This window comes from Euleptes europaea, chromosome 20 (assembly GCF_029931775.1).
Source record: "Euleptes europaea isolate rEulEur1 chromosome 20, rEulEur1.hap1, whole genome shotgun sequence".
Classification (NCBI taxonomy): domain Eukaryota; kingdom Metazoa; phylum Chordata; class Lepidosauria; order Squamata; family Sphaerodactylidae; genus Euleptes; species Euleptes europaea.
In genome coordinates this window covers 4,548,869-4,616,155 of record NC_079331.1, presented here as the reverse complement: position 1 = coordinate 4,616,155, position 67,287 = coordinate 4,548,869, and the positions used below count along the sequence as shown (strand labels likewise).

At 44.9% G+C, this 67,287-nt stretch overlaps 1 protein-coding gene and 1 non-coding gene across 3 annotated transcripts; one reads left to right on the top strand and one right to left on the bottom strand.

Moving 5' to 3' along the window:
* Positions 1–10,962: 10,962 nt before the first annotated feature.
* Positions 10,963–33,585, bottom strand: PEAK1 (pseudopodium enriched atypical kinase 1). Of its 2 annotated transcripts, XM_056865787.1 has the most exons (5): positions 30,431–33,585; positions 24,141–24,257; positions 22,490–22,689; positions 20,545–21,293; positions 10,963–12,114 (listed from the first exon to the last, which is right to left on the bottom strand). In XM_056865787.1, exons 1-5 carry the CDS (start codon positions 33,529–33,531, stop codon positions 10,969–10,971), a joined length of 5,313 nt encoding a protein of 1,770 aa, XP_056721765.1. In that variant the 5' UTR covers positions 33,532–33,585; the 3' UTR covers positions 10,963–10,968. The 2 variants fall into 2 exon arrangements, with proteins under 2 accessions (XP_056721765.1, XP_056721766.1); XM_056865788.1 differs by lacking the exon at positions 24,141–24,257.
* A 19,961-nt stretch (positions 33,586–53,546) lies between these two features.
* On the top strand, positions 53,547–53,618 carry TRNAC-GCA (transfer RNA cysteine (anticodon GCA)). The gene has a single exon. It is a non-coding gene; the product is annotated as a tRNA-Cys (tRNA).
* The last annotated feature ends 13,669 nt before the right edge of the window (positions 53,619–67,287 follow it).

Below are 67,287 nucleotides of genomic sequence, written 5' to 3'. Positions count from 1 at the left end.
TCAAGTCACAGCTGACTTGAGGCAGCCTGGTAGGGTTTTCAAGGCAAGAGGCATTCAATTGCCTTGCCTCCTCATCACACCCCTTGTATTCCTTGGAGGTCTCCCATCCAAATATACATGAACACATGAAGCTGCCTTGTACTGAATCAGACCCTCGGTCCATCAAGGTCAGTATTGTCTGCTCAGACCAGCAGCGGCTCTCCAGGGCCTCAGGCTGAGGTCTTTCACATCACCTACTCGCCTAGTCCCTTTAATGGAGATGCCGGGGATTGAGCCTGGGACCTTCTGCATGCCAGGCAGATGTTCCACCCACTGAGCCACAGTCCTTCCCCAGGGTCAGGGCTGTGTGTGTGTGACTGGCCCAAGGTCGCCCAGCAAGCTTCCGCTGCGCGAGTGGGGATTCGAATCTGGGTTTCCCAGGTCCCAGTCCAACACCTTAACCACTACACCCACGCTGGCTCTCCGACAGTCTCGCTGCCCTACTAAAAGAACAAAGAATGACAGCAGTTGCTTTTCTCATTATGTCCCCCAGGTGGCAACTGAATGATGCGCTTGGAGCGGAGTTGAATGTTTAAAATGTGTACGCGAACAGCCCCAGCAGTCACCCGTTCTTAAACCCTTTCAACTCAACGAGTTCAGCATTTGTGCCGGATTGGGACCAAGGCAAGCCTACCTTTCTTCGACACGCCAGATCCTAGGGACATCCCGTTGATTCCTGGGGGGGTGGGGAGAATCACAAATTAAGAACATCACAAGATGATGTTATTTTGATAGAAGCATTGTTGGGTGGACATGTCCAAACCGCCTCCACCTCCCGTGGAAAGGTAGGAACAGGTTGAATTGGCTGAAGTCAGTAGTTGACCCGACAAAACAGCACTGATTAATTACAGCCTGTCGTCCGGCTCTGTGGGTGTTTCCAAACCACGTAAACGTGTTGGCAAAGTTGAAAAGGAGAACTGTGAATTAAATGCAGAGACGACCTGTTTAAATCAAGAGGAACGGATAAACCCGTCTTTGGGAATGGGGAGGATCAGCGTCATTTAATTTGATGTGCTCGACCGGTTCTTCATCGTACGCCTTCTCATCATTCTCCAGCAGCGTTTTCTATTTTGCGGGTGCCGGAGACATCAGCTGGAAGCAAAAAGCCTGCAATTTTGGCGTGCTCGAATCCAGAGAAGAGGCCCGTTTGCATTGGGCATGGCTAATGCCTTCCTTCATTCGGGTGCTTGGACCAAAATGACTTGCCGGTTCCTACCGGCTGTGTATCGCTGTGAACGCTCGGTGGAGTTGGCTTCCCGACTGAATGAGATCAGGCGGCGGACAGCGGCTTGGCCGAACTGAATGCTTATTCTTACCGCAGGCTATCAGGTAGTTCGGTAATGTTCTGCAAGCCACAGCGTGAGTGTTGCTCGGAGTATTTTTGCATCAGTTCCTTGGTCTTGACATGCAAAGAGATGGCACCCAGGGAACAGAATATGGGCTCTGCAGGTAGGGGCTGACTCATCTCGCAATGGCTTCCACTGAGTTCTATAGAACAGATGACACTGGGTTGCCTTGTACTGTATGTACAAAGACGCCTTATAGCAGGGGTGTCTATAAGTTGGCTATTTAGGGAGGGGCCGTGGCTCAGTGGTAGAGCCTCTGCTTGGCATGCAGAAGGTGCCAGGTTCAATCCCCAGCATCTCCAGTTAAAGGGATTAGGCAAGGAGGTGATGGGAAAGGCCCCTGCCCGAGACCCTGGAGAGGCGCTGCCGGTACTAGTCCATCGCATTAACCGCTACACCACGCTGGCTCTCCATGTTCCATTTACTTGTCATGGCTAATCACCGTCGATAAAGCTATCCTCCGTGAATTTGCTTAGTCCCCCTTTTGACGGTCTCCGTTTCCCCCAGAACATTTGTCACTTTTTAATATGGTGCACCAAAGCAGAAAATATTGAAGAACTAATAAGAGGTCTGAATCCGATATTCCCTGCAGTGTTCTTCTGACTAATAACGCTTCCGTGAATGTCTGGATGTCTGTTTGGTAATGTTTGGGGGTATACTGGAGGATGTCATGCAGGCAATCCTAAAGTCATTTCCCCCACATTCAGGATCGAAGGTGGCATTTACAATGAAGCACTCAAAAATTCAGGAGCCCCCCCTTTGGGTGTCTCTGCCATATTTTGCCCTGCTGGGTCACGATCCGATTTGCTTTCAAGAGCCAAAGCTCCCTTTGTCATATCTGCCAAAGGAGCCAGCGTGGTGTCGTGGTTAAGAGCGATGGTTTGGAGCGGTGGACTCTGATCTGGAGAACCGGGTTTGATTCCCCACTCCTCCACATGAGCGGTGGACGCTAATCTGGTGAGCCGGGTTGGTTTCCCCACTCCTACACATGAAGCCAGCTGGGTGACCCTGGGCTAGTTGCAGCTTTCTTCGAGCTCTCTCAGCCCCACCTGCCTCAGAAGGTGTCTGTTGTGAGGAGGGGAAGGCGATTGTAAGCCGCTTTGATTTCTTCCTTAAAAGGTAGAGCAAGTCAGCAGATAAAAACCAACTCTTTTTCTTCTGCCTTTAAAATCTTGTTGCTTTCTAAGGTGACGCTGGACTGGCATCTAGCTGCTGCCCTGCTGATGTGAATTTTAACAACCCCCCCTCCCCAGCTAGGCATTAGAACCAGAAGCTGCCAAGGAACCAGGAAACACCAGCGGAGGGTGGGGAAACTGTGCAGAGGAAGATCAAATGGGAACGGTTAAGGCAACCCTACTAAATCTCCTGATCCTCCCTTGCAACTGACTTCCTCCCCTCCACACAGGCCTGCTTGGGAAAGGCGTTTGCCCCCATGTAGGTTATTTAGTGTTTGAAAGCCTTTTGCAAAAATTCGCTACCGTCAGATTCCACACTTTAACACGAGAGGGCGCTCACACACTATCTGAAGAAGTGAGCCGTGACTCAGGAAAGCTCACGCTCTGCCAAAATTTGGTCATCCTTTAAGGTGCTGCTGGACTAGCACTCTTTTCTGCTGCTACGGGCAGACTAACACGGCTCCCCGTTGTGACACTGGCAATTTTGAAGCTCGCTCAAAGCTCATTTTTTAAAATGTGACCCGAAGCAAAAGGAGAAATCCCCCCCCACTCGCCTGCTCCTTTGTTCCTTCCATTAGCCAGCTGCCGTTTGCATGGCTAACGGGCGGCTGTCGTTTTGCATGGTTCCTGTTTAATTCTGTCTAAAATAAGATCATCTGGAATCTCTGTGGAAGACCTGGTTTTAACTAGTGAGGCCCACATTTTTAAAATTGTTAAACAGCGTTTCTTGGATATGGAGCGTCAGGCGTTACTCCCCACTCAACCCTTGGTCTGCTCTCCAGCAATGTTGGGCCTCAAGAATTTAACCAACAATATTCCCCATTATTTTCATACGCTGGACATCCCACCCCTCCGCAGAGCCTTTTCTCTTGCTAGGGTTAATGCCTTTCCTTCAAGGATGTTATATGGAAGGTATCAACAAATACCAATCCAGGATAGGACTTGTCCCTGTGATACCTATTCCCTGGACTCAATTGATCATATTCTGTTGGTCTGCCCCTTATATGAAACACCCCGTGGGAAATGGTTAAAAAATTGGCTCCTTTCCAAATATCACCTATCTACCCAAGCAAAACGTCAATTTTTATTAAACGATTCCAATCCGGAGGTTACCTTAGATGTTGCCAATTTTCTAGTGGAGGTGATGAAAGTTCAAAAAGCCCAAAGTTTGTAATTTCTACTTTTGGAATTTACTGGCCTATGTTTTTATCTTAATGACTGCATATTTTATGTACCTTTGTAACAATTGTAATATTACTTATGCCATTAATGGTTTTTCAAGCATGGTTCCTTCAGGGGATTCTTCGGTGTGGGGGCGGAGCAAACACAAAAGGTAGCTGGCTCAAGGTCGACTCAGCCTTCCATCCTTCCAAGGTCGGTAAAATGAGGACCCAGCTTGCTGGGGGTCAAAGGAAGACTGGGGAAGGCACTGGCAAACACCCCGTAAACAAAGTCTGCCTAGTAAACGTCGAGATGAGACGTCACCCCATGGGTCAGGAATGACCCGGTGCTTGCACAGGGGACCTTTACTCACCTGCTCCTTTGTTCCTTCCATTAGCCAACTGCCGTTTGCATAGCTAGCGGGCGGCTGTCGTTTTGCATGGTTCCTTCAGGGGATTCTTCGGTGTGGGGGCGGAGCAAACACAAAAGGTCGAATTAAAGGGGCTCTTAAGGAATGCGAAGCAGGTATGCGCTGGCTTCGCAGACACTTCCTGAACGACAGTTCAGCGTGAAAAACTCAAAAAAATATGAGGGGCAATTTAGCCTGGAAGACGCTGCTAATTGCCAAGCATAAATGGCCACTATCTTACAATAAACAAGTTGAACAAGGAATATCCCTTCCCCTTGGACGGTCCGCTACCTGAATGAAGTCCTCTTCCCTCGAAGCCGCACAACTGCCACCAATCCTTGGTGGCACAGTGGTTAAGAGCAGTGGTTTGGAGAGGTGGACTCTGATCTGATTCCCCACTCCTCCACATGAGCAGCGGGGGCAAATCTGGTGAACTGGAATTGTTCCCACTCTCCTACACATGAAGCCAGCTGGGTGACCTTGGGCAAGTTACAGCTCTCTTAAAGCTCTCTCAGCCCCGCCTACCTCACAGGGTGTCTGTTGTGGGGAAGGGAAGGTGATTGTAAGTCGGTTTGGGTTTCCCTTAAATGGTAGAGAAAGTTGCCATATAAAAACCAACTCTTCTTCAGAGGTCAATGGCCCCTCCTTCCATAAAGACATCTAAAAGAAAATTAAGGCATAAGGCACGCCCGGATGATCAGTGTAACAAAACTAGTTTTATTTACACAGTAACGTGGATGCCACAGAGTACACAGCAAAGTACCACAGCAAAACTGGAGTGTATCCGCCGCGCTATCACATAGGAAGGCTGGGAGTTTGTATCTATTTTTAAAAAATGTGTAAATATAGATGTGAAGCACCGGATATAGCAACGCAGTGAACTCCGAATACGACGCTCGCCCAGGAAAATGGAGTCTTAAGAAAAAAGATTAAATTCCCATCTGTAAAGGAACAGCACGTAACACTTCATCTGTGTAAGAACTTCCAACTTAAAAAAAAAAAATTGCCCTTTTGATGAAAACAAGGTAGATCCTTCCCTTGCGCCTAAAACGTTCGGCATAATTAAATCTGGAACCAAAATCCCTCCAGGGTGAAAACTACACAACTTCCTAAGCCTGATTAGGTCCAGGTTAAATAATTGTACATTCGAAATGGAAAGCGACCTCTACTCGATGAATTTTTAAAATTCAAGCATTATATATATATATATATAATACGTTATATATAATATACATACGGATCATAGGAGGGGGAGAGATTATGCTCACAGGTCAGCAAAAATTCATTTATAAAAATACGGGCACACGTGGATTTTTTTCTCCCTATTAAAATACTGCAATCTGTCTTGCACTACTTTTCTGGGTTCAAGGGATAACCGAAGGAGCTGGAAGCAAACATCAACCAGAGCGAAGGGAAATGCTCAGGTAGTTGGCAATTTCACGAACCGCCATCTGTTCTCCCTCACGTCGAGACTCAATTGCCTGTGCCGTAGCCAAGGGCCTTTCCAACCAGAAGTTGGATGAAGCAGCAAAGCTCTTCCGGAGGTTTCTTTGGAGTTTTTAATACTTTCCAATTAATCTCCCGAGCGTGGAGTTCTGCCGTGCTTAAAAAGCTGCAATCCAAAGCACAGCTAGGTGCGGCTGAACTCCCGCTGGAATCAACTTGGCGTAGGGCCGGGCTACAGATTGTGCCTCTAAGGTTCATGTTTTGTGTAGAAAAAATAAAAATAAAATAAAACTGTGACCCCCCCCCCCCAACTACAAATTTAATTACATTTCCCCAAAAACAGCTGGGTAAGAGGCGCTGCTCTCCAGCACAGAGGGGTCTTTAGCTGTTACAACATTGTCAAAGTGAATATTCTTCAGCACGTCTCTTGAGAATCCCCCACCCCCCGTCAATCTCCTAAAGAACTAGCACAATGTCTGCAGGGCTGATGGGCACAGCATATTCTGGGTAATAGGTGGCCCCACGGGGTGTGTGAAGAGTGCATCTGCCCCCCCGCGCAGGATTCCTTTTAGTAAGAGTTTTGCCCTGACTGGTAACATCCCTAAACAAAGTGCTTTATCCCCCCCCCCCCCGAGTACAATCACAACCATCTATTTACATGGGAGAAGGTAAGACGCCACTGGGGTTGCCAGCTAAACTTGTTTCTGGTGACCAATGTTTGAGAATCCGGCCTGCTCTCGCTAGCCCCGTCCTCGTTTTAAAAGCATGAACCCTGCTTACAAGTCAGGTATACATTCTGCTAAATTATTTCAACCCCCTCTCAAGCTGGGAACCGGTTTGGGAGTTACCTCCGACTCTTTGGGTTACAATCATCTTGGAAAACGCCAGCCCCAAACCACCGTACGATTAATGTAGTTATGAGGCAGGGGCACAGTCCCCACTTGCTACCTTTGCGAGAAGCAGAACGTTCCACCCTTATCGATGAGAGGGCCGAGCCGAGCGTTAACAGACTCAAGACGGCTCGCCTTAACACCACTGGGTAGGTGGACCAGAGGCCGTTGGAAAAAGAAAGTTTCCGAGCATTCATTGTTCCGAAGGGAACGACGCATTCAGTGCTTCCCTGCGTGCGTTTTCCAAAAGAGTACTCCGGAGCTGGGTTAAGAGGCCAAGCTTCAATCTCCGAGCTGTGCTAGCTAGCATAAGAGGCCCGACTGTCACTTAAGCAAAATTCAAAAAAGCAAATTCCAGCATCTGGGGCTAGTAGATGGGAAGGGGTGGGTAACACACGGGACAAGGCGGCTGTGACCTGTAGGAGGTTCATAAGATGGGATTCTAATGCTTTTGCCTCGAGCTCACGTAGGAGTGTATCGTGATCCGACCCCTCAGGCATCTTTTGCCTTTATCATTTTGGCCGGAAAGCTCAACGGCTTCGCTTATCTTTAACAGAAGATCTCCACTTCCCCCTGAGAGTCTTGCTTTCCCGCTGGCTCCGGGGTTTTGCACCAGGGCATCGGCGGGCCACGGTCTTCCCGGGCGTGCCGGCCTGAGGGCCTCGCTCGCGGTTTGCCTCCTCCACCGGCTAGAGTCTGAAAAAGATTGTCAGAGCAACAGGTGTTCCTAATCCTATGCTGTCTAGACAGCTACGTCAACGTGGCCGGGTTCTTCCACCACGCAAGTTGCCGTTTTGGAAAGGAGGGGGGAGAATATCTACCACTGCAAGTCTTTTATTTTGACTTTACAATGATATCCAAAGAACTTATGGATCTGAGCCATCACACAGTGTTCTTTTGTTTAAACTGCCAACTCAGCTTTGTGGGGAATGTATTGTTCCATTTCATTTCTTAATATTTTTTTTGGGGGGGAAGTGGGCACTATTAATATGCAGGTAGCTCATGGAGAGCAGCTGGCATTGGGGGCTCCTCCCTCCCCCAAAAGCTTTAGTTCTGTGACAAGGCACTGGGTGTGCAATTAAATCAAGACTGAAAAAGTTTAATCAAAGCTCCAAGCGAGACAACATTCAAATTCCTTCAAACTGTGGAGTCTCCCAGAGCTCTTTGTTTACCTACTGGTTTATATCGTGCTCGAACGAGTGGCCCCGGCCCTGGAAAATATATCTCTTTTACAATCGGTAAATATATACAGAACATATATATTTACAAAAAAACAGTATGGCTATCCGAGAATCACAATCCTTTCCACTGTGGGTGAGCTCAACTTAAAAGGCTGAATTGTCCAAAACGCGACCCTATCAATCGGGGGGGGGGGTCATCTCTGCGGTTAAGGCTCCACTCTTGATGCTTGGGATAGAAACTGGGCTGTAACGTTATTTTGTCATGGGTTGTTGCCTGGAGAAATGTTTTGGGGCAGCCCATTGGTAAGCCCGCAGCCCCCCCCCCCCAAGGGAATGTGGCTTTTCTGGGACGTTTGTCACGAGGGCTCTGCCAAGAATAGAGGCGTTGGCCAGGTTGCTCTACCCCACCCCCTGGCTACACAGCAATCATGCGACTAGTCCTTCATTAACAACATTCATCCAGCTCTACACGATAAGAAGATGGCAGTGACCGCTGGCCCAGGTCAAGCTCGCCTGGAGTGCCGAATGCTAATACTGGTTCAAATTTCACCACTGAAAGACAGGAATGGAGACCAGAGTGCTAAAAGATCACCCCCTACAATGGTCTGTGGGGGGGCCTGCTGCATAAAATGCGCAAAACATTCAAGGGTCTGCTTTTGCATGTGCCTGTCAGCGCGGAAGAGGTACGAAGTGCACATTGTTATACACACACAAAAAATGATACCGGGTGGAATGTGCCTATCGCGGGGGCTCAGTAGTCCACGTTTAGCTAAACGGCGAAGGCTGGCTAAATGGGAACACGCGCATACACACGTATTAGTTAAAAGCATATATAAAACTAAGGAGCAGTGCACTCTACTCAGTGGGCAGGGCAGGAGGGCGATGTGTGTTCATGCACTGGAGGGGGGGCATTTTTCCTCTCCTCACTCTTTCCTGAATAAAGAATGGCTGTATGTCACGTTTGTGCAAACCTCTGTAAAGGATCCTGCCTGGAGAACTTTTCAGGAACCACATGGACCACAAAACCATGCCTCACATCTTGACCTCTGGCATGTTTTTTTTTTTTTTTTTTTTTGCGTTTAGACAGCTGTCCTGATATGCCAACAATTCTGCCCTTCTGGTGTAAGCCCTCCAGGATATGTTCACACACAGACTGCCCGTAACCGTGTCTGATCCTTCTCCAGCATTCCAATACCTGATAACTGAAGCAGGAAGAACCAAAGAGAGTCCCCCCCGTGAATTCTCTACACCACTTGCTGGAGAAATAAGAGGGTTTCCATAAATCACAGGCCTGGGAATCGGCAAGAAATCTGTACCCTTCCATAAGAGGACAGAGTTGACCGCTGACCTCATTCTCTCAAAATGATCCCCCCCCCATGGGGCTGGTCCAAACACGCACACACTGTTCAAAGTGGCTATTTGTTTCCAAGGCTGAAGTAAACAGGTTAGTCACAGTTTTAACGATAAAGGAAAACATCAAAAACAGCACATGTAACTATGTGCTGGCGAAAGGGGAAGGGGAGCGCGTCTAGCAAAAGGATGTCAGTTAACGCAACGTAAACACTAAACACAGCTTTGTCATATAATATATCCCAAAAATTGCACATATATCCATAGGAGAAGGAGGAGGAGGACAGCCTCAACACAAGAGGTGTCCACTTTCCAACAAACCACCGACCCCAGCTGCGGGAATTCAATACTGCCCTTCAGAGGTACTACCAAGAATGCTGAGCAAAGAGATCGGGTGTAGGAGAGAAAGCTGCTGCGCTTCCACGGGAAAAGGCCACTGTATCAGGGAAGGAAGCCAGTGGCGGGGTCTACAGGCCAAATGTTCCTGCAGGCGGTTGGAACTGTTTACTTAACCTCTCCTTAGTATGCAGCAACTCCTTCGGAGTCACCAGCACGATTGTTGACAGCCGTGGCATTTCAAGTGATTGGCAGTAACGGCGAGAAATATTCCAATGATGATGACGCTTCCCCGAGAGCAACCGAGTAGCCGAATACTACCGAAGGCCTGACAAATGTTGGCTGCTGAGGTAATGTGCTCTCCCTGTCCCCCGCCCAAGAGAACCACACCTGTAGGTAAACTTTCTCTCACCATGTAGCTTATTTGTAACAGAATAATTTGCTCTAAGCAATGTCGTCTCCTGCCAGCATAGCGAGCTTCCGTTTTATGGTGCAGAAATGTCTGGCCGGTCAGAATTAAATTTAAGGCAGGCGCAGAAAGCCAATACTCTCTGGCCCCTGATTCAGGACACCCACCCGCCTGATAGGAGAAGGAGAAATGACTGCTTCTAACGTGTGTTTGCTTCCATGGCCCTCAGGCTGTTTATACTGCTCTTGGTTAACGCAGTTATAATTAACAGCCCATCGAAAACCCTGGGTGAGAATTGTGCAGTGTGTGTGCCGGCCGAAAGAGAACGATCCACCCCTCTGCTTTTACTGGAAGTATTCTGTCTGGATGACGGCTCGAATCAAGTGAGGGCTGAGAAGGGCAAAAAGAGGGGGCAAAGAACAATGTTAAGTAGCTCTGGAACCCTTGGCTGGTAAATCTGAGCACCCCTCCTTCCTGGCTGCACCTTCATTCAAAGTCAGTCTTCTAAGAATGCTTTTCTTTTCTTAAAAAGCAGACGCTTGGGGGGGGGGAGTTGTTGTCATCATCACATTTTTAAAAAATGTAACTTGCACGTCATGTGCTGTTTGCCCCTCAGTAAGAGTTATGGGGAGTGGCGATTTGATCAGGTTACGGCTGGTTATAACTCGCTGGCAGTCAAGAGTGCTGTCTCATCAGAAGGGGAGGGGAAGAATCAAAGCCGCCTTTCCAGGAAACATGACTGGTACTGACTGAGTCGTCCTCAGATACGGGGCTGGGGCTGACTATCTCTCGCAGGGCATGGGGGCAGAAGCCCCCCACCTTGCGAAAAGTGGTTTACATATTTTGTCTCGTTTCTCTTTGCCATTCACTCGGCGCCGCCATGCGTAGAGCTCGTTCCTTAAAGCAACGGCTGGGCACACCTCACAGACCATTCTTCAGAACAGGGATCTCAGAAATAGTGGTCTCCTTACTAACGTTTCCACTTTCCCTCGCTCCATCACACTGCCTGCTACGTGAGACGACGGGGCCTCAGACCGATACAACTGCTTCCCTTTAAGCCTCAGATAGGAAACACAGCTTCCTACTGAGATCCATTTGCTCAGTCTTGGTGACCTTGATAGCTAGGTTAGAATTTTACAGCTCGTACGCAGCGCGAGCATCAGGCTGGAGAAAGGACTGGGATGTGTGTGTGTCGGGTGAGGGGCTGTCAGCGTCCAAAGCGGCAGCTAGCGCCGCTGCATGATTTTCACCACACGGTCGAGCGAGTCTGTCGTGGCGAAAGCCAGATACTGACAACACAGCCAGTCTTCGAGGCTGACTTTACATTCCCTGTCCAGAGACTTTTCAGCAAACTTGATCATCAGCAGCGTCCGCTTGATGTCCAGCCAGTTCTGGAGCACCGTCTCCCTCTGCGCCGGTCGGCAGCAAGCGTTGAGAGTCTGAAACAAATCCTCCCGAGGACCCCAAAGCAAACACTGGAGGACCCCCTTGGCCTCGGAGATAAGGATCCTTTCCGAAGGGTTGGGGTTCAGCAGGCAGTTTGCCAGCTGCTGAAGCCCCAGGGAGTAGAGGGAGCGGCAAGGGATCCGGGGCAGGTCGGCGCGAGTGTACTCTTTCTCCTTCAGTTCTGGATTCTCGTCGAAGGGGTTGGGAAGGTGCAGCATCTCGTAGATGAGGATGCCCGTCTGGAACTCATCGCATTTTTTATACTGCGTGGCCGTGATGATCTCCGGGGCCAGGCGGGATTGGTCCCTGAGGACTTCCGGGTCGACTGTATGGCTCTTTTGCTTGGCTTGAGAGAAATTGCTCACGATCAGCCTGGCGGGGCAGGCGGCGTTGGGGTCGGGCTCCATGCACTCGGCATCCAGGAGGCCACCCCCAGGTTTGTAGTCCACCTGCAAGAGGTTCTCCAGGCGCAGGTCACAGTGCGTGATGTGGTAGGGCTTCAGGTGCTCCAAGCCGGAGCACAGCTGCAGGAGGAAGAAGCACACCTGCCGTTCGTACAAGTCCGGGTTGCTCGCGTGGCGTTCGGAAGACCCCCGCACAAAGTCGGACACTGTCAGGTAGGGAACCTCGCGGGTGATGACGACGACTCTGCTGCGCTGCTTGCTGATGGTCCCTTGGGTGCTCGGGACGCCTTTCCGGGATGCTGCTGCCTCAGAGGAGCTCTCGCGGGCCCTCTGCTCTCCTCCTTCCTGCTCCTCTTCCTCATCCTCTGGAGAGTCGGGATCCTCCCATGGAAGGAGCCGCACGGGCACGTCAGCTAAGAAATGGCCACAGTCCTGCTGTATGTTAAAATGAATAGCCAAGCTCTGGCGGATGGCCAAGCTGTGGTAATACTGCTGGGATTCTTTAGCTTTGCTCTTGCAAATCTAAATAAATAAATAAGGAAACAAACAATCAATCAGTTTTAAGTGGTGGCATAGTGGTTAAGAGCGGTGGTTTGGAGCAGTGGACTCTGAACTGGAGAACCGGGTTTGATTCCCCACTCCTCCACATGAGCAGCGGAGGCTAATCTGGTTAACTGGATTTGTTTCCCCGCTCCTACACATGAAGCCAGCTGGGTGACCTTGGGCTAGTCACAGCTCTCTCAGCCCCACCTACTTCTCAGGGTGTCTGTTGTGGGGAGGAGAAGGGAAGGTGAGTGCAAGCCAGTTTGATTCTCCCTTAAGTGGTAGAGAAAGTCGGCATATAAAAACCAACTCTCCTTCTAAGTGGCGCAAATGTGAATCTGTAAGCATGTACCAAGTTGCGACCCCTCCATTCCAGGTGCTGAGAGCCAAAGAACTTGAATTTTAAATGCCTCTCTGCCTTTCGCCTCAGAACATCCACTTATAGCTACCTAGCAAGGTAAAATCTGGGTTGAAGCTGCCTTATACTGAATCAGACCCTTGGTCCATCAAGGTCAATATTCTCCACTCAGACTGGCAGCGGCTCTCCAGGGTCTCAGGCAGAGGTCTTTCCTAACACCTCCTACCTGGCCCTTTTAAATGGAGATGCCAGGGATTGAACCTGGGACCATCTGCTTGCAAAGCAGGGGCTCTTCCACTGAGCCACGGCCCCTTCCCATTATTATGATTTCTTCCCACGCGGCAGTTTTACTTTTGCTTGTCATGCTGAAGGTGCTCTGGGAAGAGGCTTTGAAGTCTAAAGCAAAGGCTTGTCCTATCTGGGATATTTTTTTTTTGCAATATGAAATGCACGTTTAATGCTGCTTTTCCATAGCACCTTGACGGAAAACAATCTGTACAGCCTGCAACAATTCTGTAAAGGTGACCACGTCTGTCTATTGGGACCACGTCTGTCTATTGCCTGTCAGCGCTGCAGTGTTTGGAAGCCAAACGAGATTGCCAAGAATTAAGCTGTTTTCCCTCCCTTCTCAAAGCACATCCCCTGAGATATGGTAGCCTAGTATAGGTTCTCCCCAAAACATGGGCACTTGGCATTCCCTCAAGCCCTTTTTTTATCGTTCGAACTAACTTTGGGAAGAAAATATGAGCAGACTGTAAAAACATCCAAAGTCCATTACAAACTTGCTTTAATGGGAAGAAATGCAGTAACTCGAAGCGCATATGGCCAAAACAAGGTCTGGCTCAAAAAATGTTTTTTTTTTTGTTTTGTTTTATATTTTGCTGAAGCAGCAGGAATGAAGGGTTCTGGATTCTTTTATTGGCTTGCGGCTCTTTGGCCTCTGTCTTGGAACATAGACCGAAAATGGAGAGACGTTTCATTTTCACAAAGTGCAATCCATACCAAGGTTACCTTGAAACGAGGAAATCAAGGAGAGGATGAAGTCAGCATCTAGGCCCCCCCCCCCCCCAATAAATGATGTCTTTAGCCAACCTGGGTTGACAGGATACAGTGAGAATTTGTACATCAAGGGAGCCACCGAGTTTCACATGAACAGCTTCTTGCTAATACGTACCTAGAATGCGTGCCTGGAATGACCTATGTCCATTATAAATTGCAGAGGTTGTACTGGGACATTTGTCAATCTAGTTTTCTTTGTCTCAGCAGAGAAAAGAAAGCATTATTTCTAGGGCAAGTGAAGACAGCCTTTGTTTCCTTCATCAGTTTTGTGAAACAAAACATACAGTACAGAGAATTGTAGTGTTACAAACCAAGCTATGTTAATGCCCCACCTGTCTGACTGACCTCTCCTGAATCCTGTTGCTAACTTGGCCAATGAAAGAACTGCAGGTAATTTCAGAATTGGGGAGGAGATAAGAGGCTGGGTCTGTCCCCTCTGAATTTGCTTGTGCACAGAAATACTCCCAAATACCCCCCAAAAAAGTTGCATTGACTGGATACTTCTAACACTACCAATTGTGTCTCTTACCTCACACCTACCAGCATGATTTCAATTCCATACAGACCATCCGAAACAGAAAGAACCCTCAGAGACCAACCACCTTGCACTGGATGGGTCCTAAAGGCCAGGTATGGGAGAGGCTGTGGCTCAGTGGTAGAGCATCTGCTCGGCATGCAGAAGGTCCCAGATTCAATCCCCGGCATCTCCAGTTAAAGGGACTAGGCAAGTAGGTGATGGGAAAGACCTCGGCCTGAGACCCTGGAGAGCCGCTGCCGGTCTGAGTAGACAATAGGGCTTTAATGGACCAAGGGTCTGGTTCAGTAGAAGGCAGCTTCATGTGTTCATGCGCATGCAGAACGACAGGAACTGCTTCAACCCATAACACTGATACTAGTAAAAAAAAAAAAGGCCTCACAGAACAGAAGATGTTTTGGATCAACCTCCCTCTTCTGCACCCCCCACCAAAGAGAAATTTTATAGACAAAGGAAAAATGGAAGCAGCAGGGACCAAAGGAAGGAAAGGCAATCCAGGAAGATTTGGGAAAGAGGAAACTGGGAGGGGGGCCCGGGCAAAGGAAGCAGGTGGCCTAACAGAGGAACAGTTCAGGAAGCAGGGAAAAGAAAGGTGGAACAAAGCCATTTTTGGAAAGGAAACCAGGACTGGCACTTGCCCATCTCCTCTGCTACAGCGCCTTAAAGGCCACATTTCCAGACACGTCCTCACGGTGTGGCGAGCACCCTTGCCCATTATCTATCAGTGAGCAAGGCAATTTTAACTTTTTTTTTTTAAAGAAGAGTATTGTCTTATGATGAGAAAGAGGTTTAGCATAAAATAAACACAATAAATACTGAGGGAAATAACAGCTTGAATCCGTCTTCTGTCATTTACCGTAGATTACGTATAGATTAAGGCTCAAAGTGATCTATGCGCACCAGACCTAGACAGCGCTCCAAGTAATTTGAGCTGCTTCACATGGGAATTAAGTATATTTAATGCGGCCGCATTCTCCTAGCCCTGAACGAGTTCTTAAAAAACAAAACAAAAAATCAAATCGGCAGACAGTCATGTAATTTGGGAACTGCTCATAGAATCATAGAATTGGAAGGGACCACCAGGATCATCTAGTCCAACCCCCTGCACAAAGCAGGAAATTCACAACTACCTCCCCCCGCACACCCCCAGTGACCCCTACTCCATGCCCAAAAGATGGCCAAGGTGCCTCCCTCTCATGAACTGCCTAAAGTCATAGAATCAGCATGGCTGACAGATGGCCATCTAGCCTCTGCTTACAAATCTCCAGGGAAGGACCACCTCCCGAGGATGCCTGTTCCACTGAGGAACCGCTCTAACTGTTAGAAAATTCTTCCTAATGAATTTAGAGGGCAGGGGCAGTATCAAAAGGGGGCGGAAGATCATCTGTGCCTCTTATCATTGGTCTCTCTAGCTCAGTACTGTATGTTCTGAATGGCTGCAACTCTCCAGGGTCTCAGACAGAGAAAGGTCTTTCCCAACAGTTTGAGGTACAATAGACCGAACTTGGGCCTTCTCTGCCGCTACCTCTTTCCAATATGATAACCACCTCCTTTTCCCCCGGTTTCCCAAACCAATCGCTCACCCAGCCTGCGCGGCTCACAGTGCACCGTGACTGCCCCTCATCTGGTGGAGATCCCTTCTCCCAGAGGGCTGCGAAACCCTGTGCCTGACATTTTCCTGAAAAAGCTGCAAGCCCTTTTCATCTCTACAAGGCTTTTAGTGCCCCTGAACTGTGTTGACAGCAGCAGTCGCGGGCTTATGGATTTCGATGCCTTGGCATACCAGCAGAACAAAGCAATACTGCGATGCCTGATCAGGGAGGGGAAAAAAGTTCAAAGAATTTACGGAGGGCAAGTTCTGCCAAGGACGAAACGCCTGTCATTACAAACCTTTCGTGAAAACTGGGCTTTGGAGCGAGGCAGCAAAATTGCACGATGCGGTAGCTTTGGCAACCACCCGAGATGCTCGATTCATATTTAAAGGTGATGAGTAGTCAAGTGTTCTAGGAGACTACCTTCGGAGGAAAGACGGACTGCAAATTGGTTCTCCCTGCTCTTTATATCCTGCACAGTCTCTGCATGGGTAGACAGACTTCTTCTGAACTCTGCGGAAGCCCGGGTCAGAATTCTGCAACCGATCTTGGTCTTTTTAACCTCCTTGCCCCAGGAGGAAATAAAACCAGATGCGGCAACTGATAGTAGAGAACATTTGAAACCTTTTAAACACAGCCTATTCTAGGTTCAAGCTGAGAAGCAAATGGGAGAGAAAGCGTATTTTCAGGATGCAGAACCCAAAGGCATTTTTTCTCCTCTTTGAGTCCATAGGGATGATCAGAGTATACCCGGGGAGCAAGTCCGTGGCTGCCTGCCCTCGAGTTGATCCCAAGCTCAAGGCACAGGTTTTTTTTACGGTATTTAGAAATCGTGTGGGAGGGAAGGCGGCATGGTATAGCCCGATCAAGGCTGAGAGTGTGCCTGGCCCAAGATCACCCAGCAAGTTCCTATGGTGGGAGTGGGGATTCGAACCTGGGTTCCCCAGATCCTAGTCCGACACTTTAATCACTAAGCCATGTTGGCTGTCATTGACTGCATCTTAGCACCACAGTATAAGACAATATTGAACTTCGTTTCCACCTCACTGGACACAATATGTAACCAGAAGAAATGGCATGCCGATACACAAGGCGTAACTGGAAACAAACAAACACCTCTGTACTCATACCAAGAGGTTTGGAAATTAGCACAGAACCAAGATCATATAACAATATGCAATTATATATTGAGTGCTACAATTATATACAAGAAGACTGATTTTCTTATTTCAAATATATACAAAAAGTCCTGTGTAATATGTATGAGTCCTTCCGACTTTGTTCATATATTTCATTTCACTTCTACTCCTTTTTGGTACCAACACTGGACCCTGTTGAATGAATATGGAATATATATGAAATATATGAACAAATTCTGAAGGACTCATACATATTATACAGACCTTTTTGTATATATTTGAAATAAGAAAATCAGTCCCTTCAATACACAAGGCGTAGGCAGGGCACAACATTTATGCGATCTGACAGGATACCGATGTGTAATATTTGGACACGGCTTCAACCGACCCATGGCTCATTTTTATTTCTACCAACTAAACCGTGATAAAGTTAAAGAAAATTACACTCTTAATTTATCTGGCAGATCAATTAAGCCTCGTCGAGAACAAGACCAAATGGGAGCCAGGCCTCCAGGTAGCTCAGCTGGGCTCCAAGCAACAGAAATAAATCAATGCAGCAGCAACAGCTCAATATGTGGCCTATGGGGTATAACTCTTGATCTACATGGGATCCTTTGCATGTGCTGTGCCCCTTGTGGTCTTCAATTCGATAGGTAAGCTCGATGACAAGTTGGGGTAATTTTTGAGCTCAGCTCATTGGACCTCTTAATTAAAAAAAAAAATTTTTTTTGCTTCCAGTACAAGTACCGTAAACGTGAATTCTGTGTAATAGGTATACACAAGGAGCTAAAGAACAAAAGTTAGAAATTTTACCGATACAGACCTTTAGCTAAACTGATTTTTCTTTTGTCTTATGAAGATCTTGGGGGAATAAAAACAACAACTGATGCCCGATTTTCATTATGTGTGACAGAACTTGGCTATGGACCAAATGTTCTGGTGGAGTTATAAAAATGCATTTGAGTAATGAAACTGAGCGGAAGAAGCAGTATAATATTCCTTTTTAAGATGGCATTTTACAAGATGCATTTACTCTTTCCTGCGAGACCCACATTGGTGTGCTTCAGAATCATAATGTGGGGGGAGTATAGTTTGGGCCTCATCAAGGGCCACCCTACTATTCCTACCCTTAAATCTTATGGCTCCCATGATTGTCCCCCTAGATTAATTTCTGGTTCAGAGCAATTCTCTTTGTGGGCTGCGCGTATTCTGGTGATGCTTGGGAATTAAAGAAGAGTTGTTTTTATACTCTACCTTTTAAGGAGTCTCAAAGCAGCTGACAATCTACTTCCCTTCCTCTCCTCACAACAGACACCCTGTGAGGCAGGTGGGGCTTGAAGAGAACTGTGACTAGCCCAAGGGCACCCAGCTGGCTTCATGCGTAGGAGTGGGGAAACCAACCTGGTTCTCCAGATTAGAGTCCGCTGCTCATGTGGAGGAGTGGGGAATCAAACCCGGTTCTCTAGGTTAGAGTCTGCCACTCTTAACCACTACACCATGCTGGCTCACTCTGGCTAAAGCGTGATCAAAAAGGAGAATCCTTGCCACTGGCACATCTGCCAATTTTTAAAAGGCAGCTTTGGGGTCATGGCTCATGATGGAAACCTGAGGCAGCCTCTACTTGCCATCCGTTGTCTTGTTTCTCAACAAGAGTCTCGCTGAGTGGGGTGTGCGTGCCATCCTATTGCTCCAGCTACGCCTGGATATTAACAGCTTTTTGGATCCCTCCCGGTACGGCTTTTGGGCTTGGGCACGGCACTGAAGTCCCAGTGATGGCTTTGAACACATGAAGCTGCCTTATACTGAATCAGACCCTTGGTCCATAAAAGTCAGTATTGTCTTCTCAGACCGGCAGCAGCTCTCCAGGGTCTCAGGGTAGAGGTCTTTCACATCACCTACTTGCCTAGTCCCTTTAACTGGAGATGCCAGGGACTGAACCTGGGACCTTCTGCATGCCAAGCAGAGGCTCTACCGCTGAGCCATGGTCCCCTAAATGTTGAACACATGAACACATGAAGCTGCCTTATACTGAATCAGACCCTTGGTCCATCAAAGTCAGCATTGTCTACTCAGACCAGCAGCAGCTCTCCAGGGTCTCAGGTAGAGGTCCTTCACATCACCTACTTGCCTAGTCCCTTTAACTGGAGATGCCAGGGACTGAACCTGGGACCTTCTGCATGCCAAGCAGAGTCTCTACCACTGAGCCATGGTCCCTCGCAATCAGCATTGTCTAAGACTGACAGTGGCTCTCCAGGGTCTCAGGCAGAGGTCCTTCACATCACCTACTTGCCTAGTCCTTTTAACTGGAGATGCCGGGGACTCAACCTGGGACCTTCTGCATGCCAAGCAGATGCTCTACTGCTGAGCCACGGCTTTATTGGACAGTGCTTTGCAAAAGCACTTTTTACCTTCCAAACAAATGAGGGCTACTGAAAAACAACATCAAAGTCTCCACCATTAGTGAGAACCATATTATGGAAGACAACTTGTCCCTCACCAAACCTTGCTGGCTAAATATAGCCGTTCTCAAAGCCACCTGCCATCTCTCACTGGCAGATTCCTTTGGCACGGCCACAAGGATGATCAATAGCACACCGCTAATTATTTTCCTGTAGTACATTGCTTGGTGATTCACGTCCTACCTGTAATTGAAACAGCTAAACAAACTTGTTTGAAACAAACGAGTTATAAGCAAGCGCCGTTAAGTAAACTAAGTTAAAAAGCGGGTTCTTCAAAAATACAGTAGTTATGCAGGTTTGTTCATTTCTCTCGAGTAAAACAACAACAACAACACACAGCAGGGATCTGTCTCCCTTTCCAATTATAATACAAGTGGGCTAAACAAACAGGGACTTAAAAAAAAAATCAAGACGAGAGGCCCACTGCCAAATTATTTACTCTCATGAATGAGAGGATCTGGAGCTCTACCACCCTTCAGTTTTGTATAATCACTGTATTTCTGAAGGGTCAGGGGAGGGCATTTTCCCAGGACTGTCCTGGAGACACGAGGAATGCGATGTATGAAAAAGGGCTTATAAGCAGGGTCCTAAAAACTGCCGCCCAAGCAAATTTATGCTTAGGCCCAGTTTGCACAGACATCTGCGATTTGCGATTCTATCACTCTGCGGCAAATGATTAGGCTCAGGATGCTAGCTGAGGATCTGCAATCACAAACGGCATTTCAGTTACTTCACTTATACCCCACCGTTCTCCCCAGCAGGGATCCAAAACAGATTACATCGTTCTCCTCTCCTCCATTTTACCCTCATAATAACTTGTGAGGTAGGTCAGGCTGAGAGTGTGTGACTGGCCCAAGGTCACACAGCGAGCTTCCATGGCAGAGCGGGGATTCGAACCTGGGTCTCCCAGAGCCAGCATGGTATAGTGGTTAAGAGCGGCGGACTCTACACTGGAGAACCAGGTTGGTTTCCCCACTCCTACGCATGAAGCCAGCTGGGTGTCCTTGGGCCAGTCACACTCTCAGCCCCATCTACCTCACAAGGTGTCCGTTGTAAGCGGGGGGGGGGGGGAGGAGGAAGGCAATTGTAAGCCACTTTGAAACAGTGGGGTATAAGAACCAACTCTTCTTCTTCATATCCTAGTCTGACACACTCTAACCACTACACAATGCTGGATTATCCCCTAGTTAGTAACTTGCAAGCACAGAGGCACCCAACGGTAACTATGAACCATGAAAATTGGAGTACAGTTGAACCACCTTCGTACCTTGACTGCATAGTTGTTGAGCGGATCTTTTGCGTACGAAGCTGGGTAGTAGACAGCGTCCCCCGCCTCACAGCAAGGCCGGTCACTGGTTAACCTGAAATCTGACCAGCTGTCCAGCCCGAACCGAAGCTGATCCTTCTGCCCGGCCATGAACAGGTCCTCACACTTGGCAGACAGTTTCTTCAGGGAGTCGGTGTGAAGGCTCCTGATCTTGCTCACCACCTCGTCCCTGTTCTCGATCCCTCGGTAAAGTGCTTGCCTCTGGGGCTTCTGAACAGCCCTGCCGCGCTTGCCGGAGGCGGCGGGCCTCCCCGACAGGGACTCCGAGCTGTTGGAACACTGGTCCTTAACGCTGGCAGCAGTGTGGCCGGCAAAGCTGTTGGCTGCTGGTGCGACGGCCAGTCCTCTTCTGGGAGGCCCGTCTAAGGAATCCCCCGAGTCGTCGTCCAGGACCTTGAGCTCTGAGCTGAGGGAAGAGCAGGCGCTGCCTGCTTCCCAGCGGCTGTCAATGTCGTAGGTGGGATTGGCCATAACACACAGGCTGCTCTCCAGGGCCTGTTTCTGGAGCTCTCTTGTGGGCGGTTCCGTCTGGGCTCTCAGAATGGTCTTCTTGGGCAGTGGGGGTGGCGTCGGATGCAAGGCAGCTGCCACGTCTGGGTCGGAGATTCCCCCGAAAGCGATGGCGTCGTCCAAAGCACCCTTTGGTTGCCTCGGTTGTTTTGGTGGAATCATAGCTGCTCTGGATTGCCCTGGGCAACAATAAAAAAGTAAGAAGAAAAACTCAGAGCATTTAGACTTGGCAAGACACAGTGCACAAGCCACGAACAGGTGAGTTGTGGCATGTTATTTATTTTATTGCATTTCTACCCCGCTCTCTCCAACCTGAAGGTCGGGCTCGGAGCAGCTTACACAATCTAAAACATAATAAAAATAATAACACATTTAAAACACAATTTAAAATAGACCAATAATGCCTCTCAATGGCGCTAAAACCCCCAAAATAGCAATCTGCAGGCAGCAGATCACATGGACACATGAAGCTGCCTTATACTGAATCAGACCCTTGGTCCATCAAAATCAGTATTGTCTACTCAGACCAGCAGCGGCTCTCCAGGGTCTCAGGCGGAGGTCTTTCAAATCACCTACTTGCCTGGTCCCTTTAACTGGAGATGTCGGGGATTGAACCTGGGACCTTCTGCATGCCAAGCAGATGCTGTCAAAAGCAATGTTTTAAAAAATCTGCACAGCCAATCAGATCTCCAATGGCTAATTAGAAGCCCTCCTGGCCCCACCCAGGTGCCAGGAAAGGTGTCAGCAGGTGCCATTTGCACCAACGGGCACAATGTCGGGGACCCTCGATGGAGACCCTCGGCTACCAACATATATATATACCTGGTTCAGAGGCAGGGGAAAGGTTGTAAACATCAGGGCCAAAAAATGTTTCGGGAGCAATCTGGGGGAACTGAAAATCACAATAAAGTCAGAATGCAAACTCTGGTTTTCTGTCAAATCGCCTTCTGTGAAATACCCAGCGATTTAAAATACAGATCATTATTACAAGAGCGGTTAGTGCTGGCGGCAGCATTTCTCCCAGCAAACATAGTCTTACAAGAATCCGCAAGATTATAGTGCAGCCACCCTTTAGGTCATTTCACACAGGTGGGGGCAAGGGAATAGGTGGCACGGAAGGAGACTTTAAACAGAAATTCAAGGGACAAGACACAGGGCATTTTAAAAGTTCAGTTTTCAACAATAAAACTTCTGGGCTAAGAACGGGAAGCAATCTTCATTACCAAGGTTTTTTTTGCAACAATTCTTCTGAAAACACATAAAGAAGCATGCACACTTTCCCCTTAAAAAAACGCAATGAGCTTTGCATTCTTACTGAAAGTTTTCCAAGCAAAGGAGAGAGTAGTGTAGTTTCACACAAATGCAAGGTGCTTACCCAGGTTACTGTATGTAGCGCTGCAGGCACTCAGGTCAGAAGAATCAGACAGTTCTTCTCTTTCATCTTCCCCTTGCAGCAATTCTGGAGGGGGCAGAGGAACAGCCGGAGCATTACCGCCACTTGCCCGCTTTTCAAACACAGATCGTGGAATGCGAGGGGACACATCATTTTCCAACGTGGACTCATCAGGCACTTGACTGAAGGAAACACAAGACATTGTTCACCTGGAGTGTTACACTTTTTTTGGCCTTACCAGAAGACTAAAATTCAAAATGTAACTCCAAAGTTTTGCTCCAAAGTTGCTCGCTGAATGGGTTTTTAGAATTGTTATTTTTACTGTGTGTGTTTTTATAACGTTTTATTCATATGGTAAGCCACTTTTGAGTTCTGCAAGGGACAAAGATGGCTAGTAGATGTTTAAAATAAAATAAAAAATATATAGCCAGAGCCAGGCATTCCAAGCTCAGTAAAGCCACAGAGCAGCTTAAGATGGTTCGCCAGGGCCAAAAGGTGTTTTTTCCCCCCGCTGAAAAAAGGTGTACCTCATCATTGCGAGTGGAACGGTTAATGGTTGCACATTCCAGCAAAGAAAACTGAATTCAGATGCTGGAAGTTTGGCAGTTTGCTTAGCTGAAGATTCATTTCTTGATCAAATCACATCACATAAATTATGCAAAATAATCAAAGTCCAAACAACAACAGGCTGCAATCTCATTAGTCAAATCACAAACACTGGTAAGTTTTAAACTGCACACGTGGTAAAGCTGCATCTCATGAGTGTGCGCACGCCTTTTATGCATCACATGTGCTTGAAGGCCATGCAGTTGATATCCTGTTCGCTTACTGGAAGACGGGGGTTTTGCCATTTGAGGGCTGGCAGAAAACGGCAGCCTAGAAGTCATTAGCCAAGGCACAAAAAGCATGTCTCAGGCCATTCAGAATTTGCCCTCATCAAGGCAGGCCTTTCATTTCCATATGATATAGACGACATTAATGCGCTCCCTTCCCTTTTCACACCCATGGGAATTTAGACGCTGGGGGGGGGGGGGGAGAATCATCCACACCCGTTAGTAACCAAAATGGCAACAAACAAACAAACCCCAAGTCATTTTCCTACCATTACTGATAAAATGGTACTGACGTGCATCATAACAGCGTAAACGAAATAAGTGCAAAAAAAAGGGGAGGGGTTAGCCTAGGTAATTTCACACAGTCACGGGTTAGGAAACCTTCAAAACAATCAAAACAGGGAAGTCGTAAATTCACTTTGGAAACCAAAGGTGCTTTGTATTTTAACAGATCTCATGCTTTTCTGCTCATCGACTTTACAATTCTCTTTTCTCAATGATCCTCTTCTGATGGGTTGCATTATAGCGAAACGAGAATGCCTGCTACGGGATGTTAACAGAAACTTAATAGAAAGCATTCGTTTGCTGGATTTTGCCTGATAGCAACGCAAGGGCCTTCGGCCTCTGATACAGGGTGGTATCCCTGAAAGCCATTTTGTATTGACTGGTGAAGTCCAGAAAAGAGCCCGTTTCTAGCCACGCGCCCATGCGAGAGCCTCTTCCTTGTGAGAAATGCGCTGCCAAAGTAAATCAACAACTGGAAAAAGAAAGGGAAAGGCAAAAAAAAAAAAAAAACTCACCCACTGTACTCACTCACACAGTTCCCCATTAAAGGAAATTCTCTCAGAGCCTTCTTGAACCTTTTAAGCATGTCTCGGAACTCGGGTGAAGCATTTATTCCGCCGGGGTCTGGGGAGCTACGAGTCGGGCAAAGCTGTGAGCGACAAAGGCTGAACTCTGCACAGAATTATATCACCTGCTGCCCCCTTGATGTTTACCTGGAGGGGGGACGGTCTGGGGAACGTGCCAAAACACCTTAGGAGAACTAGCTGGAGCAAAGGTAAAGCCCTGCCCTCTTAACCCTTTCCCTGCAAGAACAGACGGCACACGGCTTCTCCTTCCCTTTCGAACCTTTTGCCTGGTTGCTCTGACAAGTCGGAGGCAAACGGCCTCCAAAGAGCAGCTGTGAATTTCCAGGCAAAACTTTTAAAACTTGGAGAAAAGAAATAATCGGTGTCTCTCTCGTTGATACTACCATTCTAACAATGCAGCGGCAGATCTAACGAAAGGCGGAAACTGCTTTTTACCTGCCCGTAGCTTTAAAAAAAAGAAAAAGGGATTGGTCCTGAGAAAGCAGTCATGAGACACCCAGACATAATGACTCAGCTCCCTTATTGCACAACGGAAGGCTGGATTCTCCCATTATCTGATGAAAGAAACTACAGAAGGGAAAAGAGAATCGGTGCTCTAACTAGCTGTGGCCAAAAGTGTTCCTGGAAGCGGTGACTGTGCAGGGAACTTTTCTGAACCCAGTAAGCTTATTTTGAAGCTTCTCCCTGCTTTAACAATGCAGCTAGACACAGGAAGCTGGAATCAGAGCCCATGAGCTTATTAGAGGGTCCTCGGACCCTTCGGCTCAGCTCTGCAAAGGGTTAGCCGCTCCTCATCCGGCGACTACAGGATCATCCAACTGAGGCAGACGTTTGGCTACACAAATACATGCCAGAAGAGGGCAAATGGAGGAACCAGACTGCCTACAATGCTCTGCCTGTTTTCTCCGCTTCCACGTCATTCTGCATGAAGAGTCACGAGTCATTTTCTCTGAGATTGGACCACGGTGATCAGTTCAAAGACAAGCAGACAGAATTATGTGGGAGTCCCGACAATAAATACACCTACAGTAAAACTCGTCAAAGCATGAGGGGGGTTACTCACTGCTGGCCCAGATGACTCTACATCTCCAAAGCGAAAAATTAGGAAACCACGAACAGGCTGTGCTGAAGTTTACTGGGTGATGTTGGACCAGTCCCTGCACTAGCCGAACCTACCCACAAGGTTCTCGAGAGCAGAAAGTGAGCCGGGGGGGGGGGAGGAGGGGAGAGACCCTTTTCATACGTCCTACTGCCAAGCCAGGGATCCCCTGTTCTGTCCCTACACACTTGATGCTTTTTGACCTAAATGAAGAACTTTGTGAAGGGACTAGGGCTGAAGTGGAATGGAATTGTTTGGAGCCCTCTTTTTGGTATGCATTATCTTGCTACATTATTCTCAGATTTCTGCAACCCGGTTTTTGCGCTGTTTACGTTGTAGCGTCTTAACACTGGTTTTAATTGTACTGTGTTCTGCTTTTTAAAAATTCAACTTTATTGCGTTGCTTATTGGGTGTCTTACTACAGATTCCGCTGCGTTGTTTTAAAACTCCGTGATCCACCTTAAGCCTGAGAGAGAAACACAGTGTCGTTTGACTCTGTTCAGTATTTATTATGCCAGCTTCAGCCCAGGTTTCCAAAATAACCAAGGTCATTTTGAATTCTGTTTGTCCTCTACGCTATCTCTTGCAGTTCTGCGTTGTCTGTTTAATTGATTTCTCTCCACCTTTCAATCTAAGTCACTGATAAAAATGTCGAAAAGGGTTAGGTCCAGGATCAAGCCTTGGCGTATCACACTTAAGACACCCACTTCCGGAGCGATGAAGTTCCCTGAAGCTCACCAGGGCAACTGTAGCTCTAGGAAAAACATTCTGCATACAGTATGGATCTTCCAAGTCTTAAACTAATAGTAGTGTTTCACATCTGAGTGAAATGTAATTCCACTCTCAAAGAATATGAGGCCTGGCATCAGATGAAGACTGCATCTGTCTCAAGGTTTAAAAGAACTTGTGGCATGATGGTTATTGACCAAAAAAACCCTCCACAAAATCCTACTGGGCTGAAAAGTCACTTGCTCTTGGCCAGGGGATGTAATCCTCCAGCGAAACAGCCTCATCTTAGAAGAATGCAAAGAAATTTACTGCTCTAGGAAGATGACCTACCAACTGGAAAAACCTGAGGGACGGCTCAGCTTACCACCTTCACAAAATGTGCGGCAGAGCGCACGCCTCTTGCATATTTCTGATAACTGGAAGCCAGACGTTTACGGCCGGCCTCGTACATCCACGTAAAAAAAAAAGTTCCCGAGGCTAGAAACCGCTCCAAATATATTCTTAGCCATACACTGGCGTCAACGTGAGTGCTGGTGCTTAAGCACCCAACAAACTGGTGAGAACAAGGCTGAATGTAGCTATTATGGGTGGGATTAAATGAGAGAGAGAGGGACTCAAACCTTGACGTGGCCGCACAGATCAGTGGACGGCACGTCCGGTTTAATGACACTGCCGATGCCCGGGAAAGTTCTCCTCATGACCAAATGGGCAGGAGAGGTATTGCTAGAAAGCTGAGAGGCAGGGGAAGGTCATAGGCTTTGCTGAAGCGACTTGGATTTACCTGCACTAACTTCTAAGTAAAGGTGCCTAATAGTAATCTGCTGGCTACTCCGGGGCTTCAGAGAAGCAACCCACAACTTCGTCCTCTCCTACTCTGGGGCATCTCTCTCTCTCCCCCCCCCCCAAAGGGGGTCCCTTATTTTGGAAATACGGCTCAACACCAAAGGGATTCTGAGACAGGAAGCCTAAAGAGGCGGGATGCCGTAGGAGGGGCCTTAGTTTCACAGACTGGTTGTCATTTGCCAACGTGGTGTAGTAGTTAAGAGCGGTGGTTTGGAGAGGTGGACTCTGATCTGGAGAACCGGGTTTGATTCCCCACTCCTCCACATGAGCAGCGGAGGCTAATCTGGTGAACTGGATTTGTTTCCCCACTCCTAGACACAAAGCCAGCTGGGTGACCTTGGGCAAGTTACAGTTCTCTTAGAAGCTCTCTCAGCCCCACCTACCTCACAGGGTGTCTGTTGTGGGGAGGGGAAGGGAAGGTGATTGTAAGCCGGTTTGAGTCTCCCTTAAGTGGTAGAGAAAGTCAGCATATAAAAACTAACTCTTCTTCTTCATCAACCCGTTGTCTGTCAACATCTAATCCAGTAATACTATAATGCCCAAACTGACCCAGTACTGCACAGTAATTAGAACACTTGAGGGGTTCCATGTTCGAAAGCCAAAGTTGTTCAGCTGGAGATGTCTGTTCCTTAATCCGACATAGATTCTGCTGGTGGCCCAGGCATGATGAAACAGCCTCTGCAGAAATATCATAGCCATAACTCTGAACTGCTCTAGCATGGTGTTATCAGTTGCCACCACCTTTCTTAATCCACTCTAGGGTTAAAAAAAAAACCTCACAACAAAATCTCAGTTTCTTCTGTGGATGTGTCTTCAGGACTCCTGTCAACCTGACATTTCATAATCCTATTTTATTTTCTAGGTTATCAATCTGATTTCACAGTAAGCGCCACAGTGCTTGGCATTCTCAAACAAATGTCATGTTGGTTCTTGTAGGTTATCCGGGCTGTGTAACCGTGGTCTTGGAATTTTCTTTCCTGACGTTTCGCCAGCAACTGTGGCAGGCATCTTCAGAGTAGTAACACTGAAGGACAGTGTCTCTCAGTGTCAAGGGTGTAGAAAGAGTAATATATAGTCAGAAAGGGGTTGGGTTTGAGCTGAGTATTGTCCTGCAAAAGTATTGTCCTGTAAGTATCAAGATAATGTGCTAATGAGGGTATGGTATGTTAATATGGAACCATTGTATCCTGAAGTGATCTGTTAATGTGTGTAATCCAAACCTAATCTGTATGGCTATTGTTGAATGTTGTCTTTGTCTGGAGGTTTTTCAGGGCAGGAAGCCAAGCCTTATTCATTCTTAAACTCTCCTCTTTTCTGTTAAAGTTGTGCTGATGTTTGTGAATTTCAATGGCTTCTCTGTGCAATCTGACAAAATAGTTGGTAGAATTGTCCAGTCTTTCAGTGTCTTGGAATAAGACCCTGTTTGTGACACAAACAGGACACAGGGTCTTATTCCAAGACACTGAAAGACTGGACAATTCTACCAACTATTTTGTCAGATTGCACAGAGAAGCCATTGAAATTCACAAACATCAGCACAACTTTAACAGAAAAGAGGAGAGTTTAAGAATGAATAAGGCTTGGCTTCCTGCCCTGAAAAACCTCCAGACAAAGACAACATTCAACAATAGCCATACAGATTAGGTTTGGATTACACACATTAACAGATCACTTCAGGATACAATGGTTCCATATTAACATACCATACCCTCATTAGCACATTATCTTGATACTTACAGGACAATACTTTTGCAGGACAATACTCAGCTCAAACCCAACCCCTTTCTGACTATATATTACTCTTTCTACACCCTTGACACTGAGAGACACTGTCCTTCAGTGTTACTACTCTGAAGATGCCTGCCACAGTTGCTGGCGAAACGTCAGGAAAGAAAATTCCAAGACCACGGTTACACAGCCCGGATAACCTACAAGAACCAATGAACTCTGACCGTGAAAGCCTTCGACAAATGTCATGTTCCTGGATTGTTATCTTCATGGCTTCACGTTTCCCAGCAAGTCTTTTGGATGAAGTCTATTACGTTTCTTCAGTACTCAACAATTTGTAGAATGAATGCATGTGGATTCAAGGTGCTAGTTGGACAATTTAAAAAGTCTAGGACGATTTTGATGTGTCACATATATAATGAAATGCTAGCAGGACTATCTCTCACCCCCTGTAAGTATTCTGAAGTCTTTAATAAATATATAGTGGATATTTCACAGGCTTCCTCTTTTGCTGTGCTTTAAGCATTAAGGAATAAAATGAAATAAAGTACTCCATGGTATGGAAGTATATCATAGGTAACACACATGGGTAGCACACAAACACAACCCATCCATATAATTTCTGTATTATCATTAGCTCCTTTAGTTCTGGTTCTATTCAGACAGAACGCAGTTTCTAGGAAGATGTTACTTAATACTCTAAAGGCTGCAACCACATCCACACTTACTTGAAACAACCTCTGTTAACTCGGTGGAACTTATATCTCAACGATCGTACATTAGATTGGGTGCTTATTGCCTTTTAGTGTTTGGAGAGGATCCCAGTCCTAGCAAACTGTAGCAGCATTTTACGGACAGAACAGATATAAATAGTATGGAATGCTGTACACTAATAGGTTCTACTAAGCAGCATTATGAGTGTACCTCATGGTAAGAGAAAATCCCTGGTCCAGCATCTGGTGCCTTCTTCAGTGAAGCAAAGCTGCCTAAATAAGTTGGAGCTATGTGCCGACAGGCTCTCTGTTAGCCTGCAGCGCAGTCCTTTCTCTGTTTCTTAAAACGGTTACATTCAGACATCACGACTGGCCTCAGCCTGTTTGTGGGCCATGGAAGTGGGTTGTTGCTGCGCTCATTCCCCCTCCCCTCATACATGGAACAGAAATGAAGGCTTCTGAGTTGTGGAAGCCTTGAAATCCCCACAATATATGAAGGCACACATCTGGCTGAACTGGAGAGCTTGGCGTCCCCCAGACCAGAATTCTAAACCACGAAGCACATAAGCACAGCAAGAAGCCAGGTCCGTGCCCGTCATGGACAAGTAAGTTTGTTTATGACAGATTCGTCAGTACGTTGCCCTCCTGTGAGCTGAAGGCCAGAGAAGGAGGAGATGACCGTAGGCTTCAGGGTAAGACGTGGAAGGGCCTTGGTGGGAGTGGAAAGTGCCACCAAGTGGCAGCTGACTTATGGCAACCATAGAGACATTCAGGGGTAATTTGCCGTTGCCTGCCTCTGCGTAGCAACCCTTGACTTCCTCGGAGGGTCTCCCATCCAAATAGTAACCAGGGCTCACCCTGCTTAGCTTCCGTGATCTGATGAGATTGGGCTATACCATGCTGCCTTCCCGCCACACAGTTAGCCAGTACTATCATACTCCTTACAAATCACAGTTTTAAGAAATGGTAAATATGGCCCTTTCCTAAATTTACAACAATATCCTTACGCACATTCAACAGCATTTAAAACTCCTGTTTTGAGGGGGTGGGGGAAGGCAGAGGAAATTACAGAGGGCAAATCAGGAAATTACGTTTAACATTTTACCTGATAGTTTCCTGCAGAAGCTGAGATGCAGAAGAACGACTCTTCTGGTTTTCTTCGGAGACCTCGGGAGACCCCTCCCTTTCCCTCCTGCCTTTTGTTTCAGCTTCATCGACTGCAGACTCCACCTCCGTCTTGCTTCTTGCCTCAAGCTTGGCTTGTTCACATTTAAACATAAAAACAATGGATGGTTTCTCGCTGGAATCCGTTTTGGACTCACTGAACCAATTGTGGCGTTGGACAGGAGGGGGCGGGAGCATGTGAATCACGGTTCCGTCGAGACCCACTAGTTTCCCCTTCTCCCTCTCTCTCTCTTCCTCATCCTCAGTCTTTCTGCGCCGAAAGAAGCTTTTAAAGGATATCCACCGCTTGGGTTTTGCGTCAACGGCGCGCCTGCCTTCTGAATGCAACACCGATTCGGCCTCTGTAGATCTGGTAGGGCTCATGGGTTTGGTCCAGTTACTGAAATGCCTCTGCAACACTTTGCTGGCGTGGTAAGGCGATGATGTAGAACGCGGAGGGGGGAACGGGGGAGTCTGCTCGCTTTGGGGGCTTGTGGCGTTTGGGGGAACGGCCAAGGGCTTTGAGGACTGCGTGGCCGGCGACTTTGACAGGGTCTCCTTCTGTGACGTTTCTGCGGGTTTGACTACCTCGGCATCGGGGCAGGACTGCGCCGTAAAGAGAGATTTGGGTCGCACCGGGATGCTTTTACTTGTGTCTGCATCGGGGGGCAGCGAATACAGTTCTTCTACGCTGCAAGACTTGGGTGCGGATTGAGGTACTTCTGGGGGTGATAGCGGAGGCTGGATAGACGCCACAATCTGAGACAGCACTGTGCAGGCGTTTTCCCGGCCGACGCCCAGTATCTCCTGTGCTTCTTCTAGTTTGGCTGCAGGCTCTTGAACAGTTCTTTGGATTTTTGTTGGGGAGCTGTGGCCAGAACATTTCGGTGAAGTCTGACCTTTACCAAGACAGCTATTGAACTCTTGAACTTTCTGGGCCACGGAACCTAGCCTTCTCTCGGTGCTACTGGTGATCCCTTTGGCTTGGGAAAGTTCAGATTTGCCAGCTATGGCTTCAGACGCTTTGTTTTCGGTTTCTATTTCTTCGTAGGTGTGGCTTATCATGCTCGTAGTTTTATCTTTAACGGAGAGCTCTCCACTAGTCCCTAGAAAGCTTTTATAGATGGCTAAGTTGTCATATGCATTTGGATTTATTACGATAGGAACTTTGATGGCATTCTTGGAACTTCTAGCGTACGTTGGCTCATCATGGATGATAATCGGGAAGGGTGGCATACCAGCGTTATTGTAACTGTTGAATTTTATTTCAGACAGGTTAGGGGACTTTACGGGGATGGTTTTTGTAGAAATATTTGTTGATGTAGGCGAAGTAGGGGCAGATTTGTGGATGTTCTTCCTTGGAGGTGCAGAAGATCCCGGAGTATTAGCAATTCGTTCCACTTTGGGTATCTTTTGACGTAGGCTAGTACTGGAAGTCCAAACTTCCTGGTATCGTACTGCGCTAGATTTTTTAAGATCTGTATTAACCTGGCTGGATGATCCTGACCGAGACGTAACATTTGGACTTGTCGTATCTGAGGGACTTGGGTGAGACTGAGTAACTTTTGTATCTATGCTGGTCTGATTCTCCAGACATTCATGTTTCATGGCTGCTGACACATCAACTATAGTGTATGGCTTGCACACTGGTTGTTCCATGTTCACTACCCTGTAAGGTTTCGCTTGCTCTTCAACAGGGGGAATACTTGAACTCACTGCTTGACCAGGCTTATTGGAAGGACTACTGCATTCTTGCTTGTCGCTTTGGACAGCGATCTTACCGTCTTTTTCTTCCAGTCTAAGGGCGAGCACAGCCTTGTGAGTCTCCAAAACCTTTGTGGCATTCTGAGGGCTTTTGGCTGTCCCTTTTACCTGCTGATCGTCACCAAAACTTTCATATCCCTCTTCAAGTAATTTGATATCCTTAGGAGTACTGGGAGACAATCCACCGTTGCAGAGCTTTTGAGAAGAACTGCTGGTTGTCCCAGAACGAGACTCTTCGGTCAAAGAAGAATCAGGAGATGTGGAATTGGAGGATACCATGCTCTGCACGCTTTCTGGCCCATAAAGGATCATGGGGTCTTCTCCGTAACCATTCAATATTTCATCATAGCTATCGTCGTAGTCTACGGCACAAAACCTCTGGAGAGACTTGTTCCTCAAAGGCACCGTGTTCCATTTTTTGTCAACACAAAACCGGACAGGGGACAGAGTGTTAGCTCTGAAATTAGCAAAGCGTGGCTGTCCTCTCATGCGGATCTCCATCGCCAGCAGCTCCTCGTCACTTTCATCCCAACTTTCGTGGTCTTCTTGCATGTGGCCGAAAAACATGTCGTCCTCACTCTCGTCCCCGCTGGAGAATTCCGGGTAACAGAAACGGCCACCTTCGTTACTTATCACATCAGTGCTCCCGCTCAGAACAACGTGCTTATTGTGGGGGTCCTTCATCCCACCCATCATGCAGCTTGGAGGGATCTTTCTCTCCAGCGACTTCTTATAGCAATTGTTAATTCTTCCCAAGAATGCGTCCCTTGAATTCATTTCGCTTCCTGTTAGGAGAGAGGTGGTCTCCAAGCCTGCAATCTCTTTCAACACTTCGGTCAGTCCATTACTGTTATTTGGAGCCTTCCCAACACCATCAGTGTTCCCATAAGGTCTATGAACTTGGCTATAAACTTCTATCTCTTCTCCATTGTTATTATTCAGTGGTTTTTTGTTCAAGACTGTCCTGTTTTGGTTCCACCCTACAACCGCCGGCTTGTTCTCACAGAGGTCTTGCGGGCTGACCTCGCCACAGACGCCCTGTCCGTCTATCGTCATCATGGTGGGTTTCACAGCTATAGTCGGTTTCTTGGCCACGGGAGGACGGAAGCTTCCCGTGTTCTTAGCGCGCTGGCTGTTTGCATTGGTTTTCAGATTTGCGTTTGAAATGGGAGGTTTCTCAGAGGCCGGAGGCAGTTGGTGCAAACTTTTTGGCTTGAAGCAGTTTTTACATTCACCGGGTTTCCAGACGTGCTCAGTGAAGGCATTGCAAGCAGACATCTTCCCCAGGGCTTAGCACCTGATGCTCAGATTTGTTCAGCGCATGGTAAGACAATCGCTTATTTGTTCCCACTGTGTTTATTTATCATGGCTGCATAATCAAATTCTGGCCATCCTAAAGGGAGAGAGAGAGAGAGAAAAGGAAGAGAAACAGATAAGAATAAAAACCAACAAATCAATGATAAGACAATATTTAGACATATTTATACTCAGAAGTTTGTTCCTATAACCACTGTTCCTATCAACACAGTGTGCCAGGAACATAAGGATATTTACAGGTTGTTCCCCCCCCTTTTTTACTTGACTTTAACAGGGAATTATCTACAATGCATATGATACACAGAAGAAGTATATAATATAAAGTTGTGCATCATTATGGAATGCATAACCTTAATAAGAGGACAGGCTTGTGAAGGAACCATGTTTCTCCAAATGTCTTCATTTGGACCTGGAATGCAAACGTGAATGGAAATCCTGCTCCAGTCATTCAATATAATTAGCATCTGTCTCTGAAGGAGTATTCAAAACGTTTTCGTTATTTTCCCACCAGGAACAAACTGTTATTAGATTGATGCTTATTGAATATTCACATATTCATGGTAGATCGACAAGTACATTATCAAATATATTTTCTCAAAATGCAGCAACAGCTCTTTCCACCCCAGCACGCCACTGCAGTTGTCCTTTGCCATACAGTGGCATACAGTCAATGCCGGCAACGAAACTGGGCATTTGCACTTATCTGCCCATCTGCTTAATTGCTGTTCCCCACAGAAGACCGGCAACCCCCTCCAGTAAGCACCAGATGGAGCTCCAGTACCACATCCCAACAGCCGACGCTCCCACAAGCTGGCGCAGCTAGTTGATAGTTTCCCATCAGATGAAGGGAGCTTTGACAGTGGAAAGCTTATACCCTGAAAATCGTGTTGGTTTCTAAGGTGCCACTGGACTCAAAAATCTAGCTCTTCTGCTGATGCAACTCATCAATCTTCCTCCCCCTAAGGCAGTGCCAAAGCTTCTTCTACTGGGCTCGCTAAAAGTAGGCCCTGCCTGTAGCTTTTGTAAGGGCGATAACCAGGGTTGCCAGCCTCCAGGTGGAGCCTGGAGATCTCCCGCTATTGCAATTGATGTTCACACGACAGAGATCAGTTCTCCTGGAGAAAATGGCTGCTTTGGAAGGTTGGCGTTCTACTTCCCGAACCCCGAGCTTCACCCCCAAACTTCCAGGAATTTTCCAACCTGGAGCCGGCAACCCCCAAACGGCTCTGTATTAAAGCACTACAAAGACATACTAGCTTGGTATATCTCGATTCCAAGTTTAAAAGTTATTTTAAAAGTTAGATTTAAGAAACCGCTTCTTGAAATATTTAAAATAATGGCGTAGAAAGGGGCAGGAAATAGAACTTTATGGTGGCTGTTAGGGAGATATATTTTTCATTGATCTTTAAAAAGAATTATTTGGAGTTCAATATGTTTTCTAAGAACACGTTTGCATACCACTGCAAATTAAAAAAAACAAAACACTTTAAACACATCCAGACCACAGCTTCTGACCACTATCAAGCATTTAGGCAAACACAGAAGAAGAATTGGTTTGCATATGCTGACTTTCTCTACCATTTAAGGAAGAATCAAACTGGCTTACAATCACCTTCCTTTCTCCACAACAGACACCCTGTGAGGTAGGCGGGGCTGAGAGAGCTCTAAGAGAGCTGTGACTAGCCCAAGGTCACCCAGCTGGCTTCGTGTGCAGGAGTGGGGAAACCAACCCAGTTCACCAGATTAGCGTTCGCCGCTCATGTGGAGGAGTGGGGAATCCAACCCGGTTCTCCAGATCAGAGTCCACCGTTCCAAACCACCGCTCCTAACCACTACACCATGCCAGCTCTCTCTGGGTTGCACAATGCAAACCTTTTTGGGGAATCCTTTGGATAGTCGGCGCTTTACTTGCGTATATTACCAGCTGGAGTTTGGTCCATGAAACTCACAGCACATTATACTGTGTTGGCGATACAAGCATAGAGCTATCGAAAACTTCAGCAGAAATATTTTGACACCAAATTATAGGGCCCTGGATACAACTCTGCGGAGATACTTGGGAAGACCTTCATCCACTCCCTCCAGGTGAGGGAAATTTCTAAGGCAGCAGAAGCCATGAATTGGAACGCAAACCTCATATAACATTGTTAATCTTGAGGAAAAGGGAAATGCTTCTTTCTTAGATAACAAAAGCATCACTAGAAAGGCTAGGGAAGAGAACATCAGAAGCTTGAAATCCCCACCTGTTTACAAGTGGATTGTGCTCCTGTGCTCACGCAGGCTGACTCATGAAAGGAAAGCACACAGCCATCCTCTCTACACATGCATTTCAGGCTCCTATTTCTTTGTTCTAAAATTCCAGCCTGGCTGGTCCCCCTTCAATGCGCACTGGATGAATCACAACGAAGACCTCCTACACCAGCACTTTACACCGACACAATCCCGTTAAAAGGAACTTAATTGGTGCGTGCGATTCCCTGCAATTTCAGCATTCCAAAAATGAATAGTCTCGGTAAGTACCAGATGGTGACATGCACTAATTAATCAGGCCAGCTCGATGAATGAGCCTATTAAAATGAATGCACCTATTAGACATGTGTTTTCAATGCTCTCTGCCGCGAAAAAACCTCCCTTTAAACACATGCCTGGGTTCATTTAGCGAGCAATATAGACAAGTGCGCGGGGCAATCGTTTTGCAAGTGCAACACCGTCAGCCCGTCATCTGTCTTTACGTCCCCTGGTACATCCATGCCAGCGCACAGGCTGATTTTGTTTTTTCCTCAGCTGGGCATGCTGAATGCTCTGATCTTCACCTGGTGGTGGAAGAGCTTCCCAGTACCAGCATGCTTCTGAATGATCTGCAGCCGCTAAGATCCCTCCCTGATCACCTCTCCCCATCTCTAGAGCTTGCTAACAATTATTCGGCAATAGTAAAGCTTTAATAAGAAAACTAACTGCCTTTCAGGAGTCATCCCGGCTTGAAAAGTGAAGGGAGGAATCAAACTCTCTTTCATAATCGTGCATGCAGAACATTACGGAATGGGTCGATTAACATTTGCCAGCTTCCATTCTGGAAAAGCAAAATAGAAGAAGAGTTGGTTTTTATATGCCAACTTTCTCTATCACTTAAGGGAGGCTCAAACCGGCTTACAATCACCTTTCCCAACCTACAACAGACACCCTCTGAGGTAGGTGGGGCTGAGAGTGTGTGACTTGCCCAAGGTCACCCAGCTGGCTTCATGCGGAAGAGCGGGGAAACAAATCCAGTTCACCAGATTAGCATCCACTGCTCATGTAGAGGAGTGGGGAATCAACAGCGGTTCTCCAGATCAGACTCCACTGCTCCAAACCACTACACTGGCTCTGGATATGTGCAATAAAAAAATTGTCTGCATTTAAAACAGAACACCCTTGAATCCCCCCGAATCTCATTTAAACCCTCTCTCTCTCGATTGTATGAAGCATTTTAGTGCTATTGCTTTTGCATTACACTGAAAGTTTTTATAAACACTGCCCCTTTCCCTCTTGCAAAAGCTTTTAGATTAAAAGGGTGTTTTTCTAGTGCCCTGCAAAACTGGCCATGTTTAGAGATCTCCAGAGTGACAGGAAGCAAGTAAAGATATTTGCATCTAGGTATGTACAGGGTGTTGAAATGCAGGTTAGTCCTTCCATACACCATTAATGGACCTGGAAAATCCTTGTTAGTAACAGGGCTGTAACATGTGGCAGTTAACGATTTGCGGAAAAGATTCGGTCTGGTTGCCTCGGTCTGGTTGCCTCTTTTCAAATCGCTTAAGCATGCTATTTATACACATCAATAGCTATCAAGCACAGAGTACTTACGTATTAATAAAACTAGCATACATTATGTGGACTACGAGGTTTCTTCCACAGCTATCATTATAAAACTAAGCGTTAAAATAGCAATCTGCCGAAGGGCAAGAACAACTGAGCAACAGGAAGGCTGATGATACAAGCAGAATCTCTTTATGGACAAGGGCAAACCCATAATGGACTTAATGGCTCTAGCTTGAGCCAAAAGTAATTACTGCTTTTCCAATTTATTTTGTAAAAGGCACACGTCAAAAAAAAGTTGGTAGAAATAATTACGCAAGTGAATACTGTTCAGTGATAAGAGTGCACATTTGGGAAATTTCTTCCTCCATCTCAAATACTGCCCACCTACAGAATGCTACATATACTGCTAAAGGTAAAGGTCCCCTGTGCAAGCACCGGGTCATTCCTGACCCATGGGGTGACGTCACAAATGAGGACCCGGCTTGCTGGGGGTAAAGGGGAGACGACTGGGGAAGGCACTGGCAAACCACCCCGTAAACCAAGTCTGCCTAGTAAACGTCGGGATGTGATGTCATCCCATGGGTCAGGAATGACCCGGTGCTTGCACAGGGGACCTTTACCTTTTTAGTTAGCAGAATCGATATTGCGATCTGGATTTGCTATGGTCCTAATAGGCTATTTTATTTTTAAATGGTGGTCTGAATAAATGGCAGCATTTCTCTCCCCCCACCCCTACCCCGATGTCAGACACTCAAGGCTATTCCAAGTATTACTTTCTAGGGCAACCTCAAATGCTATTACAAAAGCACTTACCTACCAGGGGAAGTCTGAGAACTGTTATGCCAGGAGTCCTTCTCTGTTTTTGCAAACATGAAATCATGCATATTAGCGAAACCAACAAACCCAAAGTAGAATCATAGAATCGAAAGGGACCACCAGGGTCATCAAGTCCAACCCACTGCACAATGCAGGAAATTCACAACTACTTCCTCCCCACACATCCTTAGTGACCCCTACTCCATGCCCAGAAGATGGCCAAGATGCCCTCCCTCTCATCATCTGCCTAAGGTTGTAGAATCAGCATTGCTGACAGATGGCCATCTATCCTCTTCTTAAAAACCTCCAGGGAAGGAGAGCTCACCACCTCCTGAGGAAGCCTGTTCCACTGAGGAACCACTCGAACTGTTAGAAAATTCTTCCTAATGTCTACACGGAAACTCTTGATTTGAAGTACCTCTAGATATATGCGGATGAGGACTAATCTTGCCGTTACCGCTCAGGAAGGCGGTTGAGGTAGAAAGCTCACTGCACAACATCAACTTTGTGTTGCAGCATCAGTGAAAAGAGGCCATTCCATGTGAGAAATATTTTCAAACAATCGAAAATAAAAGCGGTCAGTATCCAAACCCACAATCCAGCCTTTCTGTGTAAAATACATGATTCTAGTCACCCATCCCAAAAAGATGAGAGCTAGAAAGGGTACAGAAAAGAACTGACATAATGGAAGGATGGATACATGATCCATATGAAATTTTTTTGTTGCTTTTAATTTAGAAAAAGGGATATTTTAAATTTTATACAATTATGAACAGCATCGAGAAAGGGAAGTGCTTCTTCCTCTGTCATACCACTACCCACTTGGGGCCAGCCAATAAAATTGACAAACAGGAAGCAGAGCTACAGCTAATCGAAAGAAGTACTTCTTACACACAGCTTTTACAGAATTTACTCAAAGAGGTAATAATGGCCACTAGGTTAGATGGCTTTAAAAAGGACTGGACATATTCATGGAGGTTAGGTCATGAGTTACTGGTCATGAGAGCTAAGTGAAACTTCCCTGTACAGGGGCAAGATGATCTGTGAATACCAGATTGCTGGGGGCAGCCATCGCTTCCATAGCCTGCTTGTGATCTCCCAGAGACACACAGCTGGCTACTATCAGAAAAAAAGACTGCTGGACAAGATGGACCTTTTTTCTAATACAAAAAAGTATGAAGCTGTGATTGGCTCCTGTACACATACTGCATCCTAATCTGATTTTACCCCTGAAAACTGAATGGGGGTCTTCATGCTTTTTCCTACACAGAACAGCATTCTTTGAGTGAAACGCACAGTGTTTAAAGTATATACCTCTTCCAATTGTTATGTTACAGTTTAACTGAAAGCTACATGCTAGAAAGCCTTCTTTTCTAATGTACCCACTGTAGACTCACACCTATACTATTTTTTCCCCTACTCAAAAACATTGTTATGAAATGTTAAGGTATATTTTTGGAATGATGAAATCAATACACCGAGAGCATACCACTTCTCACAGGCAGGAAGCCAAAAGATACAATACGCGAGAGGAATTGAAAAAGACAAGAACCGATGTCCCATGTACAAAAGAATTACGGCAGCACTGGATCAATGAGAAAATTACATTAGACAAGGGAAAAATGAGTTTGATTCCAGTAAAGAGAGCAAATGTCAATCTGCTTAAAATACTTACAGCATATCTTTGTGCAATTAGCCCTGCAAACTATTGCAGTTCAATTACTGTACACCCAATACCATTTTGCAGCAGTGGCAGTTTGATGATACTGCCTCATTTTGGAAGCAATACACTTCTCAGTATTGATGGCCAAGCTCCACCATGCCCTCCTGATCAGTTTGCAAAGGCATTTGGCTGATGCTGTTGGGCTACAGAATGCCGAGTTTGACTCTGCCTTGGTCTTCTGTTCCTTGTGATGAAAACTGAGTGTCACTGAAAGCAATCCCCTTGTCTCTACGGCCGCCACACATTTATAATGAACATGGAGACATCGAGCTTTTGGATCAAACACAGTTGCTGGTGGGTTATAAACTCATTCCCTGACCATCATCCATTGCTACAATGAATTAAGATGACATTTCCACAAAAAAATTAATGGTTTCAAGTATACACCGGTAACTTGCTTTGTACTTAAGACACGACAGGCTAGAAAACACTTAGGGGGACACTAAATTTTATGAAAACATCGAAATGGAGTTGCATAGACGCATCATTTTTACATTTCTGTACTTTACAGCCAAAAGTACTTTAGCTCTATGATATGTAATGTTTTCATAGAGCAAAGCCAACAAATTTGGAACTAGTAAACACCACGTGGAATAAGATAAGAGGGAAGCGCCTTAGTACTTGACAAAAACCGTAGAATGGAAAATATTCATACCCGGATACTCCTGGCCATTACTTAAAACAAGTGGTAGTGGAGGAGGAAAGTGCAGTCAAGGTTAAGTTGCAGGTGACTTATAGGGACCCCCGTAGGGTTTTCAAGGCAAGAGAAGTTCAGAGGTGGTTTGCCATTGCATGCCTCCATATAGTAGCCCTGGATTTCCTTGGTGGTCTCCCATCTAAGGACTAGCTTCTGAGATCTGAAGCCATTGGGCTAGCCAGGGCCACCCAGGTCTGGGCACAAATAGCTGCACCATTTTACATGAGAAAACGCCCCGGGGCTAAATCTGTTCATTATTTGTAGGACTCGTGATCCTTCCCACTGAGTCTACATAATGGCCCTAGCACTCCTATCCCTGTTCAAGGTTTGGTCCCAGTGGTCGAAATGCAGCTCTTGAAATACTGACTAACTATTACTGCTATAATTATGTCCATATTTCATTATACACCGTCTGAGAGTAGGTAGCACTAGGTAGATGTCCTGAAATTAGAAATGATGAGGAAAAATAAACCCTTAGAAATCTAGCCAGTGAAACAAAAACAAAAAAATTAAATAAAAAAAATAAAAGGTTAAGCAATTCCCTGGGTTTGGCTCAGCACTTAATGGTCTGCTACCGCTATATCAGTAGCTTTACTTCCTATAACAATAAATCTCTAGACCTTTCATAGCAATGGAATTAAAGGTTTCTTTCCCCTCATGAACGTACATAGCCAGACCACAATATGTCAGGTAAAACACAAACATGTTGTTAAAAAAAGAAAGATTCCCTCCCAATTTTCCAATAGGATCCACATACGTTGAAGGGCCAGCCAACTTCAGCCCCGCTGTCTCCAACCACCCCTCCGGCTGAGGCCGCGTGGCAATACTGATGAAAATGCTTGCCAGCCAAAGATTTCCAAGGGGTAGCTCCTCCAGATGAGTCACCAATTTAAAAGCCTGCACTGAAATATAAATCGGTCATGAGTTCTTCACTGAAAAAAAAAAGGGTGGGCAGCAGAACAAAACGGAAGTAAAATTCAGCATGATTCCAGCCAGAGACAGCTTGGAGTTCGTTCGAAAGCTTATGCCAAGGCTGGTTGCTGCCCGGTTGACAGATGCCCTGGAAATCCGATGTACATTGTCATGGAAGAAAGGAGAGATATAAATGTTCGGTTTCATTTTATTTATTTACAGTCATTTGACCAGCAGATAAACATCGTTAAAATTGATCAATACAGAGCCAGAATTACAATTTTTGATAAGCTAACCAGAGTTCTCCGCACTCTAGTGGCGATGTAACAAAACTTTGCCACTGCGTAGGAAATGTTGGCACCTTTATCCTCAAGTAAATGTTAAATAATAAAACCATCTGAATGTCTAAACACTCTGGTCAACCAGGGCAAAATCAGCCTATATCTGACATCCCGATAAAATTCTCAATACAATAAAAGATGGGTAATTGTCTCAACAAGAGATGGATTGACTCTATAAAGGAAGCCACGGCCCTCAATTTGCAAGATCTGAGCAAGGCTGTTAAGGATAGGACACTTTGGAGGACATTGATTCATAGGGTCGCCATGAGTAGGAAAGGGCTTGACGGCACTTAACACTCACAATTGTCTCAACATCAAAGTTATAGGGGCGCAACCTAGACTCCAAAGGTAAATGCTGGAATCTCCCGCTGAGCAAGGCCGATGGAAAGGCATTAAAATGAGCACTTGAAAAAGCCCATCGAAATTTGGTAAAAGTAATGAAGTTTAGATAAGGAGCCAAAGAGAATCCCTCCCAACTCTTTAGTAATCTGTATGGTCTTGGAAGAAGGGCCCTCTCATTCTGCAATTCGATGTCTATAAGTCGTTGACTAACCATATTTTTTGCTCTACTCAAGCCTATTTCTAGTAAATTGTCAGGGGCTAGACCTATTGAGAGAAGTTTATTCATTATCCCCTCTGCTCCAAGAGGGAGATATAAATGTAACAACAATAACACTTTTGGATGTACACAACAACCGTGCACCACTTCATAAGTAGACGAAGAGTCAATGTACACTTCCTTTTTACAATACTGTCAAGACTTCCGCACATACATCGCAGGCTGGAATGAGTGGCTGGTTAGTTTCTATAGCAACTGCATACACAATTTTCATTCTTAACACAGTTTTTACTGCTTCCTTTTCACACAATTTTTTATTGTTCATTGTAAAGTTGGTAATGGGGATTGTGCCTTTGTCAGCCTGGAATATCTATCAGCAGTTGCCATAATTAGCCTTACTGGAAAGGCTGACGGAGGCAGTTGGGTGGCTTTAAAAAAAAAAGAATTACATTCCCATCAAGATGTAGGATATGAAAAAAAAACCTTTGAGCAAAGGATAGAACAGACGACACATTTATTAGGAAGCAAAAGATGTAATTCTCAAAACTGCAGAAGAGAGAAGACAAAAGGAATTGGAATGATACTGCAATTAAAAGAATGTTCCTGTTAGTATAGCCAGATGTAACTCTGGATATTCCTGGCCCAGATTTTGTTTAATTAGGCAATTGAAATCCCAGGAACACTTCTTCTTTGATCTCTCTCTACAGTTAAAAGGAATTAAACAATAGCATCTTCCCAGTTCTAAGGGAGAAACTCCATAGGTTTCTGTTTTCAAGCTGTAGCAGTGCGGATGTCACACACTGACAGGTATATGGAAGACCTGGGGCTGCCAGCTCTGGGTTGGGGAAATTCCTGGATAATTTGGGAGTGGAGCCTGACGAGGGTGAGGTTTGGGGAGGAGAGGGACTTCAATAGGGAATAATGAGATAGAATTCACCTTCCAAAGTAGCTGGTTTCTCCAGGGGAACTGATCTCTGTTGCCTGGAGACCAGCTGTAATCTCAGGAGATCTCCAGTCACTATCTGGAGGCTGGCAACCCTAGGAAGATCCCACTTAACATCAGGTTACAAAAAGGCGATATCAGACTACGCTACCTGATGTGGGAAATTGTCACGCAGATCATGTTGGATTATACCATTTAGAATGCAGCTGGAGGGTTTTCTTTGTCCCATGGATTTAAGTTGGAGGTTCACAAGCCAAGGGGGCGCATTGAAAGAGGGCCAAACCTACCTCGTGATAAGTTCAATGGGAGAAAGAGAGTCCGAGCAGAACCTGCAAAGGATGGGGAGACAGTGGACGGCTGTCACCCTGCACACAACCCATGCCATTCTTTCAGGACCAACCAAATGACAACACAGCTGTGTGCAACCTTTCAAGTTCTCCAACAGTCTTCTTCGGGCTCGATGTTAAAAAAAAAAATGAAGGAAGAGGAAGACACTGGGACATGATGTACAGTCCTGCTTGCAGTCTGCTTTTGTGTTGTGCTCAGCTGTCAGTCGCAATGCCGCGGCTGGTATCAAGCGACTCCCAGCCTTCTGTATGGGCACGAGGTTATAAAAACAATTACATTGCCCAGAAAAATACAAGCACCACCAAATGGCCCCTTACGCCTCTCTGGATACTGAGAATTAAAAATATCTTTCCAGGAGAGAGCGAAGAAGACTCCTGCATTAACTTTGGCGATAAAACTTAAGATGTTCATGAGGTGCAGTCAATTAGGTCCAAATTATGTAGTTTTATCTCATGCTGCAGCCTCTTGCAGGCCATTATTTCGGCAATTTTTCCACTCTGTGTAGAGTATCTGTGCATGCGGAGCAGAAAAATTGGCAACACAGCTCCCCCCACGTGGTTTTGCTCAAGAAAACTGCTTGGGGGGGGGGGAGCCCTTCCTCCCCCCACGGTGCCATTCTGATACCATTTGGGCTATTTTTTTAAAAAGCGGCCACAGGGAACACCTAAATGCACCTGTATGCAAGTTCAAAAAAGTAAGAAGAAGAGTTGGTTTTTATATGCTGAATTTCTCTACCACTTAAGAAAGAATCAAACCAGCTTCCAATCGCCTTCCCTTTCCCTCCCCCACAGCAGACACCCTGTGAGGTAGGTGGGGCTGAGAGAGTTCTGATAGAGTTCTGAGAGAACTGTGACTAGCCCAAGGCCACCCAGCTGGCTTCATGTGTAGGAGCGGGGGGAAAATCCAGTTCACCAGATTAGCCTCCACCGCTCATGTGGAGGAGTGGGGAATCAAACCCAGTTCTCCAGATCAGAGTCCACCGCTCCAGAGCAACGCACCACGCTGCAATGCCTACTAGTAATGCCTAGTTTGTTATTTAGATGGGTTTCTTTCAGGATCCTCCTGCTGTTTCTCTTTTTTCCTTTCCACACTTCAGGAGTAGACAAGAAGTTTTTCTTTTTTGTTGTTTGTGTTATGTTTCTTTGCTTCTTCTTCATTCTGAACCAACTGCTGGTTTTTTTGCTTTCTAGATAAAGTTAAACCCCCAAAGGGAGAGGGATCGTATGCCACAAAGTGGATCAAAAACATGTTTCTCGTGTCGGAATTAAGCGTTTGCAGCAGCTATCTATCAACAGCCCATCAAAACATTTACTGTTGCAACAAAATAGAGTGCAACCTTATGTCTTCCTTGTAAAAAAAATACACAAAATGATTACTGTTGACATTTAAATCTTCCTCAACCGGCTTCAAAAGCGCTAAGGGAAATGTATATTTGGAGAAATAAAGACAACTTCCATCTCAGCATGCTACAAACCACCTTAAAAAAAAACAACACCCCAAAGGTCACCGAATTGGATAAATGGATCATTTAAAGGAACAGGAAGCTTCAATTTTCAGAAGAAATTGCTAGGATACAAAAGTGAGAACTTTGGGACATCCGTTCTCAGAAACTTCCTACATTTCAACACAGACGAACCTGGAAAGGGGTTCGTTTGTGAAAGTTTCTCTCCTAGGATTAAAATACATACAAAATTATACATCTCACGAAAAGGCATGATCATGCTTCAATGCGAGAAACCACATTTACACAATTTACTTCATTCATACCCCACTTTTCTCCACAACAGAGACCCAAAGCGGCTTACTACATTCTCCCCTTCTGAACGTTCAGGTTCTATATACATAAAATAAAAATATACAGGAAAATTTTAATCCTAGTTTAAATCACTAATTTCTGAAGTTAAAACAGTAGGCACTCAGCTAGCTGCACCCAGGACCAAAACCAGCCCAGGGGAAGCAGTCAGGGTCCCCGAGAGAAGATCGAATGGAAGGATCTTCCTGATAGCTGTACGTTATTCTGACCGTACTTCCTTCCTGATAGCTGTACGTTATTCTGACCGAGCATACATTTAGAAGTTGTACTGCTCTTTTAGATTTCACTCTGTGAGTCAAGTGGAAAAAATGTGGTCTCAGGCAGCAAGAACCCACCCGGTGAAGTATGTATCCAAACCAAAGAAGGCCTTCCCATACAACATCCTCTGGTTGTTCTCAAGAGAAAGAAACCCCGTTTGCCCAAATAGTAGCAGTTTGCATTTCCTGTCCAGATCATACAACGCATCTGCTGCTGAGAAAGCCCTTCCCAAATACCACTCCTTGACCCTTCCCAAACCAAGGAGGAACTCCTCTTGTATCACATCATCCAGCATTTCCTTCGATCAAACGCCCACTTTTACTGATGAATCTCCCTTAGCCAAGGGAATCTCCTTAAACAGCTGCTTTTGCTGCCTTTTGTTCTTTCTGTCATTATTACTCTTTAGTATAATGTAAAAAATTCAGTCTTCACAGACGTAAGAGCTATCGCATCATTTATTCAAACCAGTTTTCCCCTCCTGAAAGCTTTTCAGAAGGGCAGCTGATAGTTTTAACCATCTTACAAATAAAATGCAGCACAATCTTTATCACAGTGGTATGCTATTCATCCACTGCTCTTTAAGAACATACAGATATGAAGACCTCCTGTGGTTTAGACTAATCAACAGTTTATTTCAGAAGAAACGGTAACATTATTATGATTGTGCAAAACTGAAATCATAATCTAGTAAAGAAGGGTGATGGAAATATCATTGTTTAGTAGAATAGTAACATATAGGTGGTAGACTAAATGGATATCACCCCACCCCACCATGTATCCGATCTATTTTTAAAAATATGTCATGTATATCATCAGTTCCTCAAAGTTACGGTTTTATTGTGGGAACACCGCACTTCCGAGATTCAAGCTGCAACGTATCTCCTAGGATGTGGTTACAGCTCTCCTGCCACTGCTCTGGACAAAATGGCTGTGCGAGTACCGCAACCTCTTTATTGGCTATTATATATGATGTGGATTAGGACAAGCATCAAAACCTCACCCTTCCAAAGCCTGCTCAATATTTTTTTAATTTTTTAAAAAAGCTTAAAAGTTATTTGAAGGACCTCAAAGGTCAAGTCTCTATGCATGTTTCTGTAATGCGTTTTAATTGTTAAAACAACATTTAATCAAAAACGCAGATTAGTACCTTCCTTTTTAATTTCCCCCCAAAGCAACAGAGTCAATCACAAAGCTAAACGCCAAACTATTCTAAATACAAGTTGCTTAAACACTGATTTAGCAGCTCTAAGATTTATATATTTAAAGCCTAACTAGCATAAGAAGAAAATCCTGCACAATCTGTACGGGTTATTTTAGGGGACTGGAATGGGAAAGTTAAGTAAGAGAATGGAAGAATTAAAGAAAGGTTACCATTAAAGTCTGAAGCAGGAACGGTATGCATTCCTGTGCCAACAGGTCGTTTTATAAGACCTTCTGATGCAGCGGGCACTAAATCCTTTTGAGAGGTCAGAGTACGCCTGATTGATCCCAGCCAGAGACTTTTCCTTTGTCTTTCACCAACGATCAGCCGAGTGCCGCTTTCTGAAAAAAGAAAAACTGAACTGTAATTATGATGTAAAACCCAAATTCTAACAAACCGAACTTCTGGTCCCATCACCCCAGCCTTTCTCTTTGCTCTCAGTCTCTCTTCTGTTATGTTATCCTGCCACTTCTACTACTGAAACTTGAAACTGAGCTGTTCTTTTTCTGGTTCTTCTTTCTCCCCATATATCCACTCTTGCCTAGTCCCTTTTAACAGGAGATGCCGGGGATTGAACCTGCGACCTTCTGCATGCCAAGCAGAGGCTCTACCACTACACAGCCAGATATACAAGTTAGTAGTTTTTTTTGTGAGTTTCTTGAGAGGAGTGTCTAGCGCAATGTAACTCTCTCAGGCCTTTATCTGGAACAGGGTAGTCAGATTAACAGGATGGAGCAGGTTTTTATTCATATATCTCTCGCTGCTTTTAAGAAACGAGAAGCAGAGGACGGGAGATTTGAGATTATGCCAAATCTTGTTGGCTTTCACCTTTGCAGCATCCATAAAAGTAACCGTTTCCTAATTTGTTTTTACTCATAACTATCATGCTACTCCTCCTCTCTCTGTACGGAATCTCTCTTCATTCTCATTCCATTTCTTCTGTTCATGTGAAAAGTTTCCCTTCTCTGGCTTCCGCTTACCCAACCTGGTCATGTTTTTAATCCACGTCCCCCATGGGAAGTATCTGGGCAGCTGTTTTAAATGCATTACTGGAAGGAGCAAAACATTGGAAAGTATTGCCTGCATTTTAATAGACCTCACACGTTTACTTGTTCTCCCTGCCATTGTATGCCTCAACGTACTTAGGGCTGCAAACCAGAAGGCAGGGAGCAGGTCTTATTTTCATTGTATGTAAAGTTTATGGAAAGGCTCTAACATCAACAGGAGTGTGAACAGCCCTGCAGCATAATCTCAAATTTCCCTTCCTCTGCTTCTCGTTTCTTAAGAGCAGTGAGAGATATACGAATAAAAACTTGCTCCGTCCTGTTAATCAGACTACCCTGTTCCAGATAAAGGCCTGAGTTACATTGCACTAGACACTGCTCTCAAGAAACTCACAAAAAACTACTAACTTGTATATCTGGCTGTGTAGTGGTAGAGCCTCTGCTTGGCATGCAGAAGGTCCCAGGTTCAATCCCCGGCATCTCCTGTTAAAAGGGACTAGGCAAGTAGGTGATGCGAAAGACCCCTCTGCCTGAAACCCTGCAGAGCTGCTGCCAGTCTGAGTCGACAATACTGACTTTGATGGACTAAAGGTCTGATTCAGTATAAGGCAGCTTCATGTGTTCATTTGTATAAGGCAACTTCAGGTGTTCAATTCACAAGTTGTGCTTTTCCTCTTCTCTTCCTGATCTTGACTTGCTTGGGAAGTAGCTAGACAGCCAGATAAGGCAAGAACCCGAGCCTGACTTAGAAACATTTATAGGTAGGGAAAGTCAACTGCCTAAGAAGGCAGAGCTACACTGGACCCTGGGTGGATAATACAACTGTTCCTGCTTTCTGCCTGCACTCAAGAACACAGCTCAAGAGAGCCTCAGCTTTTCACCACAGCTGCTCTTGACAAATGTTCAGCATTAAATGTTTATATGCATCGTTTCCATTAACTCCAACAAGTGAAGGTTCCTGGCTTCTTTGAAGAGCCTCTTCTCCAAGGTACAATAACATAGGATCTGTGGGTCATTTCACTGAGAAGACTGCAATTTTAAAATAATGCTGATGTCTGAATGCCATGCTATTTCTATTAAATAAGAGCTAGAGCTGGGTATTATACAGCAACGGCTGCCACGGTGGTTTTGGTGAAGAGGTCTCGCGTTCGCTTCCCCGCACCGAAATTCACTGATGCTCTATCACAGAAAATACACTCCTCCAAAGCCCCAAATTTAAAATAATTTGTTCACCTTTAATTGATGCTAAGCCCTGACCTGGATGGCCCAGGCTAGCCTGATCTTGTCAGATCTCAGAAGCTAAGCAGGGTCAGCCCTGGTTAGTATTTGGATGGGAGACCATCAAGGAATAGCAGGGTTGCTGTGCAGAAGAAGGCACTGGCAAACCACCTCTGTTAGTCTCTTGCCATGAAAACCCCAAAAGGGGTCTCTATAAGTCGGCTGCGACTTGACGGCACTTTACACAGACACAATTGATGCTAAAGCTGGCTAAAACGTAAAACTATGACCAAAGCAAAAAATTAAAAAAAAATGTGTCCAATGGCAAGCAGCAGGCATCTTGAACATTTTAAACAGTCATAACCACTCAATTAGAATTCTCATGCTTCAAGCCAAAAGCGAGCGTTAGTGCATGTTCTCACCCCACTGCTCCACCGTTACAAAGCTGGTGTACTTTTGTTTGTTCTCACCTATAGCAGAATCACCTTCCCTTCCCCACAACAGACACCCTGTGAGGTAGGTGGGGCTGAGAGAGTGTGACTAGCTCAAGTTCACCCAGCTGGCTTCGTGTGTAGGAGTGGGGACACAAATCCAGTTCACCAGATTAGCCTCCGCTGCTGGCGGGGAGGAGTGGGGAATCAAACGTGGTTCTCCAGATCCACCGCTACAAACCACCGCTCTTAACCACACCACGTGGGCCCAATGGTAATACGCTGGTCAGGGACATGGCACTGCTTGACTACCACTCTGTGAGTGGGAGGAGCAAGCAACAGAATGCATCCCCTCCAGTCTGGTTTCTATAGTAACCACATTTCAACTTTGATGCAAAAGGTTTGGGAATCTCTGCTCTAGGCTGGTCCTGCATTGAGCAGGGGGGTTGGACTAGATGGCCTGTATGGTCCTTCTCAACTCCATGATTCTAGGAGTCTGCATAAACGACAGCATTACGAGAAGGTGAGATGTCTGCATCTCATGATGCTGGTCCTCTTGTTAATAAGCCTGTCCTATTTGGGCCTATGGAGCTTTCCCCTAAACATGTTTCTGCATTTGATTAGCAAGCTATTAAGACAAAATAACAAAAAAGGGCTAACGTATACATTTTGCACAGGACAACTGAGACTTGCGGTGAGATGCAAACTGAATGCCCATGAGATGCCACAAGAAACAAACTGTTCGCTCAGAATAAAGGACAGAGGAATACTAAACAAATGCATCACACACAGATTCGGCAAATTGCCCCACATTCCCTAGCAACTGTCAGTCGTGGCAGGCAGCTCCACTGGCAAACTGCACAGGGTAAAAAGGCAATTCACAACAGGATTTCTAATGCACAATTCTTACAGCAACCTGATAAATCAAGATATGCTATAGGAAAAGGGAAACATTCAGCACGACACACCCGTCAAGAGATTGATCTATCACACACACCCTTTCCATTAATGCTGCATTCACGTTTAGAGTTTTTAGCCGTTTGTGAATAATTTAAAAGAGAATGATGAACGAGGCAACATGTGTGATACTGTTTCAGACATATAAGCATGCCATTTGCTTCCAAAACAGCATAATGGCATAATCTGTTAAAATACTAAATTACACGTAACATAACATGTTTTATCAGTAGCTGGATTGCTTGTGTGTGTGTGTGTGTTTAGTGCTGTCAAGTCGCTTCCGACTCATGGCAACCCTATGAATCAAAGTCCTCCAAAATGTCCTATCTTTGACAGCCTTGCTCAGATCTTGCAAATTGAAGGCTGTGGCTTCCTTTATGGAGTCAATCCATCTCTTGTTGGGTCTTCCTCTTATTGCTGCTATTTTTATTTTAAAGATGGCTATTTGCATCAACAACTGTGCTGCAAACAAGACTGCAAACAGAAAAAGGCATGCAACAGCCTTGCAGAAGGAAAAAACAAGACAAACAAAGCATAAGTATTAACCTACAGAAAGAGCTTCTCTTTGTTTTTACCTTTTATGGCCTTTGGAATTGCTAGATTAAATACAGCTCTATTTTTCCAAGCCATGAAGTTCCTTCTTCAAACTTGTTTTCTACAGATTCTATTTGAAAGAGCCGACAGAGGGTACCGGGAAGGTCAACAGCCCGATTTTCAGCGTGTTTACTCAGAAGTAAAGCCCTATTGAATTCAATTAGACTTATTCCCTCGGAATGGTATTTAAGATGGTCGTTTATCTAAAACTGCTCTTGAGGTTCTGCCATCCCAATGATGAACTTATTTGAGGAGCAAGGGTCAGTATAAGCCCAATGTCCATTTTGCAATGCTGTAGTGATATAAATGAGTACCATGACAACGGTCTTCTTTAGTGACTGTTTGGGGAAATTAGCAAGCGTTAATAAATATGCTGACCTTTTAATTATGAAATCTATTCAGTCACAGCTGATGACATTTATTGCAGAAAAGAGGACCACACTGTCATAAAAACAAGCAAGCAACTGATCATATTATTGCACCTCAAAGACCTTGCTCAAACGTCAGCCAACCAATAATCGTACTATTTTACCTGCAAAACCCAGCAGTCGATCTTAAGCAACTGCCAGCCACTTCTCTGAACTACTGAGGTGTTACCAGAGTAATCACACACCACAAAGTAAACTGCTTATTGGAAACATCTGAGTCACAAACTCAGTAGCTTTTCCAGAAAAGCATCTTTTATCGAGAATCAAAAATACCTTTTTAAAAGTTGAAATGTTACAGTTCCAAACGCCCATCTGCCTCTTGCTGAAAGCTTTCACTTAATCACAGATACATTTCTGAATGAAGCATCTCACCATCGGGTGACGATTGCTTTATTTTGTTTAAGGTTTCTTTTGTGAAGGCGGGGCAAATGTACATTCTATCAGTCAAGCATATCATATTATATAGCTAAATATATATATATATACACACACACGTTAAGTAGCAGTACCTGTAAATGATGCTTGCTGTGAAGAATATGAATAAATGGTTCTCATTACCACTGATCTTCAAAATAAGATGACTTGCCATCTTTGATGAGTTTTAAGGATCACCACTGCTGTCAGCCTGCCATGAGGAACCACGGGAATTTTCTGTGAAGGGAAACCAAATAAGTTTGAACAGTTTTGATCTATTTACAGTATACTGCCAACCACTCCGCCCAGGAGAACCCACATTTTAAAACAATGTGTTGTTGAATGGAAAAAACAACCATAAAAACAAAACCTGTGCACACTATGAACTGAAGACACACCATGGCAATGATTGGAACAACAGCATTCAATAATTTACACATGGTCCCAACCTTTTAAATGTTCCTTGGCTACTTAGTACCTTCCATTTCAACACACACCCACACACACGTCCTTATATCACAGTTAACTTGTTTAAATCTGAAAAGCAACTTCACACAAAGGATTTGTACTCTCCCAAAAAAACATGTAACTTTTTCTTAACTCCTTTTCTCTCCCTTGCCCATAGTTTTCCAACAGCAATTTTTATGCAACATGCAGATGCGTAAGCGCTTAGAACTAGAAGCTACCAGAGCTGTTGACTGGAGAAGGCATTTGCTGGCAGTTCAAGCCAATATACAGACACCATGGACTAGAAATCCTCCTTCTCCTGGGATGAAGTGACCTAGTAAAACTTCTCCAGCATTCATATTTCACAGCTGAACTGTATGTTACATTGTCCTTCTGCCCTTCATGAGGCAAAGAGCAGCTGACCCTGGGCTGTTTCATGTGGGGAAAATGGCATGCCCCCTCCCAAAGATCCACACCCCCACCCACAGACATGCTGTGCTCCCAATTCAGAATGGGCCCCCATGTACCTGAGAACTGAGGTCTGAGAGGCAGAGTGCTGGACTAGGATTTGGGAGGCCCAGGTTCGAATCCCCACTCTGCCATGAAAGCTTGCTGGGTGACCTTGGGCTAGTCGCATGCTCTGGGCCTAACCTACCTCACAGGGTTGTTGTGGGGATACAACAGAAGAGAGAAAAAAAGATGTAAGCCATTCTGGGTCCCCACTGGGGACAATACATGAAATAAGGAAATGGAACTCTCCAGGCTTGCCTGACCGAAAGGCCTTGTGGTGGATCTGGGGAGATGAAATGTGGTTTGTAGTTAGGCCCTGACTACTGTTACTTTGGAACTTCTATCCATCCACCTGATACCAGTGCCAGGGAATATTTTCATCTCTTTGAATGTTAATTATTTTTGGTATGATCAAATAACTTACTCGTTTAAAACAGACCAAGCTAAACAAGCGCCCTTGACAATCTCGCACAGCCGTAACAATATTTTAATGCTGCGCATAGCATCGAGCGATGGACAATGGATGTGCATCAGCATAAGCAGCCAATAAATCATGACAGACAAGGGGATATAGCTCAGTGGTAGAGCATTTGACTGCAGATCAAGAGGTCCCTGGTTCAAATCCGGATGCCCCCTTGGCACGTCTTTGGGAGAGGCCATGGATCAGTGGTAGAGCATCTGCTTGGCATGCAGAGGGTCCAAGGTTCAATCCCTGGCATCTCCAGTTAAAGGGACTAGGCAAGTAGGTGATGTGAAAGACCCCTGCCTGAGCCCCTGGAGAGCCGCTGCCTGTCTGAGTAGACAATACTGACTTTGATGGACCAAGGTCTGATTCAGTATAAGGCAGCTTCATGTGTTCAATATTGGCATCATTTGCAAACAAATTTCAATGCATGTGGTCACCTCCTTTTATAATCTAAGTACAAACTACAGTGCGTGTGCAGAGTAATGACCAAAATCACATCAGTTAACGCTTAGTGCCAAATCTACAGCCCCGTGAAGAAAATGGAAAGAATGTTATTTCATATACATAGTACATCCCTGACATGAGACATCTGCAACTTTTTTTTAATTCTCTGTGATCCCCTGCAAACCAGATCCTTAAGACTGAAGATAACTTAATCCCCTCATAGTTCACAGTTAAGCTATTTATACTGTTCTGCATCAACTCCACTGAACGTGGTTTAAGCAGTCTCTGGGCCAAATGCCAAGACTGTGAAGCAAAAGTTGCCTTAAAGCCAGGGTTCCAGGAAGCAAGCTAGGTTTAACATGCTTTTTGCCACTTGTTCTCGTCAGGACTCGCAACTTTCCTTGCTTGCACCATAAAAGTGATAATTGGATCAAAACAGCTAACAGTCTTTTGGAAAATATCACACTGCCCAATATCTTGGAGAGACAGAAGATCAGAAATTGTTTTTCTGTTCGATAAAACGTGACACGGCCATTTTAAAACTAGACTTCTAAAGTAAGTACAGGACACTATAATTGTCCAGCTGTGATACTTGGAAGTCACAATGATCGGACTAAACTCCATGTTTGTAGCAGTTTTCGCTCACCAGTCTAAAGTAACTGCAGGCCTAAATTGACGTTTCTGTTTGTAGCAGCATTATAATAAAAACAGACTTTGTCTGGAACACCTAACCACATCTTGGTGAATTCATGCCTTACCTTACATTGGTAACATGCTTCGGACTCAAAGCAGAATACGAACCACAAAATGATAGCCAGCTTCCCCAGAACCCCCTGAGGCCTAAAGTACCATCATGCCTGGCTGAAGCATTAAGGTTCAGAAGTTACAGCGGAAAACCCAGAAAGTTTCAGCCCGACTGCAATGCAGTCAATAATGGAGGGACAATACGATAAGTGGAGGAATGGTGACAGGGTTGCCCGGAGTCCCATAATGCAAACTGCTGTGCGTGCAGGAGGGGGGAAAACAACAACCATTGTCTTGCCATGCATTTTCATATGTATACCTTGGAAACTATGAATAAAATTAACAACAACTTGTCTATTGTCAATACAGAGATGCACAGAAATCTTTCTTCATCAATTTTTTGCCCTGATTGAGGATATTTCATTTACATTTTAAGTACTTAACACTGAATTATCTGTAGGGTATTTCTTCTTGCAGATGAGGAAGAAAGGAGGTGCTGTGGTCTGCACCCTCCTAACTGACTTAGCGGAAGTAAAATTCTGTATACTATAGATGAACAGTTTGAGAGGAGAGGTGGGATTTCCAGAGCCAGTGCTTTCTTACTAGGAATAACCAAAAAACCCAAGCCTGGCAAGGAGTTCCCTTCTTCACCTATATATGAAAAAGATACAATGGTCAGGAAGGAGCAGCCTCACAAGCAATTCTGGGCTATAACATATAGTTCCCATCTCTTAGACCTGCTATGAGCAACTATTACCATGGCAAACTTTAACATTAAGACTATTAAATGTATTGAAAGACTACATTACTTTCAGTAGACAGTCCTATTCCCACTTTTTTTACATCATATAGGATACCACACAGCGAGGCAGCATATTTTCAAAAGGCAATGGGAGGCTTCAATTTAAATTTCATGTAAAGCAGGATATGATGGCTTCTTCAAAATATACAGAGCATAAAATTATATTATCACTCAGGAGAGTTTCAAAATTCACATTCATAAGCAACTCATCATCATAAAATCTCAGATTTTTCTATTTTTTAAAAGCTATAGATGGTGTATTTTAATGTTACTGCTCATCATCATAAAATCTCAGATTTTTCTATTTTTTAAAAGCTGTAGATGGTATATTTTAATGTTATTGCTCATGTGGAAAAACCAAAGACTAAAGCCCCATGGAAAAGTGCAGCTCTTAAAAACCATGGAACATTTAAATAACTGAAATATTTGGGGTTCTCTGGGAAACAGCTTCTAAATTGATATGACAGAGCCATCTCTGCTGCTTTCAAGAGCACGAGAAATCATGTTCTGCTAACAACCACCTAATCCCACTTAGAAGTGCAATTGTATGTACAGCTCAAATCAACAAATCCTTCAAACCTTCAGCAAAGTAATAGTTTTTCAGTCGTCCAGGTCCTTATGTAAGTGTTATTTCCTGAACCAAAATCTCCAAGACCGAAATCTCCCTTAAGCTTGCAAGAATGATACTATATTGAGCTTTGCAGATCACACCCTGTTTTAGTGATAACCCCCCCAAATACACACAAGTATTTGCATCCCCTAACTAGGGTTTACCAATGCATAGATTTCTGCAAACTCAATAGAACTCAGTGCTGTAGTAAGGTAACTCTTGTCCCACAGAAATGAAAAGACTGAATATTTCATTATCTAATACCTGATGGAGTACAAAAAATACTTAGTCCACCGAACGAAGAGTTGGATCCAGACTAGATCACCCAATGACAGAACAGAACTTTCTGGACTTCCCTCTCCCTCTGTAACTCACTTGATCTCCACAAATGTTTTTGCTGGGGTACAGAGGACCCTGACGAATAACATGAGGGGGCTGCAGCAGGAAGAGGGAAATGGTGGGAACTGCCAATTGAGTCTTGGCCAGCCCACAGGATCTTTGCTAGCGGTTTAAGGATTTGACAGTTGCACAATTTAGCTAATACATTTCAACTAATTTAGCTACCTAATACATTTGACCAGCTCAAAGCAAAGTTCCACTTTCTTGCCTACGTTGATTAGTAGTTTTGCACGTTGTATTCATTGGTACAGAAAACAATTCCTAAATGCTGCCTACAGTCTGAAAACACAGGAGAACGATCTGGCAATGGTAGCTTTGACTCTTGAAGGCTCATACCCTGAAAACCTTGTTGGTCCCTAAGGTACTAATGGACTCAAATCTAGCTGTTCTACCGCAGACCAACACAGCCACCCTCTGAAACTGACTTAATAAGCATTGCCATTAGAATGCTGGTGGTATATGATCTTGGAATCCCTGGTTCAGATCTCCCCTCAGCCCTTAACCTTACCAGGTAGCAACTGTCCATGTCTCTCAGCAGCATAGCAGTCTCTGCCCAGGTGTCTGCCTCCACAAGCACAAGCTTTGTTAAAAAATACTTCTAAGGGGTAAGGCAGTACAGGCACTCCATACGTTTTGCAGAACAGTTGGAATGATAAAGCTAGGCAAGTACAGACTTGTCCCATATTAAGGTAACATATATAGAGAGATGTATATGCGCTATAACACAAGTCCCTACTACATTTTTTTAATACTTCCTGACAACTCCAGAAGGGCTTATACTTTCTATTCATCCTAAACATGCACCTTTAAAAAATACTGGGCACAGCCCACCGATTAACGGAGACAATGGAGAATCTCCCAATAATTTTAGCAAAGCTAGAATGAACTCATTTGTCATGCTGGAATAAATTGAAAGAAAGAAAGAAAGAAAGAAAGAAAGAAAGAAAGAAAGAAAGAAAGAAAGAAAGAAAGAAAGAAAGAAAGAAAGAAAGAAAGAAAGAAAGAAAGAAAGAAACTACTGAGCCTAAAGAATGGAGTAAGGACCTTGGACAAAAAAATTAAGTAAAAAGGGTAATAAATCAAACTACAGAAAGAATCTCTTGCCACAAAGTAGTTTAGCACACAGATGTGTATCGGCGAAGCTAATCAAACTTTAACTGTCATAATATTCTCCTGTTGACAGACTCACATGCTTTTAAAAAGAAAGACACGGCTTTCCTCGGAGAGACAGAAATAGAATCCACATTTTAGGAAGGATCTAATTTCAAGCAGAGTTCTGCTTGCCCAGTGGGGCTCTCCCACCTCCTTGTTCATACCGATGGTGTGCTAGAGGGTCAGCAAACTCTGAAGCAACGTGGGACGTGTCATGGGAAACCGCAACCAAAAAAAAAACTGGAAAAGGAGACTCTGTCCTCTCGCATGAAAGAAAGAGGACAGGATACCCACAGAGATTTTTTTTTTTGGGGGTGGAGCAGTTTCCACATCTTGCATTAGGCTTATTTACCTCATGCGATGATGTTCAAATGGAAACCAGACATGAGGGCTACGCGCAACCATTCCGTGATGTTCTGACTCTATGAGACAGGCATAAGAGTCTAGGAAAGGACTGCCAAAAGAAGCATAGCCCTAGGAAAAGAGGCAGCTGATGGAGCAGGCAGCACGCTAAATGAAGCAGTGCCATTAGCAAATGAAGGCTGGAACTTGGGAGAGATCCAGAGGAATGAAGGGAAGAGAAGGCCACAGAAAGGAGCAGGAAAACAGAGAGGATGGGTAGAGAGGACAGCTGCCCGTGGCCTGAAGCGGCAGAGGCAAAGGTTCACATATGGGTTTCAAATAACCTTCCCAGTGTTGGACTGCTGCGCTAGTATCTTTGAGTGGAACATTTGTCAGGGAGGAGTTAGAGAGTCATTGCAGAATGGCATGAGCAGATATAGCTAAGACACGTGAACGTTAGATTATTTCCAACCTTCAGAATGCACCCCGCATGTTAAATCCTCAAGAGAGTAAAACAAGACAGTTAAATACTCAAGAGAGAGCCAGCATGGTGTAGTGGTTAAGAGCAGTGGTTTGGAATGGTGGACTCTGATCTGGGAGAACCGGGTTTGATTCCTCACTCCTCCACATGAGTGGTGGATGCTAATCTGGCAAACTGGATTTGCTTCCCCACTCCTACACATGAAGCCAGCTGGGTGACCTGCGGCTAGTCACACTCTCTCAGCCCCACCTACCTCACAGGGTGTCTGTTGTGGGGAGGGGAAGGTGATTGTAAGCCGGTTTGATTCTTCCTTAAGTGGTAGAAAGTTGGCGTATAAAAACCAACTCTTTTTCAAATCTAAAGTCCCTGCCCTACTCTCAAAGTACAGGAAATAGTCCAGAACTGAGGAGATCACATCATGGGCATGTAGCAAGAGCCCAATCCTTTAATTCTCATCAATTTCAATGGGGCGCTTTGGTTACACTGCCATTCTCCGTAGCATCGTTTACTTCAGTTACAACACAAAAGCTGTGGTTATATGGGTATAGCTAAATGCAACCTATAGTTTACACTTCCAACAGCAACAATATCTTCCCTAGAAGTAAACTTAACAAGTTGCTTTGGTATACAATGCCTGAAGTTTTATCAATGGAAACACAGACATCATCCTTAATCAACAAAGTAGTTCCAAGTAAATGTCAGTAAGATTTAATAACTGATTTCACAGTTAATTGGTCTTGACTCTTGACAGTATGCAAATTACTGACCCCCAAAAACACAAGCAGGACCTCTTCAATCAGAAGTGCCAAACGAAGAGCGAGACAGACTGCTATGCAGTGATCATCGATTGTAAACCAAAGGGTGATCAGATATTTTTAGACAAGACCATTAGGTAACACATTATCAATCAGCCACTGTAACCCAATTAAGTCAACAGTGGGCAGTCAATGTCAAATTGAGCCAATCTTTTTTGTGCCTCTGCAGGGCTGCCCGAGAGCCACCGTGGGCCCCTGGACAAAGATTCCACCTCCCCACCCACCCCATGACCATGATCCATAGCAAATATTGTGACAAAACCAATCACTTGGCTGGCTGTTACCATGCGGGTATAATAACAAGAATCCGCACGTCCAGCCATCTAGGGCCGGCATAACTCATCAGAAAATAAAACTAAGAATTTCAAAATTGACTGCCAGCTTCTGAATGAAGCAGCAAAAAACGCCCTTGCAAGTTAGAAAACTTTTGAAATACAGATTTTAAAGGTTACTCAAACAGAAAGAGTCACAGCATACTGAAATATGTAGACCTACAGAACAATCAACAGCGAGCAATAGCGGGTATGATTTTTTAAAAATGTGGTGAAGGCACAGTCTTGCTTTACAGCCGTTAACCTAATCTCAGACTTTACTCACAGATTCTAGGCCTGTGAGCAGTGTCTGTTTTCAATTTAATTTCTGAACAGCATCTTCTTTTTAAGATGTCTTACAAATAATAAATATTATCATTGGACAATCCTTGCAGGAATCTGAACACACAAACATGTAATACAGTACATTGTGCTTGATAGTAGCTATACAGGGATGCTGTTAAAACATCATAAGCCTTCCCAACAAACAACCTGGCATCCAGTTGCTAGCTGAATTAGCTCTATTCACCTAAGATTACCTAACTGCTACCAAAAGGATCTTGCGTTCAGAAAATGCTTCCCAATAAAGGCCAGCTTTTGAACCATTTATGTATCATCACTCACAGCAAAATGTAAATGAACTTTAAATCAAACCCACGAGGGGCCACCTGTGTCTTGCTCACTGCAGCAATCCACCTTCACTACTGACTCATGGTTGAATTGATCTAGAGAAGTAATTGGAAATTTAAAGGGATAAATTACTGTAGATACAGCTCTAAAGATGGAATGTCTCGGAGGAAATTAATTTACAGCTTTTGTGTTGTAACTGAAGCACTGATTAATGCAACGTCTGAAAGGCTCAAACCATTTATAAAGCCTTCTATTGTCTCTTCAGTGTTTACTCTCTTCCTCAATTATTTTAAACTCAACTAGCAGAAACACCCATCCCCTCAGCCTCGTAACTGTGATTTAAAACACAACAATCCTAAATTTAATCTCCTTTCCCCAGATCTTCAACAGGCTACTGTACAAAAACTGACAGGGGAAATAAGACTACCCATATTCTGCTAAGTTTTATTGATACATTTTCTTTAGTTTTTACAATTTAAATATTACAGTTCTATCCGTTACAGCTATAATACCCAAATGGAGGGTAAATATCTGCCTAGTGAGGAACAGGAACTTAGTGGAAGTTTCTTTTTTTATATTTGTTTAGTTTATATTTTTGGTAGTTTTAGAAGCACAGACATGGCAACTGATTAGATTTTGGTAGGCTAGTAGAAAGACCTGATCTGAATGGCCTAGGCTAACCCGATCTTGTCAAAACTGGGAACCTGGTTAGTACTTGGATGGGATACCACCAAGGAAATCCAGGGTTGCGGCACAGAGGCAGACAATGGCAAGCCACCTCTGAACGTCTCTTGCCCTGACCTGGATAGCCCCAGGCTAGCCCGATCTCATCCAATCTCGGAAGCTAAGCAGGGTCGGCCTTGGTTAGTACTTGATGGGAGACCACCAAGGAAATCCAGGGTCGCGATGCAGAGGCCCACTATGGCAAACCACCTCTGAACGCCTCCTGCTGTGAAACCCCTATGGCATCGCCGCCACCAGCCGCCTGCGACTTGACGGCATTTTTCACCACCACTAGAAAGATGCAGGCCATTCTGCATACGCAAAGGGACTCTTGTCTGGGTTTCACAAAGACTAATTTCCTGTCTCCAATGACAAATGCAAACACCTTATCAGAGGGGCCTTTCATAAGCAGGCTGAGATACAGCTGGGCCTGCTGATGAATTAGGCAACAGAATTTAACACATATGCAAAAGAACAGAATCAATGTGCATAGGATTACACACTGCTGCCTTCTTAGGCAGTGAGCCAGCATGGTGTAGTGGTTAAGAACGGTGGTTTGGAGTGGTGGAGTCTGATCTGGAGAACCAGGTTTGATTCCCCACTCCTCCACATGAGCAGCGGAGGCTAATCTGGTGAACTGGATTTGTTTCCCCACTCCTACACACAAAGCCAGCTGGGTGACCCTGGGCAAGTCATTCTCTCTCAGCCTCACCTGCCTCACAGGGTGTCTGTTGTGGGGAGGGGAAGGTGATTGTAAGCTGGTATGATTCTGCCTTAAGTGGCAGAGAAAGTCGGCATATAAAAACCAACTCTTCTTCTTCTTCTAATAACCTGTACCAAGTATTTCCATTGTGAGGGTTAAGGAATCACAACTCCCTCAGATCCTCCCCAGCCTTCTCACAAGCATTTACCACAGATCCAAGCTCTGGCTTTCAGATATTTGCTGAGCTGGGAAAATGTATAAATGACCCAAATCATGCCAGTGGGGGCTGATAAGAGTTTCTACAGATTCCATGAAAAGGATCATGTGATCAGACACACGTTCATTTAAATGGCCTGCCAACCACACAGCTTGCATAATCACAAAAATGGTACCAGGTAAACCTGGAAACAAACTATATTATTTGAGGATGTAGAATTACATATTTGCTTGTGTTTAAACCAAGCATTTATCCACCACTATGAACATGTTCCTTTTGAAACATGTTACCTGTAAACTTTATAATGCTCTCTGCTTCTACAGTTGAGTACTCAAAAATGCAACAGCGCTGTGACTTTGAGAAGTGCAGACTACTGCTTATTTGCCAATACTTATTTCTAGTCATTTCTGTAGCTCAATAAATCATTCATCCATGACTCTGCCATTTGATTCTGTGTTGCCTCTTCTCCCTTAATGCCCGCTCCACTTTCTTATCTTTTAATAGACTTTTCCTTCTTTCCTTTGTGCTAGCAATTTAATCTAAATGAAAGAGTAAATGGTGGTAAGCAACATCCATTGACACTTCGGTGAAATTATAATACCCCGACCCCCCAAGTATTGCCTCGTGTTAAAGATATTGCTTCATTAGACGGATTGTTTGCACTTCCTTCAGTACTTTAGATTTTTTTGCTGAACAGTTTAGTACATTTAACGTTATATCAAGACATTTAACTTTGCAAATAGACAGGATTAGATACCAATAAGACACTTTCTATAAACATTCAAGGCCAAAAAAAAGAGAGAAGCATTAAAGTGAATTATCCAGCTCTGAATGGAACATTTAATCTCCTCTTTGTAAAAATAGATTTTCTGATTTTCCCTCATTGCTACAAATTTAACATCTTAGGCTGTAATCCTGAGAACACTTTCTTGGGAGGAAGCCCCACTGAATAAATGGGATTTACTTCTGAGTAGACATGCGTAGACTCACTCCCTCATGTATCACGGTTGTACATTGCTATACAGCAAAACCAGATGAGAAATATTCTATCGGTTATTTTGATAATTCAGAATCCTTTTTGTTCAATATCCTACCAGCTTACAACATGCAGGACCGTTTTGACCATAGATCACGTGCTGCTTATCTACAGCCACACACTTCAATACAGGGTTTTCCCCAGTCAGCCTGCTCAGGATAAAAATCTATCTTTATATCTACTATTCCGCAATAGCATTATCGTCGTGTTCATCAATGAAACCGAAACAGCAAAATCCATCTCCCAAAACAGGAAGAAAAACGCAACGGCAATGCAAAACAAAGAGGCAGTGATATTTAACAAGATTAAAAACGCTGCTAGTAGTTGACAATAACCACATCATCTTGCTGGTTCAGCATTACACCAGCAGCAGCAATTTGCAATATTTTGTTGAAAGATTTCCACACACCCCCTGGACTGCTATGCAAATATTAAGATTAATAAGACAGACAACTAGCTTCCATGTCACTGCTGAAAGCAGCACAGGCAGGAGAAATGATCAAACGCCTCTCGCATTACATAAAGCAGAAAACAAGCCACCGAGACAAGGGTTGCAGCATCAACTTACCGTGGCTAAAGATCCCTTAAGCGCCAGAGAATCCTCGTCCAACCATTTAGCATTTTTCACCTTAAAATCTGCAAAGCTGTTGCAGAACGTATCGCCTGGCAACTGTTACCAGCAGTTTCTGAGGGCAGGAACAGGTGCTTAAATTCTACGGAACAACATTCCTTATGGTGGTGGTGGTGCACCTTATTGACGGCTGATAGAAGCAAGCAAGCAGAGCTGAGAAGAGATTAGGAAGGCGTGCAGACCCAACGCTAATGCAGTCCTGATCACCATCTTCCCAATATTTCAAGAATGCACTGGTCTCCCCTCAAAATCAACTCGGAAAACTCCAACTGGTCCACAATACCATGGCTCGACTATTAGCAGAAGCTAGATGGAGCATGCATATTACTCCCCATTCTGCAGATGCTCCACTTGTTACCAAGCTCAGTTTTAAGGTATTGGCTGTCACATATAAAGCCCTTCATGGTATTGGTCTCTCTTATTTATGGGACCACCTCTCCTGATATACTTTGCCACAAGAACTTCGCTTTTGCAGGTTCAACCTGCAAATGGGCAAAAAAATCAACCACTGCTTGTACACATGAGACAGTCCTAAATGAGAGGGAGAGCATCTTGGCCATCGAGTAGAGGTCACTGGGTGTGTGTGTGTGTGGGGGAGGTAGTTGTGAATTTCCTGCACTGTGCAGAGGGTTTGACTAGATGACCCTGGTGGTCCCTTCCAACTCTATGATTTTATAATTGTGAGAGCCGGCCTCCGTTAAGTCCCACGGAGTTCAAAAGACATTTAAGACCCATGTTCAAATCTTTCACAATGAAATAAATGGGACTAAATTGCTTTGCTTTGTCTGGATTGTATCTAATGACGTAGAGGAGCTTTTCATAAGAACATAAAAAATTGTCTTGATGGAGTTTCCAACAGCAGCAGGTAGTTGTGAATTTCCTGCATTGTGCAGGGGGTTGGACTAGATGACCCTGGTGGTCCTTTCCAACTCTATGATCCCATTCTACGATTCTAGGTGTCAAAAGGAGGATAGGAATAAGACAGCCCTCTGCCATCTGCCCTCAGCATAAGGGAATTCACCAATACTGGCTACCAGAAATAATCAGAAGCATATATATTTTTAATCATATCCTTTTAAAAAAGCATACAGGATAGAGCTGAAAATGTCCATTCCTTCCCATCAGCACCTTAGCCCTGTTTAGAGATTTTACTATGGTGCTGGCATGTACTTGCCTTTTGTAACATGCACTGTGATTTACAAACCATGAGAATATATACTTTATTAACTAACAACCACTTAGGCTTCATTGTATACTTTACATGCTTTGGATGTGTTCCAGAGCTTTTCCACCTGCATTACATTCTTTTTGCTACGACTCAAAGGAGGGGTGTGGACCAGCTGAAAAAATAATTCAGGATGACAGGCTTGACTGTCATGTTATGCCAAACTGTCAGTTGAGGGGGGGGGGAATGAAGGTCAAATCAATAAGCTATTAAAATTGAAGAACGAGGACTAGAAGTACTCTACAGGACTGAACAAAAATTTAAAATGGTCTTTGACTGGAGGGTTCGGAAGTCAGGATCATAATGGAATTTTAACAAGAATTAATGCTATCTATACACCGTTGATGTCATGTATCAATATTTAATGGGCTCTCTCTTCCTCCTCCATCTTAGAGAGAGCAGCCATTCTTTGCTTGTCATTATGAGGCCACAGAAGGCAGTTTGGGGTCATCCCCACAACAAAGGCCAAAAAACTGGCAGAGGCAGCAGGATTGGACATACATCCACCTTGATCCCATCATGCTCTCTGGAAAACAAAGGCAGTCTCAGACAGAACCCAGCCTCCCCCTTGTGCTTAGACTTCTCAGCAATGAAAGTTTAGCACAAAGAATTTTATTGTATACCACTCAGATCTTGGAGATCTCCACGTTCATGGAGGAGAGGGGTGTTCATGGCTACTAGTGAAAATGGATACTAGTCATGATGCATACCTATTCTCTCCAGGATCAGAGGAGTAGATTAGGTGCTCTGGGACACAGGCAGGATAATGCTGCTGCAGTTGTCTTGTTTGTGGTCTTCCTAGAGGCACTTGGTTGGCCACTGTATGAACAGACTGCTGGACCTTGGTCTGATCCAGCATGGCCTTTCTTATGTTAACTTTAGCCACACATGCACATCTTTGACTAAAAGGCTTTTCCTCGTATGCTTCAGGATCGGTCAAATGAAAGCTACTTTTGAGAACCCCAGCTCAATGAAGAACCAAGCCTGCCTCCACAATGTCTCTTCTCCACCTTGAAGCCTTTCCCTTCTTTCCTTATTTGGAAATGATCCCAGAATCTGGGAATTTACTCCTTCTCTCCTTCTGCAAGTCATGAAGTATTATGATTAGGTCTCTTGGATACTCTACCCCTTTCTCCAAACCTGAAAGGAAGCTTTGTTTGGTAAATCGCGCTGAGTGCCACAGATGAAACCTAAGCCTGTATCTGTAGGCAGGGATCTAGCAACACCCCAGATCACCAACCTGCTTACTTAGGAGGACTGAAACTGCATCTAGAACTGGCTGACTTCTTAAATCTCTGATTTCATGATCGTGGATTGAGCTTTGGTATATTTGCCCACGTGGGGGGGAGGGGGATCTATTGTAAAACCCATCCATGGCTTACTTCCAGTTTGCCAGGGAGAATAACATCGAAAGAATCTGTTGGACAATCTCAGTCTTTGTTCAGACCAAAAGTCTAGAATGTGAAAAGAGTGCACAAGTTTAGAATGCAAATTACAGCAGATGTGAATATTTAATGTACAGGCATGTATGCTTTTAAAACAGATGCCAAGATGTAAAACACAGCCATACCATACTAGCTGGAAGTTCTGTCTTGATCACACACTCTGCTTCCAGTCACCCTTGATGACCCATAAGAGCCCTGCTGGATTAGACCAGTGGTCCATCTAGTCCAGCATTCTCTCTCACATAGTGGCCGACTAGTTACTCTGGAGAGCCAACAGCAGAACATAGAGGCTGAGGCCTTCCCCATGGTGTTGCTTCCTGGTACTGGTATTCAGAGGTTTACTAGCTGTTGAATGTCCCTTTAGTCACCATGATTAGTAACCAATGATAGACCTAGCCTTAGTGGATCAGTCTAATTCCCTTGTAAAGCCATCTATGCCAGCGGCCATCACTACATCCTCTTGCCGTCAATTCCACATTTCAATCATGTGTTAAAGTATTTCCTTTTGTCCATCCTAGCTGATTGATTCTATTATGTTCTTCTCCACGACAATTCTAAACAACATATGCTGGTAGACTGGGGCTGTTGAGTAGTCACTAGAATCTCAATTAGGTTGCCAAGTCCAAAGTTAATCCGGCACTATGCAGGCCTCACACGTTTGACAAATAATCTGTTTGAGTGAAATTACGCCAGTTCTTTGGCAGGGCAAAACCGTGAGCTTCACGCTATAGTGAGTGAAAAATGCTTCCTCACTAACGCATGCAATGCCAAAAGAAACATTTTCACTGCTGAGCCTTGTAAGTGCAAATGAGATCTCAATTAACAGATCAACCTTTCCAAAACTTGCACTTCTAGTATTACAATTGGAAACAACACAAATCAAATCACGGCAGAGGACAACATGTCAATTAGCAGGGATCCACAAATGTAATTGCTGGGTTGCTAGTGGTGACAGCCCATTCCACAAATTCTCCACGAATTGCAAAGAGCTCGGGGGAGGGGTCAGCTTCTCACTTCACACTGGCTTTGCAGAAGAAGCGTGAGAGATTTGTACTACTTTTGCAAGAGCCCCAGGCAAAATGAAACAAAATCCAGCACCTCCCCAGAGTTCTTTGGCGAGCACTCAAGG

Bases quoted from the DNA above. Each gene is read 5' to 3' on its own strand.
- PEAK1 (XM_056865787.1), bottom strand. From the start codon at position 33,531: ATGTCTGCTTGCAATGCCTTCACTGAGCACGTCTGGAAACCCGGTGAA. The intron at 24,258-30,430 runs GTAAAATGTTAA...CCCGACTCGTAG, and splicing joins CTTCTGCAGGAAACTATCAG to CTCCCCAGACCCCGGCGGAA. The intron at 12,115-20,544 runs GTACGAAGGTGG...TTATTTATTTAG, and splicing joins TCAACAACTATGCAGTCAAG to ATTTGCAAGAGCAAAGCTAA.